The following is a 72,089-nucleotide window of genomic DNA, read 5'->3' on the forward strand; positions in this document are numbered from 1 at the left end:
CCCTATGTTAGCCGCACCACGCTTCATTCCCAGACAAAAGTAGTTTTGTTTTATTTTCTTGCTTCCCCTGGCACTCCCATTCGGGTTAGCGTGTTGGATTCGTGTCGTGTCGAGGTAGGGGTATTCGACTATATGACTCAACCCTCACTCAACCCATTTAATAATTGTGTCATGATCCTTCAACCCTGACCTGACCCGTTAATAACGCGAGTTGATCTGACCCAACCCATTTGACATGCTTAATAAACGAGTCATGCTAGGTTGATATGAATGTAACATAACTCATTTCAACCTGCATAATATTAAATATAACATCCATCTAGAAATAATTTAGGGTTTGGAGGGTTTAGAGATCTAGGATTTGTATGGTTTTAATTTCCAACTATATCCCTTGTAAGTTTTTGTAATTACTCACTTTTCTTTTTAAATTTAAAATATATGTTGGATATAAAAGGTATTTGACAAATCTAAAATAAAATAAATATTTATTTGTTATACGAGTTAAATGGGTTGTGTTAAGTGAGTTATTTCGAGTTGACACAAATAAATTGGCATGTTAAACGTGTCTATTGCAGATTACGCAGGTTTACCCACTTATGACACATTTCTTATCGTATCGCTTTTGAGTTGACCCATTTATGACCCAAACCCATTAAGGCCCAACCCTAACCCGAAAAACCCCATGTTTGGTTCGTGTCGTGCTTGCGGTTTAGGTCGAACATTGACACCCCTACCTAGTGATTCCAGCTCATCTTTGCTTCTTTTGGGTGGTATGTCATCCCAGCAGGACATTTCCCACAAAAAAAACTTAAGCGGGAACCCCAGAATAGGCTTCACCCTTCTCCCCACTGCCAGACCATATCCTCTCTTACCTTTGACCCATGGCCAACCGCACCTGTATTGGCTGGGTACAAGTGGGTGGTGCCTGAGCCTTGTGCGTGCTCCACTCCCATATGAGTCTATTGCTTGTTTGGTGTTCACGTGTTTGCCATTGCCTGCGGGTTTGTCTAGTCCTGCTGCGTGTTTTGCTGCTCGTTTAACTCTTTGTGGTCTGGATAAGTCATTGGGCCTTCATTCTCTGCATCTCGTTTCTTCTTTGGGCTGGGTATGGGCTTTTTCTTCTTTAATTCAACCCCTGTCTCCTTTCACTTCTGGTTTGTGGGCTAACAGGTACTTACCAAGCGATTGCATTGTTTCTATATATCCTTTAACTTGTGTTTGTTGGGCTCCCTCTAGGCCTACCATGCTAGTTTTATGTATTATTCCTTCCCTTAGTTTACGTTGCCCAGTATTCCTGCTGGGTTAGTTCTCATAGCATCTTGGGCTTCCCCGACCCATTTTATTGATTGGGCATTCTTGGCCTGTTTCATTCCTTAAGGCATCCTTGGCCCATTTTATTCCTTGGGCATCCTTGGCCCGTTCCATTCCTTAGGATATCCTTGGCCCATTTCATTCTTTCCTACTTCTAACATTCCCATGGGTTTTTGCTAAATCTTTTAGGCTTCTCAGGCCCAATTATCATACCTTTTCTTTTTGAGTTTATTGGCATTTGAACCAATCTCATTTACTAATTCCTTTCTTAGGGCTCCTCTGACCCGTCTTTGCTTTCTTTCTACTTTTTATGATTCCCATGGGCTTACTATTTCATTCTTTAGGGCTTCCTTGGCCCGCTTGCTTGCTTTGGAGCCACTTTGTTATTTTGTGGACTTGTGGACCATTATTCCTGTCATTCAAGATTTAATGGTTTTTACTTTACTACTTTTTTTTTCTTCACCCCCTTTTCATATTATTGGGTTTCTTCTGTCATTGGGCCCTTTTGCTAAAATGGGCATCAACAAGCAGAAAAGTTGGCCCATAGTCAATAAGAGCATAAAAGCTCTTTTGGGGTGAAAATTTTGAGTACAAGACCTCCTCCATGAGCTTGAGGTGCTACTAGTATCCCTTGCCCACTTGATAGCACGCATAGGCTGGGCTCATGAAAAAGGTCCGAAAGAAACCAACTCATACCCTGCAAACCACACTTCCTCAATTTCCCCATTATGTCACATGAGCTTGGGCCATGCTTAAAAGAATAAAATATAATACAATACATGAATTGGACCCATAAGGAAAATGGGCTTGGTTGAATTTGGCTTGTAGAAAATGTGTCCCAAAAATGGGTATCAACAATGGGATAATAGTACTTTAGGTAATTAACATCTTTAATATTGAACACCACTTGAGTTTATGTATTTATTAACTAAAAATTTTCTTTTAGAGGGGCGAAGGGGTGGGGTGGGCCGGGAAGAGGTAACATCTCCAACAGGATTTTTAAAGCCATTTTCCTCGCCATTTTGGAGAGCAAACCCACAAAAATCAGCTCCAACGGTCTCTCCAAAATGCAAACAAAAATTAGAGGTGTAATAATTTTTCTTTTAACCAAGTGAACACTGTTCACTCTCCACACCATTTTATCTCCTTAAAACAGCTAAATAAATCGAAATAAAAAATTTAGCACAGCCCATTTCCCAACAAATATAAATCACAAACTCAAACCACCACCTTTCTCTCTCTCGAACATATCTAAATTCAAGAGAGAGATGCTACTAAAACACAAACACAAGCGTTCTCATTAAAATAATGAAATCAATAAATAAATAAATAAAAGTCAATCTAACCCATCTAGGCTGCATGTCATCGATAGTGGAAGAGCAAACAACACGGCTTTGCACATTGAACGTTGATCTTCACGAGCCCTTATCCTTCGAGCGACTCTGAGAGAGAGAGAGAGAGAGAACTAGAGATAATCGTACTGGGTTAGATGAAGTGGTAGAAAAATAAAATGAAGATAGACAGAAGAAGATGGTGAAATGTAGAGAAGTGGAGAAGAGTAAAGATACATGTCTGAAGGAGAAAAAACAAGCTGCAAAAAAGAAAAAAAAAAGAAAAGAAAAAAAAATGCTAAAATACAATTGCAACCTCTTATAACTAGTTTGACTAAAATTCATTTTAGTCTTCTAACTTTACTTTCGTTCAATTGAGTCTTTTAAGTTTCAAATTTATTTAATTTAGCATTACATCCAATTTAGTTTAAAATTTTCCATTAAAAAAACTTCTCACATGAAAAAAAAAAAAAAAACCTATAAAATTAATAAAAATATTTTATAGACTTTTTATGTGAGAATTTTTTTTTTCAATTTTTTTTTATTAGTCAATTGCATACTACGGTCATTTTTTAATGGAATTGGACAAAAATTTCCAATTGAATAAATTTGAAACTTATAGAACTCAACTGAACGAAAGTGAACTTAGAAGACTAAAATGGATTTTAGTCAAACTTACAGAGTGAAATTTTCATTTTAGCCAAAGAAAAAAGAAAAAAGAAAATTAAAAAGAGAATAAAGAAATAATGGAGAAATATAAAGTAGAAAAATGATAGAAAGTTTGTTGAAAAGTGTATTTGAAAAACTAGGCATACAAAAGGTAAAAGTAACTATTCACTCTTCAAACAGTACAAAAAATTAAAAAGATTAGTAGAGATGCTTAGGAGGAGTCATAGGTGTGTGATAGTTAGTTACTTCCATTTTAGGTCGCTTTGTTTAATTCTTGAAAGGAGTTAAGTTAACTATCAGAAGTCTAAACTTCAATTTTTTAAGTGTCTGTGTGTGAGGCAAGTAGGCAACCACCTAAAACCCCTAATGAAAAAAGGCCCCCAAGTATTCACCAATAAATAAAAAGTAATTTTTTTATCAAAGAAAAATCTTTTCATTGAATGTGGCAATGACTATTTGTTTTTCTCAATTTTAGAGTGTAAAACTCATTGATCTCCTACTAATAAATAAATTTCTACTCAAATTTTATTTAGGGATATTAAATATATATCATAATTTTTTAGTATTTGGTTGCTTCACTCAATGGATAGTGTTTATTTTAGTTGTGCAATCATTGAGTACTATGATATATTCGTTTTAATTTGTAATTTTGCATTTAAAAATAAATAAATTTTTAAATGAAAAAAAAAAACCAAAAGTTAAATAAATATTTTATTAGTATTCAAAATATAAGAATAGACTCCATTTAAATTAGTCGTTATAAGCCCCACACTGCCTTAAGTTGGCTCTATATATGTTATTAACAAAAAAAAAATTATATATAGGGTTGCACCTGTTATCACAATAGTTCCAGCCCTTGACATATAATGTTTAGGGTGGATTGGTTTTTCTCTTTTTCGACATGCATGTTCAAAGTTTTTAAAATATTTTACTAATCCTCGTAATATTCTTCCCGTCTAATGACTTACATAGGCCTAAAAATCTTTAGGCCAATTCCTGCAGGTTTGGGTACCTTTGTTTACTTTTTTTCTTTTTCTTTTTCTTTTTTTTGATAACCTTTGTTTACTTCTTTTATTTTTTAATATATATTAAATATGATAAGAGCACTCACAGTAGATGTGGGATATGTGCCAAATGCTAAATATTTGGCACATTTCCCACACCAAACAATAAAAACCCCTTTTATCAGATGTGCCAAATCTCAAAAAATTTGCCATATGTGAATAGTATCGTTGCAAATTTGCAATGGTACGAATGAAGAATGGTATATAGGTTAATAATTTTTTATTCTCTTTTCTCTCTCCTCTCTCTTCATTTTATTCTTTTCTCTTCTCTCTCACCTCTGTTCTCTCTCACCGGTTCCCTCTCATCGATTCCCTCTTTTCTCTTCACATTTGGTGAGATTTTTTTTCTTCTTTAATTTAAGATCAGTTTGACGGTGGCCATTATCATCGGAGGCGCAAGCGGCATGGGCGAGGCTCGTGAGTTCGCCGCTCACGGCGCACAAGCCATCGTCATCACCGACGTCCAAGGCGAAAAGGGCCATCGTCATCGCTCTCCAATCTCGCCAATCTCTCTCTCTCTTTTTTGGTGGTTGGTTGTTTTGATTGTTGTTGGTTGGCTGATTTTAGTTGATGGTGGTAGGTTGATCGGGTTGTGGGTGTGAGATTTGGGATGGGTATGAGATTTGGGATGGTCTTAGATCGGGTTGTGGGTTGTGGGAGTGAGATTGGGTTGTGGGTGTGAGATTTGTGGCTGTGTAGTGTTTGTTTGAGTTTTTTTTTTTTTTTTTTTGGTGGTAGCAGTGTCTGATATTGGTGGTCGGTTTTTGATCTGTGGGGGTGGCCGGTGGTTGTGGGCTGTGGCGGTGATCTGCGGGTGCAGGTTGTTGTTGATGATGGTGATGATAGGGAGAAGATAATATATTATTTTAATGTGTAGTAAATATTAGTTTAATGTATAGAATTGAATGATAAAATATCTAATAAATGAGATGTTGTAAAATGATGTGGTAAAATAATAAAATAGGTCTTTGATGTGGCAAAATGGCATAAATTATGCCACAACTACTATGGATGCTCTAATGTTTCAAATCTATCGTGTCCGTTTTATGATTATTACTCTTCATCACTTCAGTGACTTTTGTTTACCTATAAAGTTATACTAAATAAATAATGTGTCCTTTTGATTAAAGTAAATAAAAATACCACCATAGACGCTATTATTGGTGACATTGTTTCTTGACATGAACTGAATTCAAAGTGATGCCTCCTATAATTAACCATGTCAGTGCTGCCAACTAAGTTCAAAATCATGAATTGAATGCACAATTTCAAGTAAAATTGCTTATTGATTGTAAGGTTAGAAATGGTATCTTCAAGATGTGAATTTGTAAGAGCATCAGCATCAGCTGTTGTAAAAGAATTCTATTTTCACACATCAAAAAGTTATTTTTTCTATTTTAACACATCATTTCACAATTCACCTTACATAAGATATTCTATAATTCCATACAACACATTAAAATAAAATATACAACACATTAAAACATCCTTAAAAAACTCACACAATACAAAAAATAAAAAAATAAAATCAAAACCTAAACTACCATCCACAACCCACCACTACCACCAGCACAACTCACCATTATTGCAAACCTACTACAACCCAAAATTAACCAACCATTGCTTAAATTAGCCAACCACGACTTAAATTAACTAAACACAACCCACTACAACCATCCAAAAACACAAAACCACCAAACACAACCCACAACAACCACCCCAAAAAACACTGCCACAACCACTGTAAGAGAAAGAAGAGAGACCCGATAGTGTGTGAGATGGTAGCAAGATGGTGGCGGGCGAGATCAGAGAAACCTGGACGACGAGACAATGGTGGGCAAGATCGGGCAGAGTTTGATGAAGGCGTAGGCAGGCGACTTGGCTACGAGAGCCAGAGGCTAAGGAGAGAGAAGGGCTAAGAGAAAGAGATAGAGAGGCTAAGGAGAGACAGTTTGAGAGTGGGAGAGAGGTAGCCGAGAGAGAGAGATAGTGAGAGGAGAGAGAAAAATGAGAATAAAATAATGAGAGGAGAGAGTAAAAGAATTAAAATTTATTATTTATTTTTAGCATTAGGATCTGTACCATTCCAGATTTGGAATGGTACTGTTCATCAATGCCAAATATTTTAGCTTTTAGAACATCTAATGTGAGAGATTTTTTAATGTTTGGTGTGTCAAATGCCAAATATTTGGCATTTGCCATTTGAGACACCTAATGCTAGTACTCTATGTTTCAAAGAATGTAAAATAGTTTGAAAAGTGCTGCATTTCAAACTAGTTTTTAAACTCTAAACCCAAAATTAGTTTTTAAAAACAAAGTATTCAGCCAAAAAAACTCAAAGAAAATAATCATGTTCATCAATGCCAAATCTTTTAAAATTTAGAACATCTAATGTGAGAAGTTTTTTGGTGTGTCAAATGCTAAATATTTGGTATTTGAAATTTGACACATCTAATGCTAGAACTCTTAAGAATCGAAGAATCTCAAATAGTTTGAAAAGTGCTGGATTTTCAAAATTAGTTTTTAAAAACAAAGTATTCAGCCAAAAAAACTCAAACAAAATGATCCTTTTCAACTTCTAGAAGAACTCAATTTGGAAAGGCTCTCGAAAATCAAAAGGAAAATGATCCAACAAGCCCAAACAATACATTTTTAGAGAGTGGGTTCAAGAACTAGGCCCTAACAAACGGACAATGCCTAAAACAGAATTCACACCCGTTGAAGGCCGGCGCACCAAAGTTACTCCTCAAGGTCTCTCCTCGGCACCGATCCGAGGAGCTTGATAGAGGTCCCCCCCTTTCCTCTTTTTTTTCTCCCCCTTTAACTGTTCTGTTGGTTCCCCTTATATGGTCCTCATCTCACTATCTCTCTCTTCCACCTGTTGATCATCCACGCACTTTCCTTCTGATTACCCATCCTATCAGCTGCATTATCAGTACTCATGTGATTTGCAGTGGCCAAAGTTGCCCTGTCCAGGAGTTACATCTCCATTAGTGCAGTCAGAGGGTTAGGTGAGCGCATTTATTGTGGAGGCGACAACCTGTCCTGGGCTTGTTCCCCCACTTGGTGTTGTCCTCAGTCCACCGAGGATGGGTCATACTCAGCCGGGGTCCTTACAGCTCAGGCCTTTATACAACGTCCTCGGGCGATTCTCCCTCCTCGGCATGGGCCTTGAGCTGGATGTAGAATGGACCAAGACTACCAGATTTTCAAGCCGCACAACTTCATAACTAGGTTGCACCAATATGTGTTTGGATCCCACGGCTGCGTTTTCAAACGCGCATTTTCTCTCTCTCTTTTCTTTTTTTTTCTTTTTTTTAAGCCGCAATTATTGATTTTTAGAGACAAAATTCACTGTTCATGAACAGTATATACATTGTTCATGCACTGTGCATGCATTTAAAAATATTAAAAATGAGTCACATGACACTATTCACACATTTAAAAATTAGCTACAATGTTTTCAGTTTCAGAAAAAATAAGTTGTATCTAAACAAACCCTAAATCACATTTTCAGTAACTAAAAGCACTAACATAATTGATTCAGGAAACTAGAAAAGTACAACAGTTTAATATTTTGCAATAACCATTGTTCCACCAAGCTGTATATGGAGCAATAAGCATATAAGAAATGCAAAATTATAGAGCTTGAAATTACAATCAAAGAACTATATTTTATATATGTATGTCATGGTACACAAGCTCAAGATGGTACACAAGCTCAAGAGGTTTCTCCCACTAATTTTCTTTAGGCCCTTTTCTTCCTCTCAATTAAGTTTGATAGTGACGAGATTGTAATTGTGTCAATAGAAGAATATTCATTTGAATTTATATTTGCTACAGATCAATGAATAGCAATGAGGTCTTGATCAGCTAATAACCTTTCTACTATGAATCATAAGAATAGAAAGCCAAAGGACCAAAAAACTCTTCTCTTCGATCTACAATTCTGTTCATTCCACCTGAGGTATAACCAGTTCATCCTTACACTGTTACAGTGAATAGGTAGAGCTTTAGTACAACAGACAGCCCCAGCTGCAATAGAAAGATGCCAGCCACTATGATGAACCACCTTTCACCGGCTGATTTAATGTGGGCTCGGAGGTTAAGAGCCACAAACGTAGCTGACATGAACCCAGCTATACCTGCCACAACCCATCTAAAGATTTCCAATGGCACAACAGAGAGACACTGCAACCAAACAGTAATAATAGTAGTCATTAATATTTACTGAATATGCCATGAATATTAGAGCATCCACATCAATGGATGCAAAATTTTTGTAAATTTACACATCTAAAACTTACTTTTTTAATTTTACACTCTCATTTTTACAAAGCACTCACATCAATTCGTCTATTATACACATCAATTTATTTAAATAATCATTTTTATTATTATTTTATTATATACCTCTTTGTTAATATCTATATCTCCCTCATCTCAAATCTCTGCCCCTCTCTCATCCCAAACCCCCTGCCTCCACACACGCACACACCGTCACAAAGCCAAACCTCCATGGCTAGAGCTCCATGGCCATGGCCGAACATCACATAACCATCACAAAGGCAAAAAACCCACATAAATTAAACCCTTGCTCTTTCTAGTTCTCTAAACCCAAGTCCCACCTAGCCTAGACCAACATGGCCGAACACTTTGGGTTCAGCCAATCAACCACCACAAGCGCCAATCTGAAACTATTAAAAAAATTATTTACACAGCTACCCTCCAATCCAAGCACGGCATTGATCTAAAACTCCGATCCAAGCACGGCGAGAAGAACGCCGATCCACTCCCTCTGTCTCTGTTGGTGTGTCCGTGTGTGGGTGTGTTTGGTTTTGTGGTGTCTGTGGTTGATTTTTGATTTTTGTGGTTGATTTTTGATTTTGTCCATGGGAGTGTGTGTATCAGAGGAAGAAGCAGGTGATGAGGGTGTTGGTTTTGCAAATGGAGAAGAGAGAGAAAAAAAAGGAGCGAAATTAGAAATTATTAAAATAATGTATAGAAGAGCTACAGTAACCATGTATATATATGCATAGTTACTGTAGCTATTGTATGTTTATGCACAATTTTACACCCACTGATGTGGATGTTTTTTTAGTCAAAATGTGTAAAAAGAGCTACTTTTTGTATTTTGCAAGATTATTCATGGACTAATGTGGTTGCTCTTATGCTACTAAACACGGTGGTAATTATAGAACATTAAAAAATAGACAGACTCATCATTATAACATATTAAAAAATAGAAAGGCTCTACTTTCATGAGAACCTAATATCAAAACATGGGTTCTTCTGTATAGGAATTAGTCTCACTGAACTACTGACGACAGTGTTAATATGGAAAATGGGTGTTATTGGAAAATTTAATTAAGAAAATCAGAGACTTACCAGAGCTGGAATAAAGACAAATAGGGAGTAGCCATAGAGACAAAACAGCTGAACAAGGCCAGATGGAGCTGAGAAGTATTTAAGGATTACGTACAATACAAGAGGTACAATAGTGACGTAACCATAGAACACTCCCGCAGACCAAGTTACCAAATTTATGTCATAATTCCATTCTTTTTTCTTCAGCTTGTGTGCTACATAGGTCACAAAAGTGCCAATAGAAGCTGCTACAAATATGAGGGTAGTGCATATCCAGAATGGTCCATACCTGCATGGCATTTGAAATTTAAAATGATACAACAGGTGCCTTTATCATATGAAGGGGGAAGGGTGCACACAAATAGGTGCAATTAAACTAACTCTTAAGTAACTTCTAATACTTAATGAGCACATCTAATACCTACAACAACATTCACCTAGTGAGTAAAAACACACCCCACTATCACCTAGGCATTAATACCAAAAGGCATGAAAAGGATCAACAAAGAAAGTTAAATTTTACAACTTACATATATTAGCCTATTAGGGACACATGGATATGTATTAAGCTTAAATTAAATACGATAAACACATGAATAACAGAGAATGAAATATCTTAATTTCATAACTGAAGGAAAAAGATTGTCAACTAATGTAAAATAATTGTCGAACAAAAATCAATAACTTGGTGAAATTGCAAATAGAATATTTTGTGCTATTTTTTGAAACAAATCATAACTGGAAATCTGAAACTAAAAGTTGTAACAGAATAAAAATATGGATCTTTAAATATGCTGATTATCATAAGTTCACAGAAAGGAGAAAATAGAAAGCCACCATTGTCCTAATGTACCAGTTCAGAACTCTAAATCCACCAGTAAAAGTATGATAAATCAGGAAGGTAGCTAGTAAGCAAGTCAAGACAGCTATTATTAAATCGAGCAAACTTTTGCTAATAGTGATGCTAATCAAAGATGAAAAGCTATGGTCAGAATTCTTGTAGAGATGACAGGAGATTATTGTGATGCTGAATATTCTATCTTTAAGCTGCTACTGATTCTTGAAATGAGAGTGATATGCCTGCAAAAAGCACTTCTGATCTACCCATTTCAATGAAATCCATCCCGTGAAACAAAGGATAGTTGATTCTTAGGGTGAATGTAGATAAGAATGCTGCTACTGAATGGACCATAACTTCATGATTAACCTCAATGAATTATGGCTGCAGAATTTATATTTTTTTATAAGTATGGCTACAGAATTTATTACTTAAACAAATATATTGAGAAACAAAATACATGCAGTGTCATCAAGCACAGACCATGAAAGTTGCACCACTACCAAATGCCAAACAGAATTTTACAGTGTCATACATATATATATATATATATGACACTGTGTATCAAAAAAGTGAAACACTTGATTTTCATTATTTCCTCAAATTTAAAATGATTTAAACAATTTATGAAGAAATTAAGCAGTAGATCCCAACTTAAATTTTTATTCAATGATAACTCATTAGTGAAGTCACAGAAAATCTACTTACAAATCTGGATTGCTAGAAGTTTTTTCATTAAAAGTTCCCCTAAATGGAAAGAGTGAATCTTTAACTCTCTCCACAACATCTGAAGTGTCAACATCAAAGTATTGTTTGTAGGCAGCAACCGTGAATGTCCGAAACCAGCCACTCTGCTGGGGTTCATCAGAACCAGCCACTGGTTTTGAAAATGTATCTGCACCAGTTGAAATTAATCAGTAGTCATTATTTGATAACAAATGCAATATTGACAGTGTGCCAGGTGTATGAGAAGGTACATTCAACTGCTTCAACACCTTTTGCACAAAGTATTATTTACATCACACCGAAACATAAGAGACATGCAAATTATGTATGGGATGAATCGTGAGAGAAAGTAATGAGGTCACTGTCATCACAGCCCATACTTCTAAGATTAGTTTTTTTTCCCCTATTGGAAGTTCTTCTAAGATCATTTGTATGGGTTTTTCTTTTTTCTTTTTTTTGCAATCACCAAGACCTGAACAACACGCGCCCTTCAGACTTGTGGTGGCCAGAGAAAATGCAGGACATGGGTCCCCCCTTAAGCTTGCTCATCAGGTAATTGCAACTCAGATGCAACAGCTAGGGATCAAACCTTTCTGGGTTTACAGCTTACTAGCTTAGGCTCTCACTTTTACCATTGAGGCATAATGGGCGGGTTGTATGGGTTATTCTGCACACCTACACCATTTAAGAATATTTCTGATAAAGTTCTGGTCCTATAAACACTAAATCACAAATTACTATCAATGTTCTTTCAATCATCCTGTTGACAGTTGACAACAATGTCATTAGGTCTGTTATTGAAATACACATTGCCTATTGATCTCAACCACTTTGAGTCAGCCACTCACCCTGCAGTTCCAATTTTGTGGAAAGTTCATGAAGTATGCCCCATGTGGAAATCAAATCAAAACTTACTACACTTGCTCTTACTGCAGCAGTACTCTTTCAAAAAAAACATAGTGAGGCACTCTTCATAGTGCCATGTGTCTGGCTAAGTAGGTGATTTTTCAGTGTTTATTCGTGCTCTAATTAGTAAGCAATGTGTGGTTCAGTTAAGTTCTTTTTATTTTTGAGGTCAAGATTGATTGGATGTCAATAGGGTGCAGCTGAATCAGATAAAAGCAATATAATGACTGTCTTTAAATTCTTCTATTGAATATTCATATGTCAATGGAAAATCTAGAAATATTGCAATGACTGACTTTATTCAAATGTTATAGCTGGTACTTACTTTTACCACTGCCAGCCTAAAGAAAAACAAAGAAAGGCGCTTAAAGTAAAATGGTTTCTTCTCTAGGAATAAGACCTATGAAACTACTGACATGATGCTGGCAGTCATTTCTCACTTTTCCACACCCTTCAAGAATTCAATTTCATTACAATTTCTTTATTTTTTGATAAGTAAATTCAATTTCATTACAATTTCAATTATAACAATCAGATGTGAACACTTTTATTTCTTCATAAGCAGTCTCACCTTATGGAAATCTTTTAATCATCAAAAAATCTTTTAAGCCCTAATGTTTAATTCCAAGAACCCTAGAATTTCTGCTGACATCCTGCATCTCAATGCCATATTCTGGTTTTACAACCCCCAACCTTCAGCTAATACTGATTTTTTTATCCTTTTGTCTATTGGTAAGTTATGCATGCACCCAAAATGATTATGAAACCCACGGCCTCACTCTTCCCATTCTTATAGGGGAGGAGAGCGTTTTTGAGCTAGAGCTCATTTGCAATTTATTGTGCCTATTTCAACCCTTTGTTAGCTCATCTAAAGCATTTCAAGCATATGTACAAGATTTTTCTTCCCATTACCATATAGATCCAATTCACAAGAACCACATTCCTAAACGAATTAAAAACACATCTAAATGCCTGTCCATTAGATACGGCTGAAATTTTGTGGAGGCCTGTTTTAATAAGTGAGGTTTAAATAAACTGTATCTAGAAAGTAATGCTAAAAAAGGTTGTACCCAATAAGCAAAATAAACTAATTTTAAGATTAAACAAACAAACACTAAAAAGCAGTTGCCTCCTACAAAAGAACATGACCACCAAGTTCTACATGGTGAAACCCAACCATCTAAACCCTTTTTCCATGAAACAAAAACAATAAACAAAGGTGTCATGTCTCAGGTCTGACACTTTATGAACACTCCCTGAGACACTCTTCAAATAAAATATATAAAATTTTAGAAATGTACTAAACACAACAATCATCCTTAATCATGCTTTGAAGTCTGAACAAACCCTAGCATCAATTATGCCACTTAAAAATGATATGATGAACATCATATCATTTAAATAAAAACGAATCAATAAATGTTTATTACACAAGCACCTGATGACCCTTGAACCCACAAGCTCACCCTTCACCTTACTTCTACAAAAAGAGGTGTCATTTTCCTAGTTTAGCTAGAACTCATTGGCAAATACATAGCATGATATAATATGCATTTATTTACTGAAGTATCCTCACTTTTTCGTGTCCTCATTTTAAAGATGTTTTATAGTCGCAGTGTCCATCTCCTGTCATGTGTTTAGTGTCATTGTGTTTGTTTTGTGCATCTTAGCTTATTTATTTATTTATTTATTTATAGATAATTGCAACTCAAGCACTTGTACAGCAATTAAACCATGACCTCAAATTCAACCCCTTGCAGAGGAAAAACAAAAATGCCATTTGGTCTATGTGTTTATGAATTTTGACGATAGATCTATGCATTTTGTGAACTGATCTGTGCAATTTTTCAATCACTTTGATTAGTTTTTTGCTGCGTGCTTCTTATGATTTGTTTAGTTATCAACTTATCATAATCATTCAGACTTGCTTTGGATGCGTTGGTTTCAAGGTATGATTTGATCATAGCAAGTTCTGAATTTGGATTCAATTACCCGATTTTGCGGGCATACCCAGCACCAATAAATGTTTTTTCAGCAGCTCATTTTCAATTCAGGGTCGCGACTAAACACACGAAAACTAGTCAATTTCCTTATATATACACATTGGAGACCAAATGTGTAATGAAATTTCAAATAAAATTAATCAGATGATATATACCGTCAGCATCTCGAGGAGGGCGAGAAGCACCAGAGATCTTCCCTTGCGCTCCGGATGGAGGAAACGTTTGAAGAGTTGAATCTACAAATTTAACATATTTCAATTCATTCAAAAACAAAAACAAACTACAACAATAATAATAACATCAAAATTAATTCAATCTTACAGTTTTATAAAACTAATCCAGTGAGTCCACCGAGCTAAAAGCCTAATACACAAAATAAATAAATAAATAAAAAGTTTCATTTTTTACCTGCGAATTTGACGGTGACTTGGCCTGGATCTGGTACAGCCTGCAACAAAATAAGAAGAGAGAGAGATTAAGATCTAAATGCTACATATTAACATTTATAGAAAACTAAATTGGAGGTAAAAATGAAGGAATAAGAAATAGAGATTTAAAGAAAAGAAATGAGTGAGTACTTACAGGAACAGATCCTGAGACCTTTTGGTTATCTAAGCTTGTGTAATTGCCCCCTGACATCATCTTTCTTTCTTTTCTCTCTCTCTCTCTCTGTTTCTTCTTCTGCAACTTCTTCTTCTTCTTCTTCTACTATTACCTCCACAACTCTCTCTCTCTCTCTCTCTAACGCGTGATTTTTGTTTTTCTGGTTTTTTTAATTTGATGGGAGAGAAGTCAGCGTCGAGTAAGAGAGCAAAGTGGGGCCGAGGTGTAACGCCCAGGAAATGATGGGCTGGTTGATCTGGCCCAATAACGCCTGCTTTTGGGCTTTTAGATTGAGGTTTCGGACTACATGGGTTTTTTTTTTTAACTTACGGAGCACAAGGATTGCACATCTCCTAATTGATTGGGGATGTCTTCAATCTTTAAAGTTCTAACCTTTTTTTTAACAATTTCTTATTTTCAAGAATAGTCAAAACATAGGGCTTCCCATCGGAGTAGCTCTATTCCATGCTTCCTGGATAACATTTTCACAATCAAGGTAGGTGGCCCATTTTTCTTCAAACCTTTTTGGGATCCTCTTTCTTCTACTACTTTGCCCATCTCCTTGAAGAGTAAAAAAAATTGGATCATGATCCGAGTATGATGCTTGAAGGTGCCAAACCATGGCATGAGGTTATTTGTCTCTCCATTCAATAGATGCACAAGCTCGATCCAATTTTTCTTGGGGGAAAAGCTTCACCGGGGCGACCATTTCTCCAAGTAAATATATCCCCCCGATACCCAAGGTCTATCAATCCACAATGTAACAGTGTACTTCAAAATTCCTCCATAGCCCTAATTGATCTTGGAATCCTCCCTTGCTTCTCATCTGAGCTCAAGATCTCATTAAAATCTTCGATACAAACCCACAGTAATGAATCTCTAGAGTGAAGGTGTCTCAAATAACTCCAAGATTCATGTTTGCGATGGTTCTCAAGCCTTCCATAAAAGCCAGTCAGTCTCCGTGGAGAATTAGGGTCAATCATGATATGTGCGTTAATATGGTTCAGAGAAAACGTTTGAATGTGTAATGATACCTCTTCCTTCCAAAACATGGCTAACCCCCCAGCTTAATGTACACAAGAAATAGCAAGCATAGAATTATACCGTAAGTCTGATTGAATTTTCCTCATTTTTTCCACCGTTTGTTTTGTCTCCATTAGAAACAAAACATTGGGAGCTTTTTCTCTCACCAAGTGAGAGAGTACAGTGTCTGCATGGAGGTTCCCAAGCCCCCAACAATTCCAACTAATATATTCATTGTGCATGGTGGGACTGGATCTCAACCTCCGTCGTTGTGCATAGTTGATCATTGCTTTGACCCTTAAGTTATTTACCTCCTTCCTATATGTCTTCCTTCCCACTAAAAGCCATGTTTCGCTTCTACCCCACTGCTGCTTCATCGTGAGTCGTATCTATCATGTGGCTAGGTGATTGTTTTTTCCCTTTTCTTTTTATTTTCTTCCACTTACGTACGCTAGTCTGAGGCTATTTATTATTCTCACGTGAGGAACCATGTGACCGTAAAACACCTGATGTTGTGGTTAAGATTTCCTCAGAGTGTGCCAAAACCTCCTCCCCACAAATATCTCCATATGTAATAAGCACACTAATAAAGCTATCTCCAATATTTTCAGGATAAAACTCCATTCCTCCATCTGTGTGCATCCAAATATCCAGATTATCCTGATCTGTTACAGTTTGAAAGTGAGTAGAAATCCCATTTTGGAATGGAGTAGAATTCTTAGGTTCCTTCGATCCCTCCAATCCCATGAAATTAGCAACTTGATTATCCATGATCCTCGTGCCACTTGCAATGTTTGCGGGATTTCTGTTTGAAACATCATCATGCTGAGCACGATTTGGTTGAGGTGGGTCCCTCACTGCTAAGTCACCGTGAAACTCACTGCCCTAGCACAGTGGACTGTTTGATTTTCTTCCTCGAGCTTCTCTCCCCCGTCGAGAACCAGCCCTTAGCCATTCATCATATGGTCTTTCCTCTATTACTCCCGGCCTAACAAAGCAAGCCCTCGCCTCATGTCCTAACATACCACAATTATAACACCACCCCAATAGCCTTTCATATTGAAAAGCTACCCACACCTCATCCCCCTCTGAACTACGAACTAGAGCTCCCTTCCATATTGGTTTATCCAATGGCACCTCCACTCGTATATGGAGAAATCGAGCACGCTCAGAAGCAATAGACTTGCAATCGACATCGAGGACTTTGCCAATTCCACTACCTATATCCTTACCTGCATCTTCATTAAATAGATCAAAAGGCAATCCCATACCTGCACCTAGAACGGAATATGTATAAATTCCACTGAAAATGCCGTCATGCCTTTTTCCCAACGACGTAACAGCAGTAGTTGGTTGTCAAAACTCCATGGACCATTGTTTAAAACTCAAGCCAACTAACTTTCCATGGAGAATTTGAACTAGAAGAGACCATCCCTGACATCGGTAATCTTCAGTCCTCTAAATTTCAAAAGTGTTCAATTTAGCTCTTTATTAGACCTTCGTTTATCTTTGTCCTTAGGCCCCCCAAAATGAAGTCATTTTAGTCTTATTTTAATATTTAATTATTTATTTTTATTTTTTTAAAACCATAAATTAAAAACAACATCGTGTTACCCACTGAGCCTAGCCTAGGCTCTCTCATCTGTCGTTCCCAGACTCCCAGTTCTTACTTCACCAGTCCCGTCCCTCCACCCCTACACCTACCATCCCATCTTTGCCTTGACACCTCTAAGAACCATTTAGGAACAGACAATATGACAGTTGATGGAGGAAAAAAAAAAAACATTTAGCCTTGAAATAATCATTAACCCAAAAACATTAACATATCATGAATCTTTTCCATCATTTTTACAACCTATGAAACCCATCAAATATGTAACAACACTCACATCTAATAGGCCCAATAAATACCATTGTCCAGACGAGCCCATCAAGTACCATTGTCCACTCGGACCCAACATGGACAAGGGTAGAAGCGCCATAAAGAGGAACATTCAGTACCTCAGACGGTTACAAATCAACCAAGACCGTTGGAAACCCATCAAGGCCTACATTGAATGAACCCAGAAGCATTACAAAGAAGGCACTTATGGCACCGTAAATAGGGTACAACGGCTAGAAAAAAAGAGTATGTATATAAGACACACTTCAGAACTAAACAAAGTACATACAGACATGCCAAACACTTTATTCTCTCAAGCTCTTATAATCCCTCTCTGCCAATTCTATCCACTGACTTTACGATCAGAGACTTTGTGGCTAGCACCATACCGGTGACCACTCAAAGAGGATCCTATTCTCGATCTTGTAGGTATAGAGATGAAGCCCTTGCTAACCCATATGGATGAACCAACTTAACTGACGATCTTGGCATCATCAGTTTGGCGCCGTCTGTGGGGACGACAATTTTGTAATTACGTCCGAAAGTGTAGTTCCATTCAACTCTATGGTCCAAATGGAGTTCGGCACACCTCAAGATTTTGCAGAACTAGCCCTACAAATCCAAACACTTATAGCCAGCGTAGAGGAACTTACAAGACAGAACTAGGAGATAAGGTTGCAGCTTCAACAGGAAGACAATCGCTCCGGGACCAACTGGAACCATGATAGAGATAGCCAAAGAAGGAATGACAATCGACGACTAACTACCCCTGAGGGAGCGAACTCAGACCTCCTCAGGGAAATGAGAAGGGAAATGGATGAGCTGAAAAGTGCAATAAGGGAGAAAACAAATCGGAGCTTAGACAGGATGTCAGGAGGACGAACTCGCCCTTTACAATAAGGATCTTGGAATGCCCAATGCTTTCAAAGTTTCGTCTCTCACAACTCGAGTCATTCGATGGTCTGACAGATCCTCTAGACCACCTCAACACCTTTAAGACCACATTTGGTCTTCAACAACCCCCTGAAGAGATACTATGCCATTCTTTCCCCACCACTCTCAAGGAAGCAGCTCGAGAGTGGTTCACTAAGCTACCAATATCGTCCATCAACAGCTTTGAGCAATTAGGCAACTCCTTTTTACGCCATTTTGTCAGTGGACAATCCCCAAAAAGGCCAACAGACCACATGTTCACCATCAGGTAAGGGGAGAAAGAGACCCTAAGGTCATATGTGAAGCGTTTCACCAGAGAAACCTTAGAGGTAGATGAAGTAAATGACAAAGTGCAGCTAATGACCTTCAAGGCTGGATTGAAGTCCAGGAAGTTCGTGGTCGCACTTGCAAAAAGCCCTCCTTAGACACTGGTGGAAATGCTTTTGAAAGTGCAAAAGTATATGAAAGCTGAAGACAACCTAGCAGCAATAAGAAACGAGGAGAAGCCCAGGGAGAGGGAAGGAAAGGGAGATGACTGAATGGGACAAAAAAGAGATAGGGGAGACCGTCAAGGTATTGACGGAAATAAGCAAAAGGACGATAAAACCCTTTAGACGGAAAAATTTACACCTTTGATTATGCCTGTTGATAAAACTTTGACGTAGATTAAGGACAGACACTACATTAAATGGCCAAGGCCGCTGCACTCATCACCTAATGTGTGTGACAAGAAGAAATACTGTCGTTTCCACAAGGATCACAGCCATTACACTGAAAATTGTAGAGATCTGAAGGAGTAGATAGAAGAGCTCATTTGGAAAGGAAAGCTGCAGAAGTTTGTAAAGAAGGGGAAGTCCAGCAAATCTAGGAGTGATAACAAGGAGAAGCACAAAGTTGTACTGAGGGGCGAGGACAACGCGTTCAACTATCCACAAAGCGCGATAAGGAAAATAAAAACGATCACAGAAGCACCATCCACAGGTGGATCTTTCAAATCTCTCAAGAAGTCATAACAGAGACAGGTTAAAAGCATCCACAAGATACCACTCCTGAAATAGAGAAGGATGGACAAGGACATCCTATTTTCAAAAGAAGAAGCCATAATTTTGAAGCAGCTGCATGATGACCCCCTAGTTATTATGCTCATGATAGAAGGGTTTAACACCAGTAAAATCCTCACAGACAACGGTAGCTCTGCAGACATTATCTACCTCTCCGCTTTTTAGCAGCTGAAGATAGATAGGGTGTATCCTAAAAGCATAGTGACATTGATGGTCATGGTGGGATCCTACCCCCAACAGTTAACTCGTCAACTCGACTTCCTGGTGGTAGGCTGCATTTCCTTGTACAACATGATAATTGGAAGGCCTATGCTCAACTGCTAGAAGGCAGCCACGTCCACCTACTGCCTGAAGGTAAAATTTCCAACAGAGAATGGCGTGGGCAAAGTAAAAGGAGATCAAGTGCTAGACAGGGAATGCTACCAAGCAGTGTTAGCCGCAAAAGAGAACCATACATTGATGATCGAGGAAAAGGAAGAAGAAAAAGTGGAAGCCTTGGAAACTGAAGCTGGTAGATGGGGAACCATTGAAGACCACAAGGATAGGGATGACTTTGAGCGAAGAGATGAAAATAAACTAGTCTAATTCCTTAAAGGAAATTTGGACCTTTTTGTATGGAGTCACGAGGATATGCTAGGCATAGCAACTGAGGTCATCCAACATCAACTGAATGTAGATCCCGAGAGGAAGCCCGTCCATCAAAGGCAACGAGCCTTTGCCACTGAATGAAACAAGGCAATCATGGATGTGGTAAAAAAATTGCTAGCAGCAGACTTCATTCGCAAGGTCTACTATCCAGATTGGCTGGCCAACGTCATCCTGGTGAAGAAGGTAAATGGGAAGTGGAGGATGTGTGTAGACTTCATAAACCTGAATAAGACCTACCCGAAAAACAATTTCCCCCTACCAAGAATAGATCAACTTGTGGATACTATGGCAGGACACAAGCTCCTTACATTCATGGACGCGTTCTCGGGATACAACCAAATCAAAATATCAAAAGAAGACCAAGAGAAGACTGCCTTCATCACAAGCCAAGGACTCTACTACTACAAGGTAATGCCCTTCGGACTGAAAAATGCAGGAGCAACCTATCAGGGGTTAGTCAATAGAATGTTCAGTAAGCAGATCGGGAGAAACATGGAGATATACGTAGATGACATACTCATCAAGAGCAAGGAAGAATCTGCACATTTGGACGACCTTGAGGAGACCTTCACTACTCTCAGACAATACCAAATGAAGCTGAATCCCAGTAAGTGTACCTTCGGGGTAGCGTCTAGGAAATTTCTAGGATTCATGGTGTCCTAAAGAATGATAGAAGTAAACCTAGAAAAGGTGTGAGCCATATAAGAAATGACATCGCCAAGGACGGTGAAAGAAGTCCAGAAACTAACAGGAAGAATAGCAGCACTCAACAGGCTTGTCTCTAAAATAACGGACAAATGTCTACCCTTCTTCAAAACTCTGAAACAAGCTTTCACCTGGATAGAGGAATGCAAGTAGGCCTTTCAAGAGCTTAAACGTTACCTAAGCAATCCAACTCTTTTGAGCCCTTCAAAATAAGGAGAGGACCTATATTTATACCTAGCAGTTTCAGTTACAGCTGTAAGTGCGGCCTTGATTCGGGAAGAGAATAGAACCCAACTCCTAATCTACTATGTCAGTCAAGCATTCCAAGGAGCTGAGGTAAAATACCCACAAATCGAGAAAATTGCATTTGCGTTAATTGTGGCCTCTTGTAAGCTGCACCCTTATTTCTAAGCAAATCCTATCCTGGTGATAACAGATCAACCCATAAAGAAGTTGATAAACAAGCCCGAGGCTACAGGAAGAATGGTGCAGTGGGCAATTAAACTTAGCCAATCTGACATTGAGTACCATCCTAGAACAGTGATCAAGGCACAAGTATTAGCAAACTTTATCACCGACTTCACGAGCACTGATGAAGAAGGAGCACAGGACGAAGCGAAGAGATGGATGATCTAGGTTGACGGGTCGGCAGCCTGAAAAATGGGTGGAGTAGGGGTTATCCTCATTACCCCAAAAGGAGATACATTCAAATATGGAGTTCAACTTCAATTCCCAGCCACTAGCAACAAGGCAGAGTACAAGGTAATACTGATAGGACTAAGGGTCGGAAAAGTGTTGAGCGCTAGAAAGTTGCTCCTCTAGAGTGATTCTAAGCTAGAAGTGGGACAGATAAAGGAAGAATATGAGGCAAAGAAGGAAAGGATGCCGAAATACCTGAGGATGATGAGGCATCTGGCCCATGAATTTTATTGGGTAGAATTTGTTCAGGTACCCAAGAGCCAAAACATGGAAGCAGACGAGATAGCAAAGCAAGCATCATCAAAAGCAAGATCAACGATCACAAACTTGAAGAAGGAAGTCCAGAAGCATCCCAACATTGAAGAGTGTTGAGGTCCAAAAAAATCACAATGTTGCACCAAGGCCCAAAATAACGTAAAGGATTGAAATCCAGGAAAGTAAAACATTTAGGCTTTCAATAAAGAAAAATGAGGAGAGTTCCAAACTCTTGAAGGGTCCATAAAGAGGGACCTAAATCCATGAATGGGTAAGTTTCGGACCTCATAGAAAAACAAAGGAAAGAAAAGGCCCAGCCTAGCCTTAAAAGGTTAGAAATATCGTTGGGAGCCTAGGAAAGGAACTGGGCTAGGATACTTGGGGATTCTTAGGCGCCTGGGATTCTTGGGACATGTAGTAGGGCCAGGTTGGGATTGAGACAGTTCAAGGAGGCATGCCAAGACACATGAGGAACCAGAACAAATATGTCCCTATGAGCTAACCCATGATGCAAAAAAGGAATCAGAAGGTTGGGAACCAACAACTCATGAGTAAGGGTTTGGTACCTCGAAGAACCAAGGAGGAAAAACCACCAAGGAAAGTGGCTGGGGATCTTTCAACATGGCAGAAAGGAATCAGCTCACTTGGAAAAAATGACAAAAGGGAAAGCAGCCAAAAGGTGGGTCTGAAAAAGTGGAATCTAGAAGGTTAGAGAAGGAAAGACCAAAGGTTAGCCTTCTAGGACCCCCAGAACGGGAAAGTCAGCTAAAGACTTTTGAAGAAGGAATCTCAAAAGAAGAAAATAATAAGGAATGAGGAAGGGACCAACCACCAATATTGCTGGCACAACATTGGTTCTGGTACCCAGGGGAGCAAGTTGAGGGAATCAATGGTACCCCCAAAACCCTAAAGTGGCACTATAAAAGGGTAAGCAGCCAACAGTGAAAGACATATTCAGCAATAGTGAATCGGAGTAATAATACTTGAGAAAACTCTGTCAGAATTCAAAAAATGAGAGAAAGAAAGGGAAAACAGCGCCAAGATCCTCAAATAGCCACTAGAGAACACACTTGGATTCAATGGATTCAAGCTTCACAAGTCTTAAAAGCTTGAAGAGCCATCAAAGTCTGTGATTTTTAAACTTATTTGAACCTTATAACACATTCTAGTAAGCATGATGTATCATAAAAAAATTAAGAAAACAATGAAGTATTTCACGTTATTTTAAGGACCCTGACGTCTTTTACATTGTTTTCCTTTCTTTTTTTCATCTTTATTAATTCTTTACTGTTCCTTGCTATTTAATACATATATGCTTGCTGTATGTTAGTATGTATGTTTTGTAGGATCTATGCTCTATGCACCACTTGGTTCAAAATCAGCAGAATTTAACTGCGATGAACCAAGCCCAGTCCCTTAAAGCATTAGGCCTAGGGTCCTTGCTCTTTAACCTGGGCATGTGTGCTGTTTTACGCACACACAAAAAAAAAAAAAAAAAAAAAAAACCCACACAAAGAGTTCCACACCTTCGCAATTCAAAGCGAAAATAGCTAGATGACCTCAATCCTGTCTTTCCTTAGAGATGAACGACTTCCACCGGACGTCAAGGAGGTTAGGAAAGTCAGTAAGAGAGCAGCCCAGGTTCACAATCCTGAATGACGCCATGTACAAAATAGGGTTGGGGATCTTTCAACATGGCAGAAAGGTATCAGCTCACTTGGAAAAAATAACAAAAGGGAAAGCAGCCAAAATGTGGGTCAAAAAAAGTGGAATCTAGAAGCCTTGGAGAAGGAAAGACCAAAGGTCAGCCTTTTAGGACCCCTAGAATGGGAAAGTCAGCTAGAGACTTTTGAAGAAAGAATCTCAAAAGAAGAAAATAATAAGGAATGAGGAAGGGACCAACCACCAATATTGCTGGTACAACATTGGTTCTAGTACTTAGGGGAGTAAATTGACGGAATCGATGGTACCTCAGAAACCCTAGGGTGGCACTATAAAAGGGTAAGCAGCCAACAGTGAAAGACATATTCAACAATAGTGAATCGGAGTAAAAATACTTGAGAAAACTCCGTCATAATTCAAAAAAGGAGAGAAAGAGAGGGAAAACAACGCCCGGGATCCTCAAATAGCCACTAGAGAACACACTTGGATTTAACGGATTCAAACTTCACAAGTCTTAGAGGCTTGAAGAGCCATCCAAGTCTATGATTTTTGAATTTATTTGAACCTTGTAACACATTCTAGTAAGCATGATGTATCATAAAAAATTAAGAAAACAATGAAGTATTTCACATTTTTTTAAGGACCCCTGACATCTTTTACATTGTTTTCCTTTCTTTTTTTCATCTTTATTTAATTCTTTACTATTCCTTGCTATTCAATACGTATATGCTTGTGGTATGTTAGTATGTATGTGTTGTAGGATCTGCACCCTGTGCAGATCCTACTTGTTCAAAATCAGCCCAATTTAGCTGCGGTGAACCAAGCCCAACCCCTTAAAGCATTAGGCTTGGGGTGCTTGCTCTTTAACTTGGGCTTGTGTGCTGTTTTACTACGAAAAAAAAAAAGAAAAAAGAAAAAAAAGAAGAACCCACACAAAGAGTTCCACACCTTGGCAATTCAAAGCGAAAATAGCTGGATAACCTCAATCCTATCTTTCCTCAGAGATGATCGACTTTCATCAGACATCAAGGAGCCCAGGAAAGTCAGTAAGAAAGCAACTTAGGTTCACAATCCTAAACGGCACCATGTACAAAAGAGGGTTCTCTATGCCCTACTTCAAGTGTGTTGAGGAAAGTGAAGCTAAGTACATCCTGGAGGAGATCCATGAAGGGATATGCGAAGACCACACCGGCCCAAGATCCTTGGTAAGTAAGATCGTCAGAACAGGTTACTTTTGGCCTACTATGCAAAAAGAAGCAAAAGAGTTCATTGAACGATGCAACAAGTGTCAGAGGTTTGGGAATGTTCAACGCATCCCAATAGAAAGGTTAACACCCATAACCTCCCCATGGCCATTCGCCCAGTGGGGAATTAACATCTTAAGCCCATTACCCCGAGGTAAAAGATAGGTAAAATTCTTATTGGTGGCAATTGACTACTTTACAAAATGGATTGAAGTAGAAGCACTACCAACTATCATAGAGGCAAAGATCCAAAACTTCGTATGGAAGAATATAGTTTGCAGATACAGGATACCATGGACAATCATATCAGACAACGAACGACAATTCGACAGCCAAGACTTCAAAGGCTTTTGCTTAGGATTGGGAATCAAAAACCAGTTCTTGTCTTCAGGACATCCGCAAGCCAATGGACAGAAGGAAGTGACGAACCGAATGCTGCTGAAGATCATCAAAGTACAGCTGGAGGAGGCGAAGGGCACATGGCCAGAGGAATTGTCTCATGTCTTATGGGCATATAGGACTACAGTAAGAACCCCGACAAGAGAAATTCCCTTTAGGCTCACCTATGGCACCGAGGTAGTAATTCTAGTCAAAGTAGGAGTCACCAACATGAGAAGATAAGCTTTTAGTGAAGACAACAACGACAATCAATTGAAAGTCAACCTGGATTGCTTGGATGAAGTAAGAGACAGAGCATCATAGAAGATGATGAAATACCAGTAGAAGATGGCTGAATACTACAACATAGGAGACCTCGTTCTGCACAAAGTCATGCCAACTACTAAGAATCCAACCCAAAGGAAGCTTGGACCAACTTGAGAAGGGCCCTACAAGATCATCCATTACTCAAGGCAAGGCAACTATCTCCTGGAGACTATGGACGAGAAGAAGCTACCCCGGCCATGGAATATCGAGCATTTGAAGAAATACCAACAATAGATATAAAGTACAATTGTATTCACATTTTAAAGCAATAAAAGCATTATTCAGCCAATATTCCAACGTATTGTATGCAAGCCTAGAATACTTAAAAAAGGCTAAGTGATAAGATTTCACTAGACGGATGTAAATCACTGATGAAGCCTAAGTGATAAGATTCCTTAACTAGATATAAATCACTCAAAAGAAAAAAGGCTAAGTGATAAAATTCCGCTAGACAGATGTAAATCACTGACGAAGCCCAAGTAATAAGATTCCTTAACTGGATATAAATCACTCAAAAGAAAAAAGGCTAAGTGATAAAATTCCATTAGACGGATGTAAATCACTGACGAAGCCTAAGTGACAAAATTCCTTAGCTGGATGTAAGTCACCTAAAAATGGCTAAGTGATGAGATTCTGCTAGACGGATGTAAGTCACTAACAAAGCCTAAGTGACAAAATTCCTTAGCTGGATGTAAGTCACCTAAAGACAGCTGAGTGATAAATTCCCTTAGACAGATATTAGTCACTGACGAAGCCTAAGTGACAAAATTCCTTAGCTAGATGTAAGTCACCTAAAAACGGCTAAGTGATAAAATTCCTTTAGACGGATATTAGTCACTAACGAAGCCTAAGTGGCAAAATTCCCTAACAGGATGTTAGTCACCTAAAAATAACTAAGTGACAAAGTACCCTTAGATGAGGGTAAGCGATGAGGCTTCTAGTAGAGACATAAGTCACATGCAAATCAAGAACATCAAACATGGCAACCAAAAAATGAACAAAAGAAGAACCATCAAAGGTATGAAAATAAACAATAGCATAAACATATCTTGTCCATAATCAAAAATTAAAGCCCAAAAAACCCTGGGCAAAAAGCATTGTTTTGGAATTGGAATGAAAAGCCTAAAAACACGCTGGGCACCCAAAAGCAAAAACAAAATGTATATATATGTCTACTAGATAGGTTCTGTATCAAGCAGCAGCCTCGTCACCACTAGTAGGAGTGGTCTTTGGAGTGTTCCCCTTAGGAGTAGCAGTCGCGGACTGAGAAGCCTCATCCGTCTCCATCTCCTTGTTCACCTCCTCTAGGTCTAGACTTCCCAGGTCCACGCCAATAGGGTGCTTAACGAGGTACCGCCGAAGGAGCTAGAAGCCCTTGTAGTACCAACTAAAGAGAACAGTGTTGTGCTCATTAGTTTGTTGAAAGGCTTCAACGGCCTTTGCAACAACAGTCTTGACCTTCTGGTTCGCAGCTTGGAGTTGCTCGTCCTTCTCTATGGTCAGCTACTTCTCCGTCCTCAGGTCGTCAACCAAAGCCTTAGCCTTTTCCTTAGCATTACTAGCCTCGTCCATCGCAGAAATAAGCTCCTTCCCCATCTTAGAGTTCTCCATCTCCAGAGCCTCCACCTTGGGCCTCACTAATGCAACCTTCACCTTGTGGCTCAGGTACTTCGACATGGCGTGGATCGTCTCCCCCAACAACTAAAAAGAAGATCATATAGAACATCAAGCCTTCAGATTCATATGCAAAATCAAAAAAGAAAAAAACAAGTGATACAAGTACATCACATGGATGAGTTTGTGGATGTGGTGACCCACGATCTCGTTGGAGGGCATACTTGAGAACACCTTGAGCTCCTCGGCAATAAAGGCATCTTATGCCCTCATTAGGGCCAGGCCAACGTCGTCCCAAACACTTGACAAGCGTGAGTTGAATTTTTCCTTGCCCTTGTCCGCCACCTGCTACTTCTTTGGATGAGGAGTGATCTCTTCCATAGAGCTAGCAGGAGACGTGACCCTCGTGGCCTCAGGGACAAAAGCAATGGGGGTGACGGGAGTCCCCTTTTCAACGACCCGTACCACTCTCTTCTTGAGGTTTGAGAGAGGCTCGTTCTTCTTGGCCATCATCTTGTCGTACATTTCTTGATTGAACTTCATCGTCATCTCTGCAAAAGAGAAACACTTGATAATAAAAAAAAAATTAAAAAAAAAAAGGGAAGGAATTTTTCTCTGGAAGAGCCAAACACTTACTCTTTTCTTTAATCTCAATAGCATGCAGAACGAAGGAAGAAAGCTCTAGACCAAGGTAATGACGAGCTAAAGTTCTCGGATCGACCAGGTCATCAATCATCTTAACGTACTCAGTAGCGGCTTGGACGTGCTCCTTGTACTTGCTCTTCAGCTTTGGACGCTTCTTAACTGCATAAACGTTACAAATAGGAGGTTAGTAACAAATTAAGGAGGAAGAAGAATAAGAAAGGACTGGCAGGAAGACAGCGCACCTAGACTCGGGGCTCTCCAACAACGAAACAACCTAGGAACTTCACCCAAAGTTCATCAGAAGGAGTCTCCCATCCATCCTCAGACACAAAAAAGAACCTCGATTTCTAATATCGGAAGGACGAAGGTAGATCATTAATGAACCTTGCCTTCCTGACCCAAGGCATAAGTTCATAGTACGTGTACTCCTTTGACTCCTTTAAGTGGTACAAATGTATGAATTTGTCCACCCTAGTCATGTCGCCTTTAGTTACGACCATCCATATCTCCATACAACTAATCACAATTCTCCATGAATTCGGCATAAGTTGCCCAGGAGATCCATCATGAAGGGGTGGACGGGAAACCTAAGCCCGCACAGGAAAGCAGCTGCGTAAAAACACACTTCCCCAAGGAAGAAATGACAAGCCCTTTCCTCTTCATGGGGAAGACAAATTCTAACCCTCTTAGGGAATTAAAACCTATCTCTAAACCTAGAAAGGGTGTTAGAGTCCAGAGCACACGCCTCCCCAAGGGCATGAAAAGCCTTAACTTCTCTTCGACTAGAAGCAGCAGTATCCACCTCCGCCTCAACAGGGTTGTCGTTAGACGACAACCCAGTTTCTAGTTCACTAGACCTCACCTCAGACATGATTCCTCAGCTACCCACTAACTACTCAAACCAATCTACAGATTGACGCAACAAAGGAAACAGATCAGTCAATACCAAACTTAAACCGTGACCCCCAACTGTAAACCCTTCAATTGAAGCACAACGAGTACGGAAAAAACCTAAAGACGCCCCTAATCGTGCAAAAAGAAAAGAGACAAAGGGACAGAGTTGCCTAATTTCAAAATTTCCAATCATAGAAACTAAAGAAAAAGAAGAACAAATTTCTAAACAAAGCAAGAAAGGGCAAAAGAATGGCACTACAGAAAAGAGAAAAAGGAAAGTGAAAAAAAATCATACCTCAAAAACTCCAAAAGCTCAAAAATTCAAGCTCAAAAAAATGGGGGAAACACCAAAGGTTGAGAAGCTCAGAAAAAGATGCGAAAATGGCAAGATGTGAGAAAGTGAAGAAGAAAGCAAAGAGTTTTTAAACCAATCTTAGGAAACTGAAAACCAACAGGAAAACCAAAAGCCCCTTGAACCAAACAAAGGCATCCACTAGTCAGAATGTGCCACATGGCCACAACACGTACGGCGCCGCCACTACACATTAAATGTGGCCAGAACGGAATCCTAAGGGTCACGTCTAAAAAAAAAAAAAAAAACCTTCCATCTTCATCTAGCCGTCATTACACGTAAGGACTTATGCCACCATAAAGGGTACAATGGCTAGAAGAAAAGGGTATGTATATAAGACACACTTCAGAAATAAACAAAGTACATACACACACGCCAAAACACTTTATTCTCTCTAGCTCTTATAATCCATCTTTGCCAATTCTATCCACTAACTTTACCATCGGAGGCTCCATGGCTAGCATACCAGTGACCACTCAAAGAGGATCCAATTCTCGATCTTACAAGTACAGAGACAAAGCCCATGCTAACCCATCTAGACAAACCAACTTGACTAACGATCTTGGCATCATCCTTGGACTTCAATTGTTTTTTTCATATATAGACTTTAGGATTTTGTGGCCAAAGATTGATTGATTTATGGGTAAAATACTAATGTGGTTCCTAAACTTTACCAATAATTTGGTTCAACTCAATTCTCTAAGTTTTAAAAATGTTAAATTCAATATTCTAAATTTCAAAAGTGTTTAATTTAGCTCTTTATTAGATCTCTGTTTATCTTTATCCTTAGGCCCCCAAAATGATGTCATTTTAGTCTAATTTTAATATTTAATTATTAAATTATTTATTTCTTTTTTTTAAAAAAAAAACCATAAATTAAAAACGACATCATGTTACCCACTGAGCCTAGCCTAGGCTCTCTCATCTATCGTTCCCAGACTCCCAGTTCTCACTTCATCGGTCCTGTCCCTCCATCCCTACACCTACCATCCCATCTTTACCTTGACGCCTCTAAGAACCATTTAGGAACGTACAATATGACAGTTGATGGAGTAAAAAAAAAAAAAAAAAAAAATCAGCCTTCAGATAATCATTAACTGAAAAACATTAACATACCATGAATCTTTTCCATAATTTTTACAACCTATGAAACCCATCAAATACGTATCAACACTCACATCCAAAAAATAAAAAGTCTCAGCTACAGATAATAAGGACAACAGCATCCATCTTCCCTGCCATAATGTCACAAATACCATGTATCTACAATTCCCAATTTGCACCTCGTAATACAGTAGGATTTATAAGAAATCTCAGACAACCATTTAGGAAAATTTCAATAGGCAAGCTAAAAATTCAAAGTGCATCCTACAACGTTGTGTCCTCACGAGTCATGGACTCAATTCACTGTCACCTTGTCCGTTAGTTATTACTTATTGGGGTTCTTGAGGTACTAGTCGAGACGGGACTAACAGCTCTCTCTCTCGGTCTCTCTTTCTCAAAGTTGACTTGTGGGTTAATTAATTCACGACGTCATTTTTAATTTTTGGTTTTTTTTTTTAAATTTAATTTAGAAAAACTATTAAGATAATAAATTTAATAATTAAGGTCTAACAGAGGACTAAATTAAACACTTTAAAACTTAGAGGATTAAATTGAAAAGTTAAAGGATTGAAATAAATTTTGGTAAAATTTAGAAATAAAGTTTTTCATTTTAGCCTATTTTTTAATTGTTGTGTTTATATTGGTGTAATCTAGACCATTTATCATAGATTTTGAATGCGTTAGATTTTGATTAGCGGGTGATTTCAATTTTTTATTCCATTTTCGCAGGTGTAAGTACAAGCTCCCAAATAATGATTAAATATTATTTAATATGTTTTTATTGAGACTTATTATATGATTTTATATATATATATATATATATTGTTTGCTTTCTTGGTCCTCCACATTTCATCTTTCTATTTGATTTATACTTTTACTTAGCACTTTATTTACTTTGTTATTAATTTGTTCTAATCAATAATCAACATACAATAGCTATATTGTTATTGTAATCTCTTCTAAAGTTTCTAGAGTAGAACTCTTGGTCCAGTGGTGACACCACGTTGGGCTCAGGGTGTTCCCAGGAGCACCCTGACTTGAAAAAAAAAATTATATATATAAAATTTTAAATTTTATTATTTGTTTACCCATAAAAAAAAAAAAAAAAAAAAAAGGAACACCTTCAGCAAAATCAGGAACACCCTCTAAATTTTTATGACAAACAAATTTTGAACTAAAATCTAAAAAAAAAAAAATGGTTACAGAGCAAGCCCAAAAAAGAAAAAAGCCCAACATCAAAATACATTATTAACTAAATACCCAACAGGCCCACCCAAACGTATTCTCAAAAAAAAAAAAAAAAAAAAAAGCCAACCAACCAAAACCCAATACGAATACGTGTCTGCCGATTAAAATCAGAAACCTAAAATCAGAAACTTACCTAACCTAAAATCAGAAACCACCTAAAGAAAAAAAAACCTCAACAACGCCTTACGCCTCCGCCTGGATCGCCTGAAACCTCATCATCAAGCACATAGGTGCGACGCGGCGACAGCGCCTCCAGTTGAAACTTGAGCAACTAAGCTTGGATCGGGCATTAGAGATTGGAGATCGGTCCAATCGGATCAGAGCATGTGACGCCAACACTTGGCCTCGAATCCTTCCTCACCTTCGACGCCTCAACGTGCTGTCGCGGCCCGCGGCGCCGTCCCTCAGGCCTCCCTCAAGGTATTTTACACATTACTTCTCTCTCTTTTCTCTCTTAATCTTTGGGTTTTGCTGTGGAGTGGACTGTGCCACTGTGATCTGAGAGAGAGCTCTTATAATTATTCAAGTCTTTAGTCTTTAAGTCTGATTCTCACTCTTTAGTCTTTAAGTCTTTATAATTATTCAATTTATTTGTCCCTTTTTTTTTTCTTTTTTTTTTCTTTTTTTGACTTTATCTGTGTGTCACTGTGTTGGTGGTGTTGGTGAGTTTGTCTTTTAGTGTATTGTGATTAGTGAATTTATCTGATTGGCAGTGTGAATCTTGTTTGTTGAGTGGGGGTAGATGGGGCCATGGGGCCATGTGGTGTGGGGTGAGATATTAAAAAAAAAAATTAATAAGCACCTAAACACCAATAATTAATAATTTAATTAAATAATGCATTATAAAAGACAAATAAATTAAATTATGTTAGGCTAAACATCAATTAATAATTTTATAATTAATGAAACAACAATACAATAAATTATAGTTTATAAAAGACAAACAAATTAATAAAACAACTAAACAACTATAATTAATAATTTTATTAATATTTCAAATGAACTTATAGTTTATTGCACAAGTACCTTTGTTCATTTCTTTTCTTTTCTTTTCATTTTTTTTTTCCTTTTGAGGTTTTTCGATGTAAAGAATGCAAATTTGTTTTGGTTTTTATTTTTGTTTTTATTATTTTTTTTTTTTAAAGCACAAACTTCATGTTGGCCAAATCTTGAATTTCGACCGGTATTTACCGAAATGTCCCAAAACACCCTAAATAGACCGAAATGACCTGAAATTTGTTCAAAGTGGAATAAGATAGGTTACTGTTCTGGTTTGTCCAGGAACACCTTGGACAAAATTCTTGGAGTCGCCACTGTCTTGGTATAATCTATATAGTATTGTTATTGTAATCTTCTAAAGTTTCTAAAGTAGAACGCTTGGTATAATCTATATAGCATTCAAAGATTGGTTAATAAAATTATTACGAATTTTACTATAAAAGGTAATTAATATGATTAGTGTCATTTTAACAACATAACAAATAAATATTTAATTAATTTTTTGTGATTAATGACAAATCTTGCTAAACTTGTGTATAAAATTTAAAGTATCCTATACTTCATTATTCACCTATACAAAATTTTAACTCTACTAAGGAAGTTTTAAAATCTCAATTAAAATGGAATTAGTTTAATGTATTATCTTTTAATTAATTGGGATAGCCAAAATAACAATCCTTATCTATAAAATAAGGCAAACTCAATATTGAAAAGATTGGTACTATTCACAAGGAGATAAGGCAAACCTCTTTTCAATTTGACAAACTAGTTTGAAGTTTCTTTTTTTTTTTTTTTTTTTTTTTTTAAAAAAAATTTAATGAAGCAATTAAACACCAATAATTAATAATTTAATTAAATAATATATTATAAAAAAAAATAAAATTATGTTAGGCTAAACAATAATTAATAATTTTATAATTAATGAAACAACAATACAATAAATTATAGTTTATAAAAGACAAACAAATTAATAAAACAACTAAACAACTATAATTAATAATTTTATTAATATTTCAAATGAACTTATAGTTTATAGTTTATAAAGAATGCAAATTTGTTTTGGTTTAAGAACAATTATTTTTTTTTTTAAAGCACAAACTTCATTCCGACCAAATCTTGAATTTCAGCCAGTATTTTCCAAAATGTCCTGAAACACCCTAAATAGACCAAAATGACCTGAAATTTATTCAAAGTGGAATAGGATAGGTTACTATTCTGGGTTGTCCAGGAACACTTTGGACAAAATTCCTAGAGTCGCCACTGTTTCCAGATATCTTTCTTTCATACGGACTCCTTCTCAACAGCCTTCATCTCTTTGGACACACAGTATCCTTCAAATAGGGTATTAGGCCCAATACATAAGTTTGGGCTTCCACCCCCCACAATCGTTATTGTGTAAAGAAAAATAAACAATTTTTTTTCTCATTGCTCACCTCAACATTTTTCATCTTGATTTTTGTTTTTGTTTTTAAGCTTTCTTTATATTGTGGACTTCTTGTGGTGGATAGCCTGAGCAACTTCATTCTTTCAAATTAACTTATTATGGTAAACCTCTCTCTCTCTCTCTCTCTGTGTGTGAAATGGAAGAGTATTGTGATGAGTGATAACCCATTAATTCCAAGCTTTATCCGATTATGTGAACTTTTTGTTTTAATCTGCAGTATCATATACATTGACACACGTTATCCTTTTTATACCTTTTGCATAATGCATCGTGCACAGCATGATAAGCCAAGAATGCATCGTGCCAATACCTCTCAGCTACAACGGGCGATTATCTCTAGCTGTTTACTGTAGCAATGAAGCAAAAAATTATAAGATTTTATTAATGTGTGTCCTATTTGTAGAAAAAGTTTTTTTGAGAATTGAAAAAGTAATAACAACTTTTTCAATTCTCAAAAAAATATTTTCAAAAATAAAAAATTTAATGTGCTCTAAGAGCACACATTAACCAGACTCAAATCAGGGGCATTTCCACTGTCTCTTCTCTTCTCTTTTGTACGAGTTATCACATCAATCATTTATTTTTTTGGATGTTATCACGTCATATCATGCATTTAAAAGAAATTATCACATCAACGAGTCGTGAGCTGTGAGCCTTGAGCCTATATCTTCATAATCAATTTAGTTTTACTTTTTCTTTTGTATTTTATTTTTATTCCAACTTAATTGTTTTATTTGTGGATTTCAATCAGCTTAATTAGTAACGTTTTTAATTGATAAGTTTTTAATAGTTGTATAAGAAATTTAGAGTTCAATCCCTACTTACATCAAAAATTAATTGATATCTTGATCTGGTAATAAAAAAATTATCATTTGGAGCGAACTTCATGAGTTGAAACTCTTTAAAAAAGAAAGAAAAGGAAAAAAAGAAAGACTGTCTCATTTATATTGCAAGTATTACTTTTACATATCTTTCAATAAAGAATCATTTTAAGGAATATTTTAATATCACGAAAATTTAAAAGGTGGTGACTCTTTTTTTACTTTATTTTTAAAAAAGCAAAAAAGAATAAAGACTTGTTTAGTATATCATCTTAAACATATATTTTCAGTTTTTAAACAATATTACATGTATTTTTACACTTTTTTTACCTACATATATTTTCAAAAAAATTGAAAACTGTTATTTAAACACACGTACCAAACGAGCCCTAATTTATTAACAAATCTATTGACATTTTTCTGTTTAATTTTATTCGAACATAATTATTCTAGACAAAAATTAATTACACACTTATTTTTAAAATTATATTATACAATAGTAGATTGTTATTAGTTATCCAAATTTAAAGAAAATATTTTTTTAGAGATAATTATAATACGTTGTTAAGTCTGCAACTCAAATAATTTCTTCCTAAAACTCCAAGCACTTTGTGCATGAAAATGTGTCAATTTAACTACAAAATCCTTGGGCCTTGACACAATTCATGTGGCAAATTATGAGTGATAGATAAAAAGATTGTGAATTTATATGAAAATAATAAACAACTTACTTAAAATTATGGCAAAATTGTAGTCCTAGAATTGCGTCAGAATTAAGAAAAGTTGTGATCCCCAGAACTAATAGAGTGTTTGGTAGGGGCATTTAGCCAATAGTTTTTAGTATTTAAATACTACAATATGCATTTTTACAACACTTTTTAACCAACATGTATTTCCACAATATTTAAATAATTATACTAGAAATCTTTAACCAAACGGGCCATAAATTATGGCAGAGTTGTGGATGAGAATGAGTGGTAGATATTGAATTGAAAAGGATTAAAAAAATTATTTTACTTATTTATCTTTTTAAATGAAAATGACAATTTTGTTGCGGCCTTTGTATAAATATTAGAGCATATGTAGTGAAACTTGGGGAAAAGTTATAAGAAAAGCACATATACACAGTGATCACAAATGTTTACATAGTTGGACTTTCAACACATACATCAAAAAACTAATGAATAGATAAATTTCACCATATATATCGTGAAAATTTATGAAGTACTGATACACAGAATATTATTTATGGGAGATGACACTGAAAACAAAACTCTCTTTGTAATTTAGCCAAAAGAAGAAAAAGTGCAATTATCTATTAATATACCTTACATTATAATATAAGAAAGGATATCGGCATATTAGCAGAAAGAAGTGAATGAAATAACAAGAGCCTCACGCAAGTTTCTAAACCAGGGTGTTCGGGTAGGTGGGTGTTCTAAGATTTTGACATAACAAAGTGTTCACGCATAAAATGAGCTGTTTCTCACTTCGTTAGTTAACTCCATAAGTGAGAAAACCTCAAGAAATTTATTGACCAAACAAGGAGAGCAATAAATTTGTCTGACTCTAGAATTCTCTTAACTGAATAATTTGGTTTCTCTTTGTATGGGGTAAAATCCGCTTGAAATTGACAAGGGCCCAACCAATACAACTAATTAATAAATATGGACCAACAACCGATAGTAGACCCAAACGTACAAACTGTTTAAATCTGTTCTATGTTTACACGACACTTTTTTTATTGAGAAGTTCTCTGAATCCTTTGCTCACGGGGGATCAGTTCCTATTTATACTAAAGGAGGTCCTTCCCTCACTGTTCACCTAAAGGGTGGATTTTGAGAGTGGGAGATAGTGATACTTGTCCTATCTTGCATTTCTACATTCTTTTTTTAGGTGAAAGTGGATGGAAAAATGGGTGCTTAGCACTACTCTGACGGGTCATTTAGTATCAAATGCAGTATAGCTAGTAGGTGAAAGTCATTTAATGCAGAGGGGATGGTTGCTTAAGTCAGACCTTTCCTTCCTTGGATGTTTAGACTTGTTTGATCTTTGATCTGAACTAGGGATGGACCCAGGATTTTAAGTTAGTTGGGGTTAGAACCATTGTGGAGATCATGATCTAAACCATTGTGGAGATATTAAAAGCCTACTAATTCATTATGAAATGAATAGATTAGATTTTGTCACATCTTATAATACTTTAATTAGATCTCAAATAAGTGTTAGTCAATATCTGTTTAGAATCTTTAGATCATGATGTGGTAAAATCAAATCCATTCAAATTTTACCATGATTGAATCTAATTTTAAGAACTCCCAAATATTTTGTGCACGTGTTTGTTTTTTTAAAAAAAAAGATGGATAATTGGCCCACGTTACTTAAGAGAGTATGTTATGTGTAGAGACAAAAGTATTTTTAGGCCCAAAATTTATTTATAAAAATACTAGCCTATATACAATAAAATTACATTTGTCCCCTTTAACAATATCATTGATCTTTTTAAAGGTTAGAAAAACAAATTTAGGGGTAATTGCACTCCCGATCCAGCTGCTTGGCAGTGGATAAAGATATGCACTGAAGTTTCATGAGATTCACCACATAGTGGCAAGCTTGGTCAATGTCTAGGTTGAACCTCAAAATGGTATCCTTTGTAGGAATTATTCTAGAGGCAATTCTTCATAGCATCATCTTTAGCCTCTCATGTAAATTAGACTTCATATTTTTGCTTTGACCTCATCAAACCCATCCCCTCTACTGGAGGCAGTAACTTCCCAATAAGTTGATCTAACAGTTAGGGGATCCATTTGATGATTTGGTCCAGGTCCACCCATCTGAAGTGCTGTGTGCCCTGATTGGAATTTGCTTAATAGCCTTGACTGAATCATTCTCAAATAACTGAGAAAGTTTTGCTTCATCCCACCCTTGTTTGTTTGGCGTAAATAATTGTGACACTACTAGACAATTATTCAAGCATTTAGGTGACTTAGGCATTGTTATGATCCTAGCATTCCACATAGATTAAGTATAAATTTAACCATGTATTTATAAGCTCTTGGACGCCCTTTCTTTGCAAGCCAGTTTTCAAGAGTAAGTCCTACCCATGAATTTGTAACAAGCACTAGTTTAAAGTTGGGAAGATTTGGAGTCCATGGATCCTCCCAAGTTAAGAAACTCCCCATTTTTCACAATCTCACATGCTCTACCTAAAAGCATGGGCTTGGCTGCTTCTACACTTTTCCAAGTCCAGGAGGCCTTTTTTGGAGTCTACGCCCAAGGCCATTTCCTATCCACCTTATATTTTGCAGACAAAGCTTGATTACAAAATTTTCCTTTTTTATTTTCTTCCTAAAATCCACCATGGAGCTTTGTTAGCAGGGAGATATTGAAATCTGAAAAAGATTTGAAACCAAGGCCACCATCCTTCTTGGATTGGCATAAATCTTTCCAAGCCATAGGAGAGAAGTAGTGGTTGTTCTCTTTTGAAGGATTCCCCACCACAATTTTTTAATTAAACCAATGTCATACCAATTGAAAATGTGAACACACCCACTCTTTAAGTCCAATAACCTATAACATTTCAATCAAGATCAACTATTTAGATGGACCTACAACTATCATTTCCACATAACAATCACTTACCTCGTGTTGCACTTGCACATAATTAAGAAAGCAATAAGATATCAAAATGCTCTCTGAAATGAGCAGTTCCAAATCTTCTAAGGTAAAGCAAGGTAATATTTGGTTTCGATTAGGACTACATTTGTTGTTATTACTGTACTAAATATCTTAGAATAAATTTTTACATTAATAAGGCAGACGGTGATTCAAAAGATGCTGATCTTCCAGAGGGATGGAGCACATAGTCAATACATCAAATCATGAAATATGAGTCGACAGGTATTTGAACCTCTTGGTGACTTTGACATATCAACTTTCGTCTTTACCATTGCCGTTAGGCTTTCTGAGTCCATCATTAAATCGTACCAATATATTGTCATCAATACCAAAACTTTTGCATGCCACAGCAAATATTTTACAAGTTTTACCTCATCTGGTGTTCCAAGAAAATTGTGAATTTCAATTGTCTTAAGATGCAAGAGCAGACAATTTGGCACACATCTAGGCGGATTCCAGCTGAATTGAAAGGTTCCTTTGTTGAAAGGTTTTACAAGTCCCTGACAAGGAAGAAAACAAAATATTTTGATATTTTAAAGAAAATTTTGGTCCTATTAAATTAACGATTCTCCCAAAAATTTAAAATATTAAGAGACAATGAATTTATTCATTTAATCTACAACTTTTCTTTCACGTGTGGGCCACCTGAGCTGTTATTGAGTGAGGCCTAACATGAAAAAGTTTAAACCAGAGATAAAGTGAACACATAAGATTGAATAAGACATCCTACTCTAATACCATGTTAAATTATCAATTCTCTCAAAATTTTAATCTCTTAGGAAGTAGTGAGTTTATTCATTTAATCTAACAATGACATACACATGAATTAACCCACCATCCAAACAAAGGGGAAAAAGAAATCCAAACTCACCTCCTTAAAGTTAAGAACTTTGAGATTGGGTGAACTCTGAAGTATATTTGGTAGTAGTTCCCAACCAACATTGTCATCAATTCCAAGCTTCAAATGGGTGAGATTATGAAAGGTGGGGAGGATGGGAACAATATTGTGCAGAGACTGAACACAGATCATTGGAAACAAAATGAATTTGATGAGATGCAGTATGCAAATAAATATAGAAGTTAACATCAGACAGAAAAGTGTGCAAGCATACCTGCATAGCATCACCAGATAATGCTAAAAGCTTGACTTGAGAGATTCCATCAAGAAGTCCAAATACACATGTACCTTGGATGCATGCTTCAACCAAAGAGGGTGAGGAATTCACTGAATAATCTTCATACATATAATCATCAGTTTCCAAATACTCAAGATTTGGGGTATTAATGACAACCTTGTACTCATAATTTCCTATGCGTCTTAGACTTGAGGAAAATATTGACAATCTTTTCAATGAAGGTACAGAGATATTCATAATCCGCACACCATCCCAGTCATGCCTCTTTATGACCAAATCTTCAAGGACAGGACAACTAGAAAAGAGCTTTTGCATTGAGGCATCATCCCCATATATAACAGAATTCAGATAAAGGAATTTAAGTCTTGGCAAACAAATAAGTGTTGGGAAGTTGAGCACAAATCTTCCATGAATTTTTAAAACCACAAGTGTTTTGCATGTGAGAAGGCACCATGGTAACTGTCCTACTCGAAAAAGCTCAGACTTAATTGTTAGCTCTTGAACCATACAAGCAATCACAGCACAAGTCCATGAATAAAGATGTGCTGATGCATGTAATGTGTAGCATGAGAGATTGCATTTTTCAATGGCAAATCCATCACGATGAGCAAGAACCCAGTTTACATAATCAATAAAGCAATTTACCTTGTTCATGTAATTACCACAGTCAGTCATAAAGGTATCACAAAAATAAAGACTGGGGACACAAGTCCATGGGTTCTCCCATCTCTTTGACAAGATGCTAGTCCCAACTGCTTCCTTTGGTGAAAGAAATGAGAGTATGTGACAAAGAAGTGAATCTGGTAACCTACTAATCCAGTCTTCACCATTGGCGGTACTTGAATCCTCCATAACTCTGTGATAAACTGAAGGATAAAAATATGGATAGAAAAAAAAAAATTAATCAGAGAGATAAGCTTTATCAAAAAGACTAGTGGAGTGTCTAAGCATGGTTTAATTATATGATTGAGTCCATAAGAGATAAGCTTGCAAGTTGCAACTCGTGGCAGATTTATTATAATGGAGATTACTGCACTGGTGCATTTTAATGTTAAAAATAAAAAATAAAATGAACTAATAGAATATTTGCCATTATAATAACATGGGAACAAAATTTAGCTATAAAATTAGTTGCACCTTAAGACTATAACTTTGCTCAATAAAATAAACATTACTACATATTTTGAAAATCTAATCGTTAAATTGTATGTTCTTTGCCTTCTTAATAAACATGTTAAATTTTATATCAATCGGATATTATTTATTATATTTATCTATAAGCTTTTTTTTTTTATGCATAATTTTAAGTTACATAAACTTGCAATTTAAACGATTTACTGATGACTTAGCAGTTGATTTTTAATTTTCTAAAAATTTTGCAAGCATGAAGGATATAAAATAAGATGTAATCTAATGTTGGATTTGTTAAAATTTAACTCTAATAAAAAGATATTGAGCAAAGATATGGTCTTAAGGTTTTTTATTTTTAGAGAAAAGTTGTAGTCTTAGACTAAAACTAATTTTGTAGTTAAACTTTGTCTATAATTTCGTTAACTCAACCACTAAGGAAAAAATTGGAAGACTCATGGATCAATGAGGTTAATTAATGAGAAGTTCTTGTTTGATAAAAATAGTAAAATACTGATTTTATATCAATTTGATGATATTGGACAATGTCTGATATAGATAATTGAGTTCACCAGGCCACCTCATGCATACATGTGAGGTAAGAATCTTAGGTCCGATCTTATCTTGTTTCTCGGTTTAGCTATTATATATTATTTTTGAAAGACTTTTTTTGGTTAAATGAAAGAGACTTTTTTGTATATTAATTTTTTATTATATATGAATTTTAATAAACTTTAATTAGAGTTACAATATGATTATATGAAAAAGGCTATTGTAAAATTTTAAAGAGTTAATATAGATGAAGAAAATGACAAAAAAAATCCATGATCTCTATGCCAATAAAAGTGGACTCTTTTGTTTATTATTTTGGATAATAAGTGGACTGACAGTTTCACACGCATTTGTATTTGTCCATCTACGTTGAGTATTCCTATAAGCTTGTACAAAAAGCCGAAAAGTGACCAAGAGACCACCAAGAGCAAGAGGGAGTCGGTTTCTTATTTGGACACGTCTAAATCCTCTTTCCCAGGCCAGACGCAATCCATAATGTATAGCCCATTATTTAGCAACAAAACCATTTGTAAAATGTAAAGAGAACCTCAAAACCCAACTCCCATGATGACCATTTGGCACTACCATCAGTACCGAGTTTGATATTATTTTTCTGTAAAGTCATCCAATGGATAAGTTTAGGGGCACAAGGCATGTGTTTAACTTTAATCACTTTGTGAACTTAATTGCATATTGTAAAACCTATAACCCTTACTTGGTCTTTTAATGGATTGGTTCAACCTGGTATGACTCATATTTTTTTGTCACATACAAAAAAGTTAAATAAAAAAAAAAAAACTTGAGCATATTGTTTTATGTCTTCTTGTTAATACAAATAATAATAAATAAATAAATAATTCCTTCGGAAACCCATTTAAATGTATATTAATATTTTACTAAGTTTATATGTAATATATAAATAAGTGTTGGGAAGTTGAGCACAAATCTTCCATGAATTTTTAAAACCACAAGTGTTTTGCATGTGAGAAGGCACCATGGTAACTGTCCTACTCGAAAAAGCTCAGACTTAATTGTTAGCTCTTGAACCATACAAGCAATCACAGCACAAGTCCATGAATAAAGATGTGCTGATGCATGTAATGTGTAGCATGAGAGATTGCATTTTTCAATGGCAAATCCATCACGATGAGCAAGAACCCAGTTTACATAATCAATAAAGCAATTTACCTTGTTCATGTAATTACCACAGTCAGTCATAAAGGTATCACAAAAATAAAGACTGGGGACACAAGTCCATGGGTTCTCCCATCTCTTTGACAAGATGCTAGTCCCAACTGCTTCCTTTGGTGAAAGAAATGAGAGTATGTGACAAAGAAGTGAATCTGGTAACCTACTAATCCAGTCTTCACCATTGGCGGTACTTGAATCCTCCATAACTCTGTGATAAACTGAAGGATAAAAATATGGATAGAAAAAAAAAAATTAATCAGAGAGATAAGCTTTATCAAAAAGACTAGTGGAGTGTCTAAGCATGGTTTAATTATATGATTGAGTCCATAAGAGATAAGCTTGCAAGTTGCAACTCGTGGCAGATTTATTATAATGGAGATTACTGCACTGGTGCATTTTAATGTTAAAAATAAAAAATAAAATGAACTAATAGAATATTTGCCATTATAATAACATGGGAACAAAATTTAGCTATAAAATTAGTTGCACCTTAAGACTATAACTTTGCTCAATAAAATAAACATTACTACATATTTTGAAAATCTAATCGTTAAATTGTATGTTCTTTGCCTTCTTAATAAACATGTTAAATTTTATATCAATCGGATATTATTTATTATATTTATCTATAAGCTTTTTTTTTTTATGCATAATTTTAAGTTACATAAACTTGCAATTTAAACGATTTACTGATGACTTAGCAGTTGATTTTTAATTTTCTAAAAATTTTGCAAGCATGAAGGATATAAAATAAGATGTAATCTAATGTTGGATTTGTTAAAATTTAACTCTAATAAAAAGATATTGAGCAAAGATATGGTCTTAAGGTTTTTTATTTTTAGAGAAAAGTTGTAGTCTTAGACTAAAACTAATTTTGTAGTTAAACTTTGTCTATAATTTCGTTAACTCAACCACTAAGGAAAAAATTGGAAGACTCATGGATCAATGAGGTTAATTAATGAGAAGTTCTTGTTTGATAAAAATAGTAAAATACTGATTTTATATCAATTTGATGATATTGGACAATGTCTGATATAGATAATTGAGTTCACCAGGCCACCTCATGCATACATGTGAGGTAAGAATCTTAGGTCCGATCTTATCTTGTTTCTCGGTTTAGCTATTATATATTATTTTTGAAAGACTTTTTTTGGTTAAATGAAAGAGACTTTTTTGTATATTAATTTTTTATTATATATGAATTTTAATAAACTTTAATTAGAGTTACAATATGATTATATGAAAAAGGCTATTGTAAAATTTTAAAGAGTTAATATAGATGAAGAAAATGACAAAAAAAATCCATGATCTCTATGCCAATAAAAGTGGACTCTTTTGTTTATTATTTTGGATAATAAGTGGACTGACAGTTTCACACGCATTTGTATTTGTCCATCTACGTTGAGTATTCCTATAAGCTTGTACAAAAAGCCGAAAAGTGACCAAGAGACCACCAAGAGCAAGAGGGAGTCGGTTTCTTATTTGGACACGTCTAAATCCTCTTTCCCAGGCCAGACGCAATCCATAATGTATAGCCCATTATTTAGCAACAAAACCATTTGTAAAATGTAAAGAGAACCTCAAAACCCAACTCCCATGATGACCATTTGGCACTACCATCAGTACCGAGTTTGATATTATTTTTCTGTAAAGTCATCCAATGGATAAGTTTAGGGGCACAAGGCATGTGTTTAACTTTAATCACTTTGTGAACTTAATTGCATATTGTAAAACCTATAACCCTTACTTGGTCTTTTAATGGATTGGTTCAACCTGGTATGACTCATATTTTTTTGTCACATACAAAAAAGTTAAATAAAAAAAAAAAAACTTGAGCATATTGTTTTATGTCTTCTTGTTAATACAAATAATAATAAATAAATAAATAATTCCTTCGGAAACCCATTTAAATGTATATTAATATTTTACTAAGTTTATATGTAATATATATAATGTGTGTATATTTGAAAATACAAAATCGCTACTAATAAAATTAATAGCATAAGTTACTTTGAAACAAATGAAAAAAAAAAAAAAATCATTTAAATTGTTATCCCTGAAATTTTCAATTTTAGTTTGCCCAACTACTATTTTTATAATAATAATACTATAAGAAAAATGAATCATTGATGGTGATTTTTTTAAGGTTTATTAATTATGATTATATAGTTTTTTCACTTAATAACTCATTTAGCACAAAAATTCAAGAAAATTAAATTGGATTCCTCAATTTTGTTGTGTAGTAAATAGTTATACTAAAAACAAGAAAAATTGGATGAGACAAATGGCAGAAAATTAGACTCCAATTTGAGATCTAAATGAATTTTTTCTAACATTTGGCCTTATATATATATATATATATAGAGAGAGAGAGAGAGAGAGAGAGAGAGAGAGAGAGAGAGAGAGAGAGAGAGAGAGAGAGAGAGAGAATATATATATATATATATATATATAGAGAGAGAGAGAGAGAGAGAGAGAGAGAGAGAGAGAGAGAGAGAGAATGAAATCATGAAACTTTCATTGAAGAAAAAAAACTCAACCGTTATCAGTGAACAAAACAGAGTGTATGTGGTGGAACATCCTCCATCCACCTTGAAAAACCTCTAACATGTCTAGCACGTTTAACTAGGTTGTGAATTATAGAATTACCAATTCTACGGATATGTGAGAAAGAAATACAACAATTGGCTCTTGTGGTGGCCTTGGCTAATGCAAGGATATGGCCAAAAGGGGATAAAAACTCTTCTACACTACTGAGGGTTTTGATCACAGCTATGGAATCACCTTCAAAAATAAATAAGGACCAACCAAGTTCAAGGGAAAAGGACATGGCCCGAGTTGCTGCCAAAGCCTCGCCTTGCACCTTTTAAGAGAACATCACGACCTTTTAAAGTGCTATGCCATGCGTATGAGTCCGCACTTGAATCAACAGTCTCCATAATAGAGCAAGAAGGGAAAAACTTGGATTTAAAAACCCGATAATAAAGTGAGTCTTTGTTGTGTAAAAGTCTCCAAGCTTGCTTTACCAGTAAAGCTTCATTGAAAAGAGCTAGGTCTTTGAAGCTCATACCTCTAACAAATTTTGATGGAAATAAAGTTTCCCATTTAACCCAATGAACTTTTCTTCGATCAATATTTTGTCCCTACCAAAACTTTCTAATAAGGCTTTCAATATCATTACACAACCCCACAGGTGGATAGCTTGAACCACAGCCTTTATTAAGATTTCCCTTCCTACTTGAGATACAAGTTTTCTTTCCATCCTTGAATTTTTTTTTTCCATACTCTTTCCTTTACATAGTTGAAGCTGGTTTTTTTGTTTCTCCCCACTAGAAACGACAAACCCAAGTATTTTTCATATTGCTTGGTCTCTAGAACTCCCAATGCTTGTTTAATGTGATATCTAATTTCTTCAGAAGTGGACTTGCTGAAGAAAATAATTGTTTTGCTCCTATTTATTTGCTGCCTCGAGCACTTGCCATAAGTATAAAGAATGTCCAAAATCACTCCTGAGTGGTTGCCCTGCAAAACAAGAGGCTGTCATTTGCAAAAAAGAGGTGTGTAATACAAGGGCAATATCTGCCAAGGGAATATCCTCGTAAATCACCCTGGCCTGCTGCTTTATTGATGAAACCATGAAATCCTTCTATGCATAGTAGAAATAGGAAAGGGAAGAGAGAGTCTCCTTGTCGGATGCCTCTTGAAGGATGTATTATGCCTTTTACTTCTCCATTAACAAGTACAGAGTACAAGACAAATGTGACACAGAGCAGCTTAATCCATTGGTCATTAAACCCCATCTTTCTCATCACCGCTTCAAGGTATGGCCATTCCACCCTATTGTAAGCTTTGCTTTGCTCATATCAATCTTAATGGCCATGAAGTTGTCTTTCCCTGTGTGTTTCTGCATGCAATGTAAAGATTCAAAAGTTACCAAAATATTTTCAGATATGAGACGACTTTTAGTAAAAGCACTTTGTTGAAGAATTTGGAGTTTTTTTTTTTTTTATATCTCCACTTGCTGCCCATAAAAACTTGGAACATTGGAGCCACATTCTATTTTCCTTATCAAGGAATTCAGAGATCTCCCCTTTTAAAATTCTAATCTGAAGATTCTACCTAGTCTACATGGCCTCTTGTTTAGCACCTTTCAGTAATTTTTTTTTTTTCTCCAACTCCCTTTTAACATTCCCAAAGTGGACCAAGTTCCATCTCTTCAATTCTTTACCATAATTTTCTATTTTCCTCATAACTTGTATAGTTGGATCGGATGCCACACTAGATGACCATACTGCTTCAACAACCTCAGAACAACCCCGATCTGCCAACCACATTTCTTCAAAGCGAAATGGTTTGGTGAAGCTAGTTATCTCCATACTATCAGGTACAATCCATAGAGGAAAATGATTAGATGAGTCGGATGATAAGTGGTGAATTTTTGTACTGGCAAATTTCATGAGCCAATCATTGTTAGCAAGGCCTCTGTCTAATCGCACCTATAGTGAGTGGCGATCTGTAAAATGCTTTTGCTAGGTGAATGGAGAACCAACAAATTCGAGTTTAAGAAAACCACACTCATCAATGACGTCCCGAAACAACTGCATCTGAGATTGGCTACTGTTTTGCCGCCCCCCCCCCCCAATTTTTATGAACTTTGTAGAATTTCGTTAAAATATCCTGTGCATAATCAAGGTAAGTTGTCTGTTGTTTAACTAGCGAAGCTTGTTCCAAGATTCAAAGTGTTTGTGAGTAGCTGGTTCACCGTAGAAACCAGTAAACCTTCATGCATCTTCCTTTTCTTTGTTGATTATCACATCAATGTGATTTTTAGAGAAGGTATCAATTGATAGATCAATTTTATTTTTCCAATATAAAGCCAGACCTCCTCCTCTATTATTTCTTTCGACATAAAATAAATTCTCAAAGTCTATTTTGCATTGGATTTCTTTTAGCCTTGCTTCATCTGTCCATGTTTTGACTATAAACACTGCGGAGAAATCTTTTGCCCAAATCACTACTTCGAGCTCCTTCCATGTATATAGATTTCCAAGCTCACGACAATTCCAAACTAAGAAGCTTATTGGGATTGGAGAGGTTGCTTCACAGCCTCCACCATTAAAGTTTCATGCTCTTCCGCCATCGAAACCTGGTGTTTCTTGTTTGGTAACTCGAGTAGAATTGACTCTCCCTCTCCTCTGCTTCTTCTATTCAAAACAGTTTGGTGCATACTAGAGTCACTAGGAGTATTGCTGCGTGCAAGTTTTTTCCACTTACGGGGTATTGGAGGGCCCATGGATGGATCACTGTCACGTGAGGGTATTTCCTCAAGAAGATCTTTCTCATCTGAATCATTAATGCTATCACTATCTTTTCTTGAAATATCTCCACCAGAATCAACAATAATTGGCAAGGTGAATTCTGTTTGACTTGTAACAGACAAGGGAGTGTTATTGCCTTCAAATTTTTTTAGTGCCACGTCTATCTCATTAATATGAGATTTGAAAGTTGAAAATTGGCTAATGGAAGGAGTTATGTTTGGAATGAAATCAATTACCTCATTGTTTGATTTTATTCTAGCATTCAAAGATTGCGTCTGATCCTCCACGAAATTCAGGTTAGTAGTAATTGATGTCTGAGAATTGTCAACTTTTGTGTCGCCACCATGGGGGTGATGATCAGAGGGAGCAGTGGTAACAGGGTGTTGAAGGAATGACTCATGGACGTGAGGAGCCTTTGGACTTGGAGAATCAGATTGTGTGCGTCCATAACTATCCCTTATGCCTGAGACTGTGGTGAAGGAGATTTTACCAGGGTTATAAGGAAGTGCCTGAAGCCATGCACCATAGCCCTATTGGTCCAATTTGAGTTTGCCTTTGCTGGCCAACCATATTTCACATTCTTTATCTGCGTGGGACACCTTACCACACCAATAACAAAAATTGTAGAGTTTTTCGTACTTAAAAAATACCCATACTTCCTCATTGTTATTGAGACCTACCTGGCGGTCCTTATAGAGAGGTTTTAAAACATCAATTTCAACTCTGGCTCGAAGGAAATCACCCCCGACCAACTCATTCGTATGTTCTGAGGAAGAGACTCTTCTAATCGTTCCACCTAGTTCTATTGTGGTTTCAGCTTCTAGCATGCTCATTGGTAAGCCGTGCATTTGGACCCAAAACTCCATGTTAGTAATTGCCAAAACTCCATGTTAGTAATTGTTAAATTACCGATTGTCCCAAAAGCTTAAGCTGTTAGGAAATGGTGAATTTAATCACTTAACCATAAGTCTAACACTCCCCCTCACTTGTGGGCCTAAACTTCCCCTTAATAAGTGGGGGTCGAAGAAGTGGGAATTTAACATTTTAAATGGGAGGTAGAGTAAAGCCAGTGATCGAACTTAGGATCTGCTGCTCTTATACCATGTTAAATTACCGATTGTCCCAAAAGTTTAAGCTGTTAGGAAATTGTGAATTTAATCACTTAACCATAAGTCTATCAGTAATTCTTAAAATCTTCTTCGGAACAGAAAAATCATAGTGCTGGAGGAAAACCACATGCTTATCGAAAGACAAAGGTTCAGTTGCTAATACCCATTCAGCATCAGTTTCTAATTCAAACACAAATAGGAGGATATGATCTTTGGCCTCCCTGACTTTGTAGTCTTTTCGAGCCCTCTAGAGAGGTTTGAAAGTACTGCCTACGTACCACGTCCATATTGAGAGCTCTTTTAGTACTGCCAGGACATGCTCCTTAGTGTTCAAATTTTTTGAACTTTTCAGAGTTACTCTTTCTCCCTCCACACCTATTAAAGAGAGCTTTTTCCAGTCCTTGAGAACGTCCTCCATAATCAACAGTTGCAACAATACGAGATAAAGAAATTAAAAAAGATCGGAGATGAAAAGTGTTTCCCCACTGTAAGAGAAAATCAAAACCAACAAAGCCCTACTAATAACGTTGCTATTAGAGGGAGAAGAATATCATTCCAAAGAAGATAATGGAGGCTCTACGGTCTAGTTTCTTAGTAGCAGGAGAGACTAGAGAGAGAAATGTGGAGGTGTCTTGAAAAGTCTTCGTATAGATCTTGACTGTCAATCTTTATATATATATATATATATATGATTGTTCACCGTTACTGTTTTCCTTATTGACCAACAAAATGAATCTATTTAATTTAGTCGGGCATTGAAGTGGCTGGATGGATCTATCTGTGAATTTGCGAGATAACATCACCAAGATGCACAAAGCAGAGGTCCCCCAGTCCATGAGTTTAATGGGCTAACCTTGCCCTACATGGGTCTGTGGCAATCACAATTCAAAAACAATCGGGTATTAAAGTTAACTATAGATTGTAAACACTAGATTTTTTTAAAACAATCTTTATCAGAATAGAAAAGGGAATTTGGAGCAACGGTTTTGGGTTGAAAATTTATAGAGTTGCCTCGCATATTTGGAATTCGAGATATTGTTTACAGCTCCTGAGGATTCTTGCCCTGAGGGAATGTAGGGTAGGAGATTTGCCAGAATTAATTTTTGGAGGACTTGAAGTGCCTTGAGAATTGAGGTGGAGATGGATTTGGACCATTTGGTTCGGCTGGGTTTTGGGCTTGTGTCAACTCCAATATTCTCCCTCACTGTCCTCCTCGAATTAATAATTTCAATATCTCAAACAAAATAATATTTTCAATGTCTCAAATAAAATGTTCCTATCAATAACTCATTTTCTGCTTCTATAGTCATTAGCAGTCTCTGAGGGTTCGAGTCCCCTCTTTCCCAGAACGACATTGTTAAACTTTTTTTTTTTTTTTTTTTTTTTGGGTGGGAAACCAATATCATTTATTTATACGTTACCATCTTGCTAAGAATTAAAAATCACGCCAAATGAAAAATACATTATAGTTAAATAATCCTACCAAGAGAGACATGGTCAAAATGTTTGAAAACATTTTGTTTTGCAATAGAAACAAAAATTACTAGAAGTATATATATTGAGCTCTAAATAATAGAATCATAACACAGAGGAGAACAAATTAACTATAAGTTTCGTTGTTTTTGGTGCCCATCTTCCAATAAAGTGGTGAGAATTTCTTTGAGATGCTTGTTGTAGACGCATGGTTGTTCAGCCCCAACAAGGTGTCCTGCTTTCTCTATATATTGCAGCGTTGCTCTGTCTCCCAAATTGCCTGTTATCACAATCATTCCACAGGGAGTCCCAATTGCCTGTTATCACAATCAGCCCAAAATAAGGCCCATTTCTATTTTATAGTATTTGCTTTTTTTTTTGCTAAAATATTGTATTTTCTTTCAAATTTTGTTTGTTTTTTTTTTTTTTTAATACATTATATAAATTTTACTATAGTATAATTTAAGTATATATGTGTGTGAAACTTATTTTAGAAAACTGAATTTCAGTCCTTACCCTTCATATCTTACAAGCATTTATATTTATATAGTGAATATCACACTAAGGTTCTGCAGTAGTTTTCAAGTTTCAATTAGTGTCATCATAGTATTTAAAATCTTTGATTAATGAGTTGTTAAAGCTCAGCATTGGCGAAAAACATTATCTGAGCATAAAACGCCGCCATTCTACTCAAGAGATCCCAAGTTAGAGGAGAGGAAACGACGTCATTCAACTTAAGACACGTGAGTGATGAAACGCTGTCGTTCAACTTAAACGAGTTGCTTCAGTTAAAACAAACATGGGAGAAGCACATGCTTTTCAGTTTTATTTTATTAGATTAGTTACTATTCATTCCACGTGTACATACCTTATTGGTTAGTGACTTAACTGATAGTGTGAAATTCGGTTAGCTTGATATTTTCATTTTCTTCTTCGTTGCTTTGTTCTACTTGTATATAAACAAAGCAACTTATGTATTGTACATATATACTTTTACATTCTTTGTGTTTGGTTTGATAGAAAATATTTTTAAATGTTTGGTTATATTTTTGAAAGTACTCTAAAAAATATTTTTCAAGTGTTTGGTTGCATTTTTTAAAATGTTAAGGAAAACATATTTTTTACTATTTTCTCACATTTCTTCATCTTCCAAGCACCGCGGCCGACGGTTGGCCATTGAAGACCAAGGATGTTAATGGGGGAGGTGGTTGGGTAACAAATAGTGAAGGGTACGTAAGAGGTGGAGGTTCGGTTGATGAGTATTGAGTAAAGTGAAAAATGGTTTATGAAAAATGAAAGCATAAACCAATTTACGCCATAAATGCTCTTATTTTCCGATCAACTAAAACACAATTTTTGATTGACCAATATTTTTAGTTGTTCGTACCCAAACACCCGTTAATGTGAAAAATGTTTACCAAAAATCAATTTCAGTTCAATCTATCATTGTTAATAAGAGAAATCCATTCTATTTAGATAGAGTCTTCTTGAGTGAGAGAGATGTTTGTTATGACTTGTTGGCATGGTATTAAGGAAACATACCTCATCAAATTGTTAACAACTTCCATATTGAAAATGATGTCGTTCTCTCCCCACAAAAGATGTACCCTCTACAAGAAAAATATGCGATCAATAGTTAAAAAAAATATCTTAAGAGCATATATATATTTCCTCTGTCCTCATTCCTCAGAGCTCAAAGTAAAAAAAACTGCACAAATTGTGATCGAGTAAATGTCAAAAAAGATTTTGTGGCGCTACTCGATCGACTAGTGTGGGGGCTGATAAAATAGTCAAGGATTGAATCACGTGTCATATATGGACAATATTGCAAAAGATCAATCACATCTTGATGGTTGCAACTATTTTAAACACGTAATTTTTGTTGTACTTCCTTTTTTTTTTTTTTGAGGAACTGTTGTACTTCCTATTATGCATAAGAATAAGGTCAAAAACAAGATATATCATACAATAAAAATTACATATCTAATATTTTGATTTTGTCAAATAGATGTCATCCTCTTACTTTTTATATATATATATATATAAAAGCACACACACCAAGTTGAAATATTTTCTCGATCTTTTCTTTTCTTGAATATACATACCAAGTTGAAATATTTTCTCTATTTTACATTGAATTGTAATCAATGGCAGTACGTACTAGGTTTGGCGTTAGGGCGAAACCGTTTGGTTCGCGTAAAATAATTTTCAGAAAATAGCCTATTTTTCGGAAATGTTATTTTCAGGAAAGGAAAATAGCTTCAAGTGTTTGATTGCATTATGAAAATTATGTGTAGAAAATATTTTCATGTGTTTGATTCTATTTTGAAAATGCTATTTTCCTACAATTTTTTCACATTTTCTCAGTCATTTTCTCACAATCCAAACAAATTTTATCACAAAATTTTTCAAAATCACAACAAGGCAATCAAAAACAGAAACAAAACCAAAGAAAAAAAATATCAAATCCGGTCAGACGCTTCTGGGTTTTGGGTTTGCATCGAAGACGATCGAAAGCGACGGCTTCTGGGTTCAATCGGCGCGATGCTCGGGGTTCGATCAACGACGGCTTCTAGGTTCGCCGGTGCGAGATCGAAGGCGAGATCGCGAGATCGAGCGGAGGTGATCGGAGGCGATCGAAGGCGAGATCGGTGCAGTGCGATCGAAGGCGAGATCGGCGCAGTGCTCGGGGTTTGCCGGTGACGTCTCCAGCGTGATCTGGGCTCCTCAGCGCGGTGCTCATGCTCTCTTTCTCTCTTTCTCTCTCTCTGTCTTCGTGCTCTCTCTTTCTCTCTGTTTTCCAGAAGCTATTTGAAGTGAAAATAGATCTGGAAATCATTTTCACCTTTGACTCACGATCAACTGAAAATGATTTTCGAAAAATTGGTTTTCCATGCACAATTAAACATTCAAAAATATAGAAAAACATTTCTAAAAATGAATTTCACCTAAAACAAACGCAGCCTTAAATGCATGGGAGGCTAGCTTTGCATTTAATACTTGAGTCCCAATTGCATTAATTGCGTACTTTGAGTCCCCAGTAAAAAATATTAGCATGAGTTGACAACTTGACATCAACTCATGTCAACTCATGGAGCAGAAAATATTAATTTCAGCCGATGACAACTCATGCAGCAGAAAATATTAATTTTAGCCGGTGAGGATACTTCTGCATTGCTGTAGCTTGAATATGAAAAAGTAAATGCAACCAAAAAAAAAAAAAACCATTTGCCATATTTTCATGTTTTACTGTTCTCTCAAAAAAGGAAATTTTTTTTTTTTTTTTTACTGTAAAAATAATCTAAATTTATATTCAAGTTTACTTAATCGATTGTGTGTGGTTTTTGGAGTTAAACGTGTAAAATTTACTCCTTAATTATGTTACCATTAAACATAAATTGATGTGAGTTCTCTCGTAATTTAAATTAAAATGGTAGATTTAGATGTAAGTTGATATATGCTAGTTTAAGAATGATGTGGAATTATTGTGATTTTTTTTTTATCATGGTCATAATTGATATAGATTGAGTGTAGTGTTGCTTTTTTTACGAAATAGTAATTAAGGAAATATACCTCCAAATAATGTTTGTAAACGAAATTAGGGATACAAGGCAGCTTGAAGGTGGCAATGTCAAAAAGTATTTTGACACCCTGAACAGAATCTGGAAGCGTATAATCTGACCAGGACTTGAACCCAATCCTCTCAAGGGCTGCATCACTGATAGACTTGGTCAAGGCCATGGCAGAGCAAGTGAGCACCATAGACTCAACCAAGTCAGGGTACATCTCAGCCATCTTGAACCCAACCATCCCACCATAGCTCAACCCCACCAAGGTGCACCTCTCTACACTTGGTTTCTTCAGACCCTTTGCCACACACTCAGCTTGAAACTCCGGTGACCGCTCTGATCTGTCAGTGATTGAACCGCCAAAGAAGAGTAAATCAGGCACGTAAACTTTGTACTTTCTTGCTAGAGCTAACACTTGGGACTGCCACGTTATAATACCATCAGCTGCAAACCCATGAATGAATACAACAGCTTTATTATTATTGCTGTTTTTGGATTTGTTTGGAGTTTCATTAGGGACCCAGAAATTCATTACAGTTCCTGGCTTGATTTCCACTGTTTGGGGTCTCATCACGACTAGCTTCATTAGCCAACGTAACAACGGCTTGTACACTCCAAAAATGTTCACCATCTCTCTCTCACACGCAAACAAAGGAATGAAGAAATCCCAGCAAATAGAGAGATGTGACTTGTGAGAGAATATAGGGGGTAGTAATTTTCTTTTTGACTTATAATTTTTTTTTTTTTTTTATATCAGATTTAGTGAAAAGTAAATTAAGAAATTGACTTTTCTTCTGATGCTGGAATAGGAAGAAATATAATAAGCTGATAAGAAAGTTAAAACATCTTGGATAGGGCCCATCTGAGCTGGTTTTGTTGATCTTTGTTTTAGCTTGCACTTGCGTAGAAATTAATCTATGTTTTGTATTTTGGAGCCCGGTCTTATGGCCCCTTTTATGCATGCTGCCTTGTTATTGTACATTTTTACTCTTCATTTGAATAAATTTCTGCCGTTTATTCTCAAAAAGTCAACTACTTAGTTTTACTGAATCTGGTTATTCTATTAACAACAACATTAAGTTCCATTACATATGCGCTTTTCTAATATATTAATTTGATAGTTGCACCATTCAATTGGCTTAAACTCCTTGATCTCTTCACCATCCACGTGAATGAATTGTGCCCATTTTATTAAACTTTTTTTTCCTCTTACAATAAGGGAGAAAGGGAGATGCAAACCTAGTTAGGTTCTTAATGTGCAGAAAATGAGATAGTGTAACTAAACACTGAAAAAATTTATCATTAGAATCATCGAAAAAGTCATACTTAATCATTAAGTTTTTGAAATCCTATTTTTTATTTATCCTGACATATTATCAGTAATTTAAATAAATACGAAAATAATATTAGTTAATATCATATATTGTAAAATAAAATTTGAATCTCAGAAATCATGTTGTGGTAAGTGTTATATTCTTTATTTGCAGTTGCACTAGTTAATTGGAAAACTTTTAGTTAAATTCTTGAATAAATTACATACTTCTTATATATAATTTGGGGTGATTTTTAACTTGAATCCTAAATATATATATATATATATATGTATTAAAACCATGAAAGTTTTAGACCGTTTTAAAAACACCCTCAATATATAACTAAAAGTAAAATAAAACCAATATCAACACAAAAAATCCGTCCATGTGAGCTATAAATCCTTTGTTTCACTATATAAGAATTATCAAATTATATAATAATTCATTATTTAATTATTTTCACAAAAACCTTCACAATAAAATTGCATAATATATACTATATAATCCTTTTTTTTGGAGTAATATATAATCCCATTTTCAAATCATATCATAACATATACATATTGGGTACTACACATAATGCATTGATAATTTAAAATTTAAAGTTTTAAACCTAAGAAGCCTTTTCTTAAACAAAATATAATAATAATAATAATAATAATATAACATATAAAATATGCAATGCAATGTAATGTAGTTTAAAATTTAAAAAACAAGGGCCCAATAACTCGTCCAAGAGAAAAAGCTTATTTAATATGAGATGGATTTAAATTACACCTAGTGTAACTTCAAAAGAGTTACACCTTTTGTGAACTATTGATTACTATTAGATCTAAGGGTCAAAAAATACTCATAGTAGTGTCATTATTATTCCCTAAAAATTAGTAATTTATACATTAACTCTTCTTATTAAAGGAAAAGAAAAGAAAAGAAAAAAAAAAGCACTTACTATTTAATGCCACCTTTCACTTATCTATTAAATGGAATTGACAAGGGAAATGCTGAGTACCTATCTTCTTTTCGAGCTCCAGTAAAGCGATTTAAATCTCTAGATTAAATTGCACTTCCTATCATTTTTATAGTCTTTTTACTTTCTTATCACCTAGAGGGTAAAGAATACATGATACTCAAGTATATATGGCCTTGAGTTTGTATAAAAGGAAAATGAATGAGAACATGCTACTAGCATCACCTCATTGGGTGAAATGTATGTGAAATATATATCTTTGCATGTACATTGAATGGAACTCTAATATCACTGTTTCTAATTTTGATATTTTCTGATTTCATTTCTTTATTTTGTGCATCTGAAGAACTTCTCTTGTTTATGTAGCACACTTAAATCAAATAGTAAATAGCATATGTAGCACACTTAGATTACAGAATTTTTAGAAAAATAAATTAAATTAAAGAGAGACTGAAGCTGTGTATGCTTCATTTCTTAAAAAATGATGTATTAGGCCTTAATTTTTTAAGAACGTAGGCCATTCATTTTCAATCTCCCTTGTCAATTCCATTAAATTGTTAATTGAAAGGTGGCATTAAATAGTAAATGCTGTTTTTTTTTTTTTTAATAAGAAGAGTTAATATCTAAATTACTAATTTCTGGGGAATAATAATGACACTACTATGAGTGTTTTTTGACCCTTAGATCTAACAGTAATCAATGGTTTACAAAAAGTGTAACTCTTGTGAAGTTACACTGTAACTTGAACCCATCTCATTTAATATATATATATATATATTGTTTTTAAATCTAGTACCCCACTTCCCAACGCTTATGTATTTTTTTCCAAAATAAATATCAAAACTCACTTGCTCTTTGTCATAGACTTAGATATTTCTTTCCTTCGCTCTCTCTCTCAATCTTTCTTCTTCACAACGAACGAGACTACGAGAGTCAAGCTCCCCTCCAACCCAAATCAAGATCTTGCGATGGTAAGTTGTTTGCAGCAAAGGAATGGAGTCAAGTTAGTCAACAAACAGGATTGACAGTTTAGACTTCCAGCGATGACGAGCAAATAGATTACCAGTTTTTATTTTTTATTTTATGAAAATCTTTGAAGAAATATGTTACCAACCCTGTAAACCCATGACCGGTTTAGAAGCCCGTGCGGTCATGCAGTTTCCAGCAAAAGTCAAATTTCTGGTTTTATTAGTTTAAAAAACTAGATTGCTGAACGGTTTCAGGTTAATCCGGTCCAGTCGGACCGGTCCAGTCTGGGTTTCAAAACCATAATTTACCTGCTCCATCTTCCCCACCCCCTCTTATATAATTATATATCAAATTAGATTATATTAGAGCTGTAGGCATATTCGATTTGCGAGAGATGACTTAATTCGGCACAACAGCATAGCATTCTATTTAAATGGCGATAACAGTATTATAATTGTTCACATTTCTAGCTAAAATGTCAAACATGATAGCTCTATCTCAATCATAGTAGCTGCTGGGCCTCGTCTATATGTTGATTTTATCAATAAATCATTTGAACTTTCTATTAAAGCAAAGCACCCTTATTATTATTAATTTTTTTTTTGACTTGTTAGAGATATTAGAGATATATCAAGTCCATATTCTAGGCCGAAGCTCATATACGAGTTTTTAGCTCAAATTGATTTCTTTTCTTTTGCCTCTTGCATGGTTCCATATGAAGGGAAAAAAAAAAAAAAGGCGTGTCAAGCTATCAAGCACCAAATAATAAATAAGGGAAATCAGGCACACTATGACAGAAAGGTGCTCCCAATTTTTTTGACGAAAAGATTTGTAGTAGTTACTCTCAGTCTCATTTTTTAAAGGAAGGTGATCATCTTTCAAGTGTAAATTTGGACTCAATTAATCATGGTTCTATGGAGAACTTCTAGTGGTCTAGAAACAAAGTTGAAGCAAGGAAATTAATTTTTAGGTAAATGATTCTTCCAATGAGTTGATACACAACACCAGGGGCTCAGTGTATTCAAGTTCCCAAAAGAATTTCTGCTTCAGTTCTGTACTCTTAAAAGCTTTTCTAAAATATTATTTGTTGATAAATCGACCAAGAATCAATATTGGTTACGACAATTTTTTATCAAACTACCAAACCCATGGGATGAGATGCACAGAAAAGGTTATCTGGAATTTCTAAAGAAATTAGATAAACCTAATCCATAGTTATGGCAAAAATGCTGTGAAAAAAATTCTAAAAGAATCTTGGAAGATGGAATGTGAATTACCAAAAATTAAATCAGATAAAAAGAAATTATTCAAATAAAGACCCTTCAAAAGGCAAATAAGGATTTTTCTCCAATTTATTAGAAGTGAAAGTTCGAAAATGTGTTAAAAACACAATAGCTGTTTAGACCCTCAAATAAAAAATTACGCCTCGATTGATTTTACTCTAATTATACTAAGTGCAGAATAGAGTAAATGTGAGTGGATAAACAAAATAACTACTCTAAGCCATATTCATTAAAATACAGTAGTAAAATGAAAGTTAAAAGAGCAGGAAAGAAGAATGCAAACACAAGATAACACGCTGATGTGTTATCGAAGAGGAAATTGAAGTACTCGGTGTAAAACCTCTCCACCGCCCTCCAAGCGGTAAATTGAACTACTAGATAATTAGTTGGGATACATGAGTAGTAAGAGACCCTCCAAGCCTAATCTACCCAATGCACATGAGCCCTCTAAGCTCCTACTCCAACAAAACTTCTCGAAACCGGTCTTGTCTTACTCTCTGGATCCCGCAATATGCTTGATTGCATCCGCCAAAGCTTGGCTTCCTCTAATACTTCCCAGCAGCACCAAAATCTCACTAGATACTCAGAATTGGTCTAGTAAGTATTTACGCTATCAATCTCTCAAGGATATAAAAATAGAGAGGTAGGAGTTGAGGAAAAACCACAATAGATTGTGTAGAAAAATGTGAGTATAACAATCTCTAGCTTTCAAGGGTTTGGCTAGGGTTTTCTCTTAGAAGTACTCTTCAACATCTGTGGGTAATGTGGATATATATAGTGTGGGTACAGATAGTATGTATTAGATATGACAGATTAGCAAAACAGAATGTTTCGCGGTATCTCGCAGGAAGGCCTTATCCACGAAACACTCGCGAAAACTAGCTGTCACCAACCTGTCCTGACTTTTTGCATTTTAGTCATGTGCATGGCACATTCTTCATTTCACAGGTAAGCTTCTTGTGAGATACCCATGAAAATTTCTTGCTTTTCACTTTACCTTGAGTCTTCAAACTCTCTCTCACTCACACAATTCTTACAAGAAATTCCACATAAAATACAGGGTACACAAAATTGAACATAATTATAATCAAATTTAGTACGGAATTAAAGTCAATATAAAATAGTTGTAAATCACAACTTTACAAAGAAAAAAAAAAAAAAAAAACTCATTTATGATATACAATAAAAATAAAAGTTACTCCGTGCAATTTGTCGGGACTCCTAAGTCCTAATATCATTACATCTGTCTATCTATATCTTTTTATTCTTTCTTCTTAAGATTCCAATGATTGCTCTCAAAAAAAAAAAAAAAAAAAAAGATTCCAGTGATTGGAATTTTTAACTTATAGTCATTTTTCTTGGTACATCTCTTTTTTTTTTTTTTTTTTTTCTATATAAAATATTCAATTCATTTGTAAAGAACCAACTAATGCAATACGACTACTTCCATATAGATTCTCTTCTACATAATTTTGATTTTCATGATTTGATTTTTTTTTTTTAGTTTTTATTTTTAACCGAAAGAAGATACTGTCACTAATACTATTTAGAGTAGCAGTAAAACTATGACGGTTAGATAATCTTACTATTTAGTGTATACTGTATAACATAAAACAACATAAGGCCCATTTTATTGAACTTGCTTTTTATAGGTGTCATCTCATTGTATATAAAATCTTTGATTAATGACTTGTTCGGATGGTATAAAGGAAGCATACCTCTTCAAATTGTTGACAAACTTTCATGTTGAAAAAGTTGTCACCCTCTCCCCACAAGTGATCAACAACAACAACGTAACATGCCTCATTAGTTAAACAAATGTGTTAATAATAGTATATTCTTATTTTTATTCTGTCCTTACTCAAAGTCAAAAGTGCAAAGCTTATGAAAGAAGAAATGTCAAAAACGTTTGTGGGGCTACTGTGGTGGCTGACCAAAGATCAAAAACATCTTGATGGTTGCAACTATTTTAATAAACACCTAATTGTAGTTGCCTTCTTATTATGTGTAAGAGTATGGATAAAAACAAGATATATATATATATATATATCAATATATAATATTTTGATTGTGCCAAATAGATGTTTCCTCTTAATTAATTATTCCATAATCTCATGCCAAGTTGAAATAGTTTCTCTACTAATTTTACATTCGAATTTTAATCAACCCATGGGCATATTACTAATTAGGTTTAGCGTTAGATGTATGTGAGGCTTGTAGGAGGGAAAGGCATGATTTGTGGAGTCCCATATGCATTAAATTCCATGAGAGGACTGAAAAACAGACATCCAAGAATTATTTCACAACATTTTTACAAACTATTGATGTAACAAATTCTTTTTTTTTTTTTTTTTGAACTTACTACTAACATTATATTTTTACTTACCAATAACTATTCATCATATCATTAATTTGTAAAAAAAGTTATCAAATTATTTGTAACTTTAACATTTTTCTTATGTAACCCACAAAACACATGCAGAAGACTGTAGACAAGTGATGATAGCAGAGAACATTAATCTCAGCTGGTCAAGATCATCCAGCATGTGTGATAGCTAACTAGCTTGAATCTGAAATAAGACAACAACTAATATTATAGTTTATAGGAAAAGTATGCAAAATTCAAACATGAGATTGAGACAGGTTGTGACTTGTGATTACTTTTTTATGTAGTCTCTCATCTCACACACACCAAGTTATTATAGGGAAAAATTCCTTGGGCCTATGTCTTAACATGCTAGGAAGAAGTTTCAAATCCAAGATCTCATGATTATCATGATATTTTAAGAACCATTTAGCTAACCCTTGAGATTATGAATTGTGATTGTTCATTTTATAGTTTGTGTTAATCATTCAATAATTTGTTTTGTGAAAAGAGAAAGGAAATGACTTAAAATTTCATAATATATAAATATATATATATATATATAGTTGGAAAGGATTAGAACTTAGATTAGTAATTAACAAGTCTATTACAAAATGTATTCCACGGGCCTGTCTTGAAGAATCTTCCTTATTATGATTACTGGGTGGGTCCACTTTACCTCCGCTTCTGAGAGCAATTTTTCTAAAGGGTGCACACTTGATCTTGGTGTTGATGATCCTGAGCTAATCTGAGGTGGGACTAGCACTGCTGGCCAATCAGTAAGGAATCTCCACCACGGATTTGGAGTGAGCATATAGGTTCCGTCTTTCAATGGGAGATAGACCAGCCTCTTGCTCAAATCTGTGAGAGGGAACATATTCTTCCATGCTTGCGCTAGCTCTAACTTGAACCAACCCCAAATCTCCGTTGGATCCCTCCTTGTCCAATTGATTGTTTCCACCCCCATTGGAATTACCTTGCCTTGGTAGAAGATTGCCCAGCTGTCCTTGGTTGCCATATCTGCTATCATTTCATACCCCTTCACTTCTCCTAGGGTTTTCTAATATAGCTTTGGGCGTGGGGCTTGGTGGGTTGGAAAAGATAATGGGAGATGAGCTCGGGCTAGCTTCAAAATTGTGGGCTGGGCCCATTCTAAAAGCAAACACAGGGCTCTGTTTCTTAGGGCTCACTTCTCTTGGTTGGCTTTGAATGAAGTCCTTCACCTGTTGGTTAAATTTCACGTAAAAAATCACATTTTTCGAGCTCTTTCTAGCACTCTCTTTCCTGGGAAATGCCTTTGCTGTCTTATCAGGCACCCTTTATGATCTTGCAAATTGCATGGATGGGACTTTTCGTTTCCCTTCTTTCCTGTTTTGCTCAGCCACTCTAGTGATAGGCTTGTTGGCCTGTACTTGAGGGAACTCAGATGTCAATTGGCTCGTTACTGGAGATGGTTGCCTGTCCTTCATCTTGTTAGTAGGCTTTCGCCTAGTTACCACTATCCAATCTCCATACTCATCAGGTTTGTCCTCGGTTTACCATTAATGGCAGAAATAGTCTCTGGGGCCTCTGGAGTTGGAGTTTGGCTTATTGGAGTTTCCTTTTATGGCTCTCGTATAAGATATAGGTATGTCTTCTTCTTATGGCCTATTTTGCCACAAGTAAAACAGAGGGAACTAATCCCTTCATACAGAATGCTTTGGGTCGTTTTACCAATAGTGACTGTTTTGGCCGACTTCTCTGGATTAACTTGCACACACAGTCGAGCAAAACAACCCCTGGCTCCATTAGTTTTTCCTCTCTTCAGAAGAATTGTTGGATCATAGTATTCAATTGGGAGTTTAGGGAGCCTAACCCATACTGCTACTAATGAGAAAGTAGTTGTCGATGCTCTAAAATATGGTTCCCATTGTCTAATCACTAAGAACTATTGCCAAATGAACCATGGGCCTCCCTTGAGGACCCTATCAACATCCTCTTTTATAGTAAATTTAACCAGATAATAGTTAGATCCCAAATCAATGCACTCCTTTTTTTCGGCCAGGTTCCACATGCTCTGAATCTTGGAGTATAGGTAGTTGAACCCTGTTTTTCTCCCAAAAGGTTTAATGATAAGTGCCTACCTCCACACTGCTCTAATACGTGTTTTCTCTTCCTTAGTTAAACAGACCACCATATTGCCCTCAGCGTTCTTATCTTCTTCTATATTAGACTAAGCATCTTCCTCCATGTTATTGGATAGTCCAAAAGCTTGTTCAAAAGCCCCTGGAATTTCACCTAACAGCTTATCTCTGTAGCTTCTTGCATTCCTGAATGGATTCACCTCCTCACCTTCTGTTGAGGTGCGATTCTCTTTGAATTTCTTAGTGCTACGTGCTAGTGTATCCTCTTCTTCTTCAGAGCGTTTCAGACTTTCTCTCTCCATTATTCTTCCATACATACATACAATATAATATATGTATATTTTTTTTTGATATCTTGAAGATCTTTTTTAATATTTTCAATATGTCAAATAAAGTTTGACTTATGAACATCTCATTTCTGCTCCCATTCCCCCCCCCAAAAAAAAGAAAAAAAAGTGGGAAACCAATATCATTTATGAATCATTGTCTTGCTTTAAAAAAAAAAAAAGTAAGCAAATAAAAAATATATTTTAGTTACCAAGACATAGTCAACATGTTTTCAAATATTTTGATTCACAATAGAAACAAAAATTACTATAATGTATAGATATTGAGCTCCAAACAATAAAAGTATTCACAAAGGATGACAAATTAACTATAAGCTTCGTTGTGTTTGGTCTCCATCTTCCAATAAAGTGGTGAGAATTTCTTTGAGATGCTTGTTGTAGACACATGGTCGTTCAGCCTCAACAAGGTGACCTGCTTTCTCTATATATTGTAGTGTTGCTCTGTCTCCCAATTGCCTGCGATCACAACCAATGCCCAATTAGTATATACATAAAACAACATAAGGCCCATTTTATTGAATTTGCTTTCAATCGGTGCCATCTCAATGTATTCAAAAGCTTTGATTAATGACTATTCGTATGGCATAAATGAAACATACCTCTTCAAGTCGTTCACAACTTCCATGTTGAAAATGATGTCATTCTCTCCCCACAAGAGACGTACTCGCTGCAACAGCAATATGCATTATTAGGTAAACAAATTTCCCATTTTATGGTATATTCTTATTTTTCTTCTGTCCTCAAAGTCAAAAGTGCAAAACTTATGAAACTAGAAATGTAAAAGAAAACATTTGTGGCGCTACTGTGGGGGCTGACCGAATAGTCAAGGATTGAATTACGGGTCATATATGGACATTGCAGTCTCTGGCGCTACTGTGGGGGCTGACCGAATAGTCAAGGATTAAATTATGGGTCATATATGGACATTGCAGTCTCTTTCATATTACGTCGAAACTATGGAATTTACTTCTTCTACAAAGATCAAAAACATCTTGATGGACATGAAATTTGTAAGAGTAGGGGACTAGGGACACGAATAAGATATATCAAACATATAATATTTTGGCTGTCCCAAATAGATGTCATGTCATTCTCTTAATTATTTCATAACCATGCCAAGTTGAAATAGTTTCTATATTTTACATTTGAATTTTAATCAATCCAATATCCATATTATTAACTAGGTTTACGCGTTTAGCTTTAGGTGTATGTGAGGCTAGTTAACACGTGTTGGATATGGATCGGAGAGACATGATTTGTGAAGTCCAAGTTGCATTAATAGACTGCTTTAACCAACTCTACTCTATTTCCCTCCATTCCCCTTCATTCAAACAAGCCAAAAATCTTATCTAGCTAGTTCCATGGCCTCACAAACTTGTTTGAAAAACAGACATTATGGAACCCACATAACATACAGTAGACTGTAGACATGTGATGATCTAAACTTATATGTTGCAGAAAACATTAATTTCAGTCAATCAACTATTAGAAATATGTTGTAATTACGTGGTTAAATAATTAAATTTACTTTATTTTAATAATTTAAACTTATGAGATAATTAGTAATTTAACAACAAAATAACATGTGTGCTAGTTAGCTTGAGTGTGAAATAAGACAGCAACTAATATTGCGATTTGCAGGAAAACTTAGCAAAACTAAAACAAATGAAGGACTTAAAATTCGTATATATCATTCAACAAAAAAGACATTCTAGGGAAACAAATGCATGCATCAAGCACTCCTGTTAATTTTGCTTATAAATTGCTATAAGAGTAAGTGTTTAATGTAATTGTAAGCTGTGATGTGTATGTTGCTGAAGACGCTAGAGAGACGTGTAAAAAGGAAGGAAAAGTGGAAAGCATCTTTCTCATCTCAGAAAGTCGTGCAAAATTTTTCCAGAGAATATTGTGGATTGACATAGAACCTAATTGCTGCACGTATCACGTAGCGCAATAAAATTCCATTTCCTACATATTTGACAAGCATCATTATTCTGCACAAATTTATACGATTTTAATTCTCAATGCTCAAATTCAAACCTGAGGATGACTAGGAACAGTAAAGTCATTATCATCAATGACCAAAGCCTCGAGTAATTCTTCTCTCTCCTTTCTGTTGTCAAACATTACCTGCATAGTCAATGAGATCGGTCCATGACCATTAGCTACAAATTAATCATATTTAAATTTAATGTCTGAATAGCCATATCTCATTCGTATTAATTGGAATATACAGGATGTACATACAAAATAACTCTGATAATTCTAAAGGATTTTGATCCATAATATCAGTTTGTGGTGTATAAGTAAAAGAAGCTATGCATGCCCATATGGGAAACACAGAGTTAATACTATCGATGCATGCCCATATGGGTGACCATGATGAAGCATATATGATATGATATTACATACCTCCAAATAATGTTTGTAAATAAAATTAGGGATCCGAGGCAACTTGAAGGTGGCAATGTCAAAAAGTACTTTCACACCTTGGACAGAATCTGGAAGCAAATAATCAGACCAGGACTTGAACCCAACCCTCTCAAGGGCTGCATCACTTATGGACTTTGTCAAGGCCATGACAGAGCAAGTGAGCACCATAGACTCAACCAAATCAGGGTACATCTCAGCCATCTTGAACCCAACCATCCCACCATAGCTCAACCCCACCAAGGTGCACCTCTCCACACCTAGTTTCTTCAGACCCTCTGCCACACACTCAGCTTGGAACTCCGGTGACCGCTCTGATCTGTCAGTGATTGAGCCACCAAAGAAGACTAAATCCGGCACATAAACTTTGTACTTTCTTGCTAGAGCTAACACTTGGAACTGCCACGTTATAATACCATCAGCTGCAAACCCATGAATGAATACAACAGCTTTATTACTACTGCCGTTTTTGGATTTTTTTGGAGTTTCATTGGGGACCCAGATATTCATTACGGTTCCTGGCTCGATTTCCACTCTTTGGGGTCTCATCCCGACTAGCTTCATTACCCAACATAACAGTGGCTTGTACACTGCAAAAATGTTCACCATCTCTCTCTCTCTCTCTCTCTCTCTCTCTCTCTCACAAAACGCACACAAAGGAATGAAGAAATCCCAGCATATATGGAGAGATGTGACTTTTGAGAGAACGTAGAGGGCAGCAATTCATGACCTTCTTTTAGTCTTTTGACTTGTACTTTTCTTTTCTTCTTTTTTTTTTTTAATCAGAGTTGAAAAGTAAATAATGAAATTGACTTTTCTTCTGATGCATGGAACTAGGAAGAAAAATAATAAGCTGATATAAAAACCGTGCAATAAATCTTGGATACGGGACAATCTGAGCTGGTTTTGTTGATCTTTGTTTTAATAACATATCATCAACCAACAATATCATCGACCAACTACTTAGTTTTACTGAATCTGGTTATTCTATTAGCAACAAGATTAAGTTCCATTACATGCGCGCTTTTCTAATATATTTGATAGTTTGCACTTTGCACTATTCAATAGACTTAAACTGCTTGATCTCTCCACCATCCATGTGAATGAATTGTGCCCATTTTATTAAACTTTTTTTCCCCTTACAATAAGGGAGAAAGGGAGATGCAAACCTAGTTAGGTTCTTCATGTGCAGAAAATGAGATAGTGTAACTAAACCTTAAAAAATTTATCGTTAGAATCATCGAAAACGTCATACTTAACCATCAAGTTTTTAAAATCCTATGTTATTTATTTATTGTGACATGTTATCAATAATTTAAATAAATACTAAAATAATATTAGTTAATATCATATATTATATAATAAGATTTAGATCTCAGAAATCATATTGTGGTAAGTGGTATATTCTTTATTTGCAGTTGCACCAGCTAATTGGATAACCTTCAGTCAAATACTTGAATAAATTACATAATTCCTATATATAATTTGGAGTGATTTTTAACTTGAATCCTAAATTTATACTCCCTCCATCCCACTTTTTTTATCCTCTATTCCATTTTGAAATGTTCCAAAATAGTGTCCTATTTCTAAAAATATAAGTAATTAATTTACTAATTCAATTTTTTGATAAATTTTTTTAAAGGTAATTTTGGAAATTTATACATTTTTAAAAAGTAGACAAGACAATAAATTATGTTCCCTTAAAAAGTTTGACTTTTCAAACAGGATAAAAAAAGTGAAACAGAGGGAGTGTATATATATATATATATCTATCTATATATAATAATTAATTAATAATCGAAATGTTTGACTTTTTTTTTTACCACTCCTCATTGCGCTATGTGGCTACATAAATTTATGCCACATATACATTTAAAAATACTGAACATTTGTGCCTTTTCATTTTGCCCTTTAAGTTTTAGTATTTTCTCATCTTTTCATATAAAATGTATATATTAAAAAAAAAAAACTGTCATTAAGAAGAAAAGCATTTGATAAGACGTAGGAAAGAGAATGAGAAATAACATTCGTAAGGTGTATAAAGAGGGAGCGTTTGCACACCCATTTGCCAATAAATATGAAAATGGTGGAGGGAAGGACCAAGATATGATTGGTTCCCTCTTCAAGGAGGATCTCCACCAAAAATGAAACAGTGAGGTCACGTAGTTTTCCCAAGGAATAATGGCCTCAGGAATGAAGGTGGAGGTAGACACCCGCGTAGAAGACAAATGAATGAAACAATAGGTTTGGCATAGGAATGGCCAAGATAATTATGGAAGAGTAGGATTCAAACCATATGGAGAGAGGCATCATTACAACGATCCAATTAGACCACTAGAAGGTGTCAATGCTAATGATAGATATAGATATTGTTAGACTTATGGTTAAGTGATTAAATTCACCATTTCCTAACAGTTTAAATTTTTTGGGACAATTGGTAATTTAACATGGCATCAGAGCAAGAGATCCTAATTTTAATCCCTGACTTTATTCTACCTCCCATTTAAAATGTTAACTTCCCACTTGTTGAGCTCTCACTTATTAAGGGGAAGTTTAGGCCTACAAGTGAGGGGGAGTGTTAGACTTATAGTTAAGTGATTAAATTCATCATTTCCTAATAACTTAAGCTTTGGGGACAATTGTTAATTTAACAGATATAGGGTCAGTCAAATACTAGATTATCTTGATAAAAAATATGGCCCGATATAACAGACTCGTATGTAGAGTTTCCTAGGAGATATAAAGTTGCAGAATTCTCTATGTTTTTTAAAGATGACAGAAAAACAGCAATTTACATATTTTAAGTCTTTAACAACACACACACACACACACAAAAAACTAACTAACTAACTAACTTATAAATAACAATTTTGGAGAAAACCCACAAGTTTCTTATGGTAATTTAAAAGATATAGGGTCAGTCAAATACTAGATTATCTTGATAAAAAATATGGCCCGATATAATAGGCTTGTATGTAGAGTTTTCTAGGAGATATAAAGTTGTAGAATTCTCTATGTTTTTTAGAGATGACAGAAAAACAGCAATTTACATATTTTAAGTCTTTAACAACACACACACACACGTTATTGTTTCTCTTTTGTTGAAGTTTTATCAACTAAGCAAGAGCAGAAATGAAACGGCAGAAGAGTAGAGAAAGAAAAGAAGAAAAGAAATAAAGAAGTGCAAGATACGACAGCGTTTTGTTTAATGAAGACATGAAGCCAGCACGTGTGAGGTTACAAGTCTAAATCAGTTACAAAGCAGGCCAGATGTCATGCTCCTATTGGTTCTTGCCTTAAGCCATTACTTAGTGGAGTTAGTTAGGATTAGTTGAGTTAATTAGTTCCTGATTTCCCGCTCATTTATGGGTCATCCTAACGAGTTTCATTAGAACAATGGTTAATAATTTATTTTAGAAAAGTTTTAACTGAAAATTATTAAGTACTCTCGGAGTACCATAAATGTGTACTCCTTTCTCTCACATGAATGGTGAGTCCCACCATGAATTTAATCAGTGGAACTCACCATTCATATGAGAGGAGAGAGTACACATTTATGGTACTATGGGAGTACACAATAATTTCCCAATTTTAACACCATTTTTATGAGAAATTAAAAAAGCTGTCAAAATATTAACTGCATCATTTTTTTTTTCATAAAAACTTTTTTTAAATGAATTATTAATCATTATCCTAATGACATCTATTAGTATTTCTTTTGTATATAAAGACAAAGTAGATAATTATTTGTATACTCTCTCTCTCATTTTTCATTGATTCAGTAATAGAAAATCTCAGTTCTATTTAGAAAGTTTCTTTTCTTTACATCTTTCTTTGTTTCTTTTCGGTATTTACCTGCTCCACTCCATCTCCCCCAATCCGCTTATATAATTATATATCAAATTTGGTTATATTACAGCTGTAGGCATATTCGATTTGTGAGAGATGACTTAATTCGGCACAACAGCATAGCATTCTATTTAAATGGCGATAAGAATATTATAATTGTTCACATTTCTAGCTAAAATGTCAAACATGATTACTCTATCTCAATCATATTAGCTGCTGGATCTCGTCTATGTTGATTTTATCAATAAATCATTTGAACTTTCTCTGAAAGCAAAGCACCCTCCTTCTTCTTCTTCTTCTTCTTCTTCTTATTATTATTATTGACTTGTTAGAGATATTAGAGATATATCAAATCCATATTCAAGGCCGAAGCTCATATACGAGTTTTTAGCTCAAATTGATTTCTTTTCTTTTGCCTCGTGCATGGCTCTATATGAAGAGAAAAAAAAAAAAAAAGCATGTAAAGCTATCAAGCACCAAATAATAAATAAGCGAAATCAGGCACACTATGACAGAGGTACTCTCAATTTTTTTGACGAAAAGATTTGTAGTTGTTACTCTCAGCCTCATTTTTTAAAGGAAGGTGATCATCTTTCAAGTGCAAATTTGGACTCAATTAATCATGGTTCTATGGAGAACTTCTAGAGGTCTAGAAACAAAGCTGAAGCAAGGAAATTAATTTTTAGGCAAATAATTCTTCCAATGAGTTGATACACAAGCACAACACCAGGGGCTCAGTGTATTCAAGTCCTCAAAAGAATTTCTGCTTCAGTTCTGTACTAAAGTTTTTCTAAAATATTATTTGTTGATAAATCCACCAAGAATCAATATTGGTTACAACAATTTTTTATCAAACTACCAAACCCATGAGGATGAGATGCTCAAAAAAGGTTATCTGGAATTTCTAAAGAAATTAGATAAACCAGATCATCTTGGATTAGAATAAATTATGTTAGTTATGGCAAAAATGCTGTGACAAAATTTTAAAAGAATCTTCGAAGATGGGATGTGAATTACCAAAAATTAAATCACATAAAAAGAAATGATTCAAATAAAGACTCTTCAAAAGGCAACCAATGACTTCTCTCCAAAAAAAGCAATATATTAGAAGAAAAAAGAATACTCATGAATGAAGAACACTTCGTGCAATTTGTCGGGACTCCTAATATCAATACATCTGTCTATCTATATCTTTTTATTCTTTCTTCTTAAGATTTCCATGATTGGCATTTTTAACTTATAGTCATTTTTCTTGGTACATCTCCCTTTTTTTTTTTTTTTTCTTCTATATAAAAGATTCAATTCATTTGTAAAGAACCAACTATTGCAATACGACTACTTCCATATAGATTCTCTTCAACATAATTTTGATTTTAATGATTTGATTTTTTTTTTTTTTTTAAGTTTTTTTAACCGAAAGTAGATACTGTCATTAATACTATTTAGATTAGCACTAATGCCACTTACATTTTATTCAGACTTACGTTCTATATGTAACATATGTTTATAAATATAATCCTGTTTTCATGTCTTATGAAGACTATGATGTCATTAAACTGCGGTTGGTACCTAAGACTGCCTATATGCTTCATAGTGCCTAAAACCAAGTTCCCTAACTCTCCCACTGACAAGAGATATCTTTTCAATAATTCAATGATTTGGAATTAGGAGATGTGAACCCTTAATTTCTCATTTGGAAACACCAAGAAGTGTCAACCAATTAAGTTATAGGGCTCTTAGAAATAAGTTGGCAAGAAATATGGGTAGGCATCTGAGTAAACACACAAAAATAATATTCAAGAGTATAAAAAGACTTAGTAAAGAGCAATGCTACATACATAGAATTTCTCAACATTCTTCACAACAATTGAGTTGACAAGCTTTTATTAATTCTCATTTGAATGCACTATTGATATCACAGTTTTACTTACCACTAACAATCTACCACATCAATAGGTGTAAAAATTTGTCATTTTTTGTCTATAGACTTTCTCCTTAATAAAACATGAAAGATTTATATAGACAAACATAATACAAACTGTTAAGGACAGTATATAGACTGCTTCACACTTACATACAAAACTCTCAAAATAAGTAAAATTTTATTTTCTAGATGGATAGTGAGGCTGTGGTACTGGTAACACAAACACTTCATTTCTGACCATATAAAGCCATTAGAACCAAAGACCAACTTATTTTAAAAAACCAACACTCTCATTTAAGTGCCATGAATCAGAGCAATTAGGCATTCATAACCAATTAAAAGAAGGAAAACACACAACAAAGCACATTGATCATGGGGACCTATGAAAATATTGGGAAATAAGAATCAGATGGACTGACGACCACAGGTCCACAACTCATCTTGTAAACTAAATTATGAAAGTACAAAAATCAATTAAAGGATGTTGTGAGAAGTATTGAGTTTTCAGGAAAATCTCAACAATTTTACAAGAACTCAATCATGCAACTTGCAGCTTAGAGATATCAGGTCTATCCTGACCATAAACCCATTAGAACCAAAGAGCAGCTT

The 72,089-nt window shown here is 35.4% G+C and overlaps 4 protein-coding genes across 5 annotated transcripts; all 4 read right to left on the bottom strand.

Annotated features, from left to right (window-relative positions):
* Nucleotides 1–8,029: 8,029 nt before the first annotated feature.
* On the bottom strand, nucleotides 8,030–14,991 carry LOC111991529 (uncharacterized). The gene is made up of 6 exons (XM_024023309.2): nucleotides 14,798–14,991; nucleotides 14,624–14,663; nucleotides 14,371–14,451; nucleotides 11,289–11,475; nucleotides 9,764–10,031; nucleotides 8,030–8,566 (listed from the first exon to the last, which is right to left on the bottom strand). The coding sequence occupies exons 1-6, from the start codon at nucleotides 14,855–14,857 to the stop codon at nucleotides 8,360–8,362; spliced, it is 843 nt and encodes a 280-aa protein (XP_023879077.1). The 5' UTR covers nucleotides 14,858–14,991; the 3' UTR covers nucleotides 8,030–8,359.
* Nucleotides 14,992–38,434: 23,443 nt separating this feature from the next.
* On the bottom strand, nucleotides 38,435–40,551 carry LOC111999393 (F-box/FBD/LRR-repeat protein At5g56420). Of its 2 annotated transcripts, XM_065768902.1 has the most exons (4): nucleotides 39,547–40,551; nucleotides 39,306–39,449; nucleotides 38,806–38,934; nucleotides 38,618–38,720 (listed from the first exon to the last, which is right to left on the bottom strand). In XM_065768902.1, the coding sequence occupies exons 1-4, from the start codon at nucleotides 40,420–40,422 to the stop codon at nucleotides 38,712–38,714; spliced, it is 1,158 nt and encodes a 385-aa protein (XP_065624974.1). In that variant the 5' UTR covers nucleotides 40,423–40,551; the 3' UTR covers nucleotides 38,618–38,711. The 2 variants fall into 2 exon arrangements, with proteins under 2 accessions (XP_023887288.2, XP_065624974.1); XM_024031520.2 differs by having other exon boundaries at nucleotides 38,435–38,934.
* A 9,921-nt stretch (nucleotides 40,552–50,472) lies between these two features.
* Nucleotides 50,473–54,607, bottom strand: LOC111999398 (uncharacterized). Its single transcript, XM_024031524.2, has 2 exons — nucleotides 53,915–54,607; nucleotides 50,473–50,658 (listed from the first exon to the last, which is right to left on the bottom strand). Exons 1-2 carry the CDS (start codon nucleotides 54,539–54,541, stop codon nucleotides 50,473–50,475), a joined length of 813 nt encoding a protein of 270 aa, XP_023887292.1. The 5' UTR covers nucleotides 54,542–54,607.
* An 8,832-nt stretch (nucleotides 54,608–63,439) lies between these two features.
* On the bottom strand, nucleotides 63,440–66,415 carry LOC111999394 (uncharacterized). Its single transcript, XM_024031521.2, has 4 exons — nucleotides 65,690–66,415; nucleotides 65,318–65,407; nucleotides 63,877–63,944; nucleotides 63,440–63,733 (listed from the first exon to the last, which is right to left on the bottom strand). Exons 1-4 carry the CDS (start codon nucleotides 66,314–66,316, stop codon nucleotides 63,586–63,588), a joined length of 933 nt encoding a protein of 310 aa, XP_023887289.1. The 5' UTR covers nucleotides 66,317–66,415; the 3' UTR covers nucleotides 63,440–63,585.
* Nucleotides 66,416–72,089: the final 5,674 nt, after the last annotated feature.

The sequence above is a fragment of the Quercus suber genome, unplaced genomic scaffold (assembly GCF_002906115.3).
Source record: "Quercus suber isolate HL8 unplaced genomic scaffold, Cork oak 2.0 scaffold_1019, whole genome shotgun sequence".
In the NCBI taxonomy this organism is placed as follows: domain Eukaryota; kingdom Viridiplantae; phylum Streptophyta; class Magnoliopsida; order Fagales; family Fagaceae; genus Quercus; species Quercus suber.

Coding starts and splice junctions, on each gene's coding strand:
- LOC111991529 (XM_024023309.2), bottom strand. CDS start 14,857: ATGATGTCAGGGGGCAATTACACAAGCTTAGATAACCAAAAGGTCTCA. Junction 14,664..14,797: donor AGGTCTCAGGATCTGTTCCT/GTAAGTACTCAC, acceptor ATTTTGTTGCAG/GCTGTACCAGATCCAGGCCA. Junction 10,032..11,288: donor ACTTCTAGCAATCCAGATTT/GTAAGTAGATTT, acceptor AATGCCATGCAG/GTATGGACCATTCTGGATAT.
- LOC111999393 (XM_024031520.2), bottom strand. CDS start 40,422: ATGGAGGATTCAAGTACCGCCAATGGTGAAGACTGGATTAGTAGGTTA. Junction 39,450..39,546: donor TATCTGGTGATGCTATGCAG/GTATGCTTGCAC, acceptor ATCTGTGTTCAG/TCTCTGCACAATATTGTTCC. Junction 38,935..39,305: donor AAGTTCTTAACTTTAAGGAG/GTGAGTTTGGAT, acceptor CTTCCTTGTCAG/GGACTTGTAAAACCTTTCAA.
- LOC111999398 (XM_024031524.2), bottom strand. CDS start 54,541: ATGGTGAACATTTTTGGAGTGTACAAGCCGTTGTTACGTTGGCTAATG. Junction 50,659..53,914: donor TTTACAAACATTATTTGGAG/GTATATTTCCTT, acceptor TTGTGATAACAG/GCAATTGGGACTCCCTGTGG.
- LOC111999394 (XM_024031521.2), bottom strand. CDS start 66,316: ATGGTGAACATTTTTGCAGTGTACAAGCCACTGTTATGTTGGGTAATG. Junction 65,408..65,689: donor TTTACAAACATTATTTGGAG/GTATGTAATATC, acceptor TTGACTATGCAG/GTAATGTTTGACAACAGAAA. Junction 63,945..65,317: donor CTGTTCCTAGTCATCCTCAG/GTTTGAATTTGA, acceptor TTGCTGTTGCAG/CGAGTACGTCTCTTGTGGGG.